General features: G+C 38.2%; 1 protein-coding gene across 1 annotated transcript; it reads left to right on the top strand.

Moving 5' to 3' along the window:
• Nucleotides 1-19,092: 19,092 nt before the first annotated feature.
• NOX3 (NADPH oxidase 3) lies at nt 19,093-57,084 on the top strand. Its single transcript, XM_010023125.1, is given in 14 exon segments — nt 19,093-19,137; nt 19,797-19,892; nt 20,098-20,208; nt 21,994-22,078; nt 30,648-30,793; nt 33,997-34,178; nt 35,742-35,871; nt 38,991-39,083; nt 40,211-40,464; nt 44,018-44,068; nt 44,070-44,163; nt 51,347-51,493; nt 54,621-54,745; nt 56,958-57,084. Coding segments are annotated over 14 exon segments (1,686 nt in total).
• Nucleotides 57,085-72,089: the final 15,005 nt, after the last annotated feature.

Below are 72,089 nucleotides of genomic sequence, written 5' to 3'. Positions count from 1 at the left end.
GTTAAACTGCATATACCACAGTCTCTTTTTTTTTCTTTTTTTCTCTAGGTGTCAGCGATACAGAAATTCAAAATCATTTCTCGTTATACTTGGCACTGATCTCACTCTTAATTTGAAGCATGTGGTGCAAGCCAAAGTTGTGCTTCTGTAGTCAGTTGCCCTTTAAACAAACAGACTTAAAGTTTATAGCAGACACATTATCAGTAAAATTAACCATTTAATTCCACTTCACACTTATTCCTAGGGGTAGCTTATCATAACAATTAACTTTTCCAGCTAGTGGAAGAGTGCATCTTCCAAAAACAGTGATATACCCCTGGGCTCCTTCTCCTTCGGCCATGCTGTAACAGGCTGCTGCCTTCACCACAGGCTATACACTACAACTCAGGAAGCGAAGACTAGACAGAGCAGTACTAGGTAGATCTTTATTCTCCTGATTTGTACTTTTCAAGAACCTGTAATGATTCTTAGTGATTTCTGAGAAACTTTGAGTAGTTTTACAAGTAAGTGAGGATGTCTGCAAAATGTTGCATGTTTGAGCTTTTTTTCTTACATCATATTGTGGACAATGAACAGAGTCTGGCATTGTTAATTTCCCAAAAGCACTGATGTCACTTGGAGTGAACAGCTAAAGGCAGTGAGGCTGATGAAAAGCAAAGGAGGTAGCTCTCAGTGTTTTGTACCTTCTGTCAGTGTGTGGTTTTCCTTTTTAATGGGTTCACTTTCATGGGGGAAAAGATCTCAAGGCACCCACGTAAAACATTTATTTCTAGATCTCAAATATATCACAGCATCTGACTCACAAACTAAGGCTGAGGAGCCCAGTTTCATAGAATCGAAGAATAGTTCACGTTGGAAGGGACCTTTAAAGGTCATCTAGTCCAACCCCCCACTTACTTTACAGCAGAACCCAACTCTGTAAATATGTCCTTCTCAAACTGGCGAAATTGTTCTACCAGCAGCAGTCCTAAATTCCGCTCCTTCCTTCTCTTTTCCCTCCACAAGATGGGCAACCTCTTTGAACCTCATTTTACCCTTCCCTAGCCTTTCCAGACAACATAGTCAGCTCCTGAAGCATTTCTCAAGCACCACATAACCTACCTATATCCCAGACAGAGCAGTGTCCCCATGGAAATTCCCAAAGTACTTCTGCTATGAGAAAGCATTTGCATCTATCACATTTCTTCATACTGGGGGATGCGGGTGGAGGGGAAGCCTGCCTGGACAAATAGTATCAAGTTCCAACTGCTCAGTTTAGGTAAACTGACATCAAGATAACACGTATGCATGTTTAGCCAAACAGCATACATAGAATTAATTTAAAAGTCAATATTTGAATATTATCCTAACTGATTTACATCTACTTAGAAGTTTAAAGAGATTAACATTACCATAATATTAATATTAAATAAAAAAGCAAACAAAATAGAAAAGTGTTCAGGAATAAGTTCAGTAGTAGTACAGTCAAAGTCTCAATACTGTATTAAAGGCAGTATGATAGCTAGATGTGTATGTTTTATTGCTTTGGGTTTCTTAACTAATATTTTTATTTTTGTCTCAGGAGGACATAACTTAAACTAAAGATATATTATCTTTTGGAATACCAGAAATGCCAGAGCCAAAGCAGAATATGTGACATGCAGTATAAAGCAGAATGAATGCAGGCATAGCCTTATCTATCAGATTTATTCTGTGAAATGAAATACAATTGAATTACTTAACTATCAGATTTCAAGACATGCTCTCAAATGCCTTTTATTCTTATTAAGGTTACCTATTTTCTTGAAAGAATTTACAATTCAGCAATCAAGAGGCTTAAAAATGTTACTTCTTACATTTTTCCTCTTTTTTTATTTTAAGTCAATATTTTTTTATAATAGATGGTGAAATAGTTGCTGATTTGTACGCAATTTCTTCACCAGTCTTATAATATTCTATTTTCTCTTAAAGCCCAGATACCTTCATGGCAAGTTGAAAACCACTGGGTGATAACTTTGTTCTTCTTAAGTCAATGATAAAGTTAACACAATTTCACTATGTTTAGGAGCATGCTTTTAAACTCAATGTTTATACTGAGTAGCTAGCAGAAATACTAGCTGGGTATACGAATTATGGTGATAGTGATGTGATATTACACATCAATGAAGAGTGTGTTTTGAAGGCCCACGTATGCAACTAGGTTTTTGAAAGGTTTTGAGACAAGTTTATGATCTTTTGTACTGATAGAAATAAATTCTAACTCCGCTTTGAGTACATACTTTTCTATTTCTCTATATGAAGACTCATTAGACTTGTAGTTTTGAGCTAATGATTGAATTAATATATTTGGACCATCATTAACTACAAATTGTTCTGTAACCACTTCAAAATGAAGTTAAATTGTGAATTAAGTTTGAAGCTATCATAGTGAAATCAGTTTTAAGTAAGTCAGTACCCAAACTAGATAATGTACTGTGACTGGAAAGTGGGGTGCTAAACTGTACAGATGGTACCAGAAATCAGCAAAGCCGGTAGAGTGTATTTGTAGTTGACTTTGCACCTTCTATACTGTTAATTCATTAGAGAATTTACTATGTACTCTTTATCCCAATGTACAAAGGCTGAGAGATTCTTCAATGATTACAAAATCAAATTATATCATTGAGCAAAAAACTGTTACAGGTATAGTGGCAAAAGGTTTAGATGTGTTCTTTCCCATCTGACTTGAGACACTGAAGAATTAAATTTTAGTTTCATGAAGAGGGAGAAATACCTTTGTATTTATAAACTTGAATTTATGTTAGGCACTTTCAGAGATTAAAGATCACTTTAGATGATTAAACTTAGACAAAGTGAGTCCTTGTCCTAATGCATAATCGACTCCAGAGCTGCAGAAAAAAAAATCTGAGGGAAGAGATCATCTTGCTTCTACAGATGTAGTGGACTGCTGTGTGGAGTACCAATAAATTCCATAAGATGTCTTGCAGAACTCCAGTATTCCAGGGTTTATTTGTTTTTACCTGCCACAAAGTACAAAAAACACTCCAGGAGTACCAGATATTTGTATCATATCAAGGAATACATATCCTGCCTTCAGTTTGTACAATCTTGGAAAACTGGGTGAAAATACTTTTTCACTAATTCACCAAACATGCCATATTGAGGTTCTGTCCTGATAAAAATAATATACAAACTCATATATGACCTATAGATACTGTCACACAGCCTTAAACTAAAAAATGAAATACAGAGATGCCCATTATTACTCACTTGAATAGAAAGAGATTACACATTGTCCTTTTAGATAAACTCACCAAATTAAGATTTTTTTATCACTATATCTTATTGCAAAATGTAATTACAGCTTTTTTTAGGTAAAATTAATAATATAAAAGCCTTCTGGATAATTTGATAGTATATGGAACTAAAAGAATCTATGTTCCTATTAGAATTAATTGAAAACAGTAGTTCCTGTATTGCTCTCAAGTGTTATGAGTTCTACAATATTTTCCTATAAAATAGAGAAGTTTATTTAATAGTCTTTATAAAGTGGGGTTTTTTAAAGTTACATAAGCATACTAATTACAGAACAACTTTGATACCTTTCCATCTTCCAGGTGTCTCCTTGCTATCAGCAGCTGAGAAGTACCATGAGCTATCATTACCCCAGAGACATTTAGCGTGGGAAATGAGACACACAACAGGCATTTTCAGCAGTTTAACGAGCTGACGTAGTTTGGTTTGTTTCATCAGCTGCTGTATAGCTGGAGGGAATGAATCATCATCCTCCCTGGTCTGTGCTTCTGGAAGAAGTTTGGACAGCTTTTCTTTCCTCTTCACTTTCTTTGCTTTTTACTCTGCACATCAAACTGTTGGAAGCAGGATAATGTCCTGATCAGTCCTTCCAACACAGGGATGAGCTGAATATGAATGCCACCACTATAAAGCAAACACAAGAAATGGCTCTGGTGCAAGTTCTGTTGGCGGAGGTGCACTACAGAGTGACTGTCCCTTACTAGGACATGGCTGGTTTCCTCTCTGCTGGTGACTACTTTCAAAGGTAATCAGAGGATAGGCCCCCTGCTATGCACCTCTACCTTAAGCTTGTTGAATTTATGGTGTCATAACTTTCAATCTTTACAACAAACTTCCTGATTAGTCTGTTAGTATCCATTGCAAATGTATGAATTTCATACTCTAAAAGAAACACATGAAGAACTTATTCTTTTAAATGTACAACGACAAGGAACCGGTAAATAACATAGAAGGGGTTTTTTAAGTTAAAATTTTAAACAGAGAAAAATGCTTACGTTCCCCATCTGTATCACTGATAAGCAGGAAAAGACTCCACCTGACACTATGCAGCTAAATGTCTTTCAATTGCTCTTATTTCAGATTTCTGGAGCCTAGAAATAAACTCAAAGAGGGCTCACTTGTCATTATCATTCCATTTGCTTTTTTCAGTGAAAATTAATTTCTTAGGGTATGGTATTTATTTAGTGGTGTGCTCTAGTCTTCAGAATTTCCCAATGACACATGAAATTTCTGCTTAGATCAAAACATCACCATGTCTGTAGTACTTACTGAGTGTTACATTGATTCAGCTTTCATTTCTAATCAATGGAAGTTCACTGGAGAAGTTGTGCCAAACCAGTGTTAATTCCCCCATCATGCGCACTGTCAGAAGACCACGTTTACACTTTGTCCTCTAATTGTGCCTGTGGGCTGCCCCTGAAGCAGCCCTGAGGGTGGGCTGGGAGAGAAATCACACAGGAGCTTGGGTAGAGAGGGGAAGGAACAGCTCTTTAAACTGTCATCACTAAACGTGTCAGCCATCAGAATCCTTGCCAGTGTGAAGTCAGGCAGGTTGCAGGAAGCAAAAAATAATATATTGCCTAGGCCTCTTTTTAAAGTCTTAGATATCTTCAAGATGGTGTGTTTTCTGGATTTTTTATCCCTTTTGTTTCTAGGACCATGAATAAGAATCATGCTATCTAGGATAAGAAAAAAGAAACAAACACCACTTGTAACAGCAGAGGAGGAAGAAGAATATGAAAATACCTTTGCTAGTAAAGAGTCTTCTATTGTGCTCCTATCACTGAAGAAACAAAAGTAAAATAACTAGAAAGACCTAGGGCCACTCAGACAAGAAAATAATTGTACATGATCTTAATGACTTTCCTTCATGGATTGCATGAGAATACTAAAGATGTATCATGGGAAAATAGTCATAAAACATAGCTCCATTTTTCCAACCAGCATGGGCAGTTTTGCAAAATGACTCTTTTGACCAGCTTTAGATGTAGGACAAAAATTCAATTTCATCTTGGAAAGAGTATCCTCACAAGTAGAGCAAGATTTTTCAGAACAGACAACAATACTAATGTGGGACAGGCTATCAATTTTTCTGCTCTAAACTATACTGGTTGCGACTAAATTATCAGAGACCTTTAAAAGCATGCTTATTGTATTAAGAGCTTTTTGGAAGCCATTAGTAAAAACTATTTTCCTGAAGTAGTAAGTAATATTTTCAGGGAGCTCTTTTCTCTTCTTGTTTTTATTTAAAAAGAAATATTTGTATAAAAATTTCTGTTGCTCAGGAGTACATTTTTTCCACAGAGATTTTGATTTCAAGTCAGGAAAAAGCAGCAGCAGCTTATAAATCCCTATGCACATATTTTTACTCAAATACCTCTGTAATCAATAGGGAAAAGTGAAAAAAAAATGTATGCTCTAGAAACAGAACTATTTCTATGTAAAATGTTTTCAGAATTTCCCATAAGAAGACAGTTTTTAAAGAGTAAGTTGGAAATGCCATCCTTAATCTAAAAAATAAAATAAAACTCTATGGCAAGTTTTTCACAATATATTTATGAAAGACGCAGAAGTAAAGATTAAAGGGTGCATGCACTGTCAACTTTGGAAACAGTTTCCATTAATTAAATATGTGCACAATTCTAGTTGTTACATTTAAAATATGCCTCTGTGAGAGCATCTGGCCTAGCACTGTCAGTCATCTAGTCACCAGGTTGCCCTCAGGGAGAGCAGCTACTCTGCCACCCAAATACTTTAAGCCTTGAGCCTGACACTCAAGGGTTTCAGCAGAGCCCAAATACTGCCTGTCTTTTACTGCCCCTGCTCACTCAAAGGATGCTGCTGTGGTGGTTAGGATCCCCCCTCAAGTTTCCTTTCAAGAGACACTTTGCCTTCCTGTCTTATTCCTATCACTTAGCTGATTTTATCGCTTTTCCACCATAATACAAATTTGTCCTTTCCCATTATACCCACCAAACCCATGAGCTGCCTGGTTTCCACTTTAGCTCTCTAGAAGGCACACCATAGACATACAGTGAACAAGGAAATGAAGCCAGAAGTATGTACAGATGCACCCTAGATTACCATAATGGATTATTCTTGCTTGCATTACTACTTTTTACTCAGACCGATTTCCGGAGAATAGTGCAACTTAAGCTATTTTAGCCTTCTTCATTTAGCCATTCATGTTTAGGAACACACGCAAGAAATTCATGACTTGTCTGCCCTGTCTTTGAGGACACCGTCAGCTTAACAAACACACACACATAAAAGAAAGGTCAAACCTTTCCTGTGCGGCCTGTTCTCCAGCTTACTCCCTCCCACCTGCCCCACCTCTGACCCTTTGAGACTATTTTTCAAATTATTGCATGTAGTCCTTTTTTTTAATCCAGTCCCTTTGAGACATCTTTCTTTAGATGCAAACACACCTTCTTCCACCCTTGCCTTAGGCTTGATGGAGCACTTCCAGCTACTGGTGGATATACGGGCAGGGGTTTTCATTTGCACAACAACTTTAAGCCTATCAACTGTATACTATTTCACCCAAATACAAGGAAATCATGAATCTAAGGCAGTCCTCTCTGTCCAAAGAGCAAGAGTTAAACAAATTACATTAAAAAACAAAACTGCATGTGCTCCTCCTTTACCTAGGCACTTTTCGTGTGCCACTGCACAGCTCACTTCCCCTGCAGTCTGACTCTATCCCTCATCCTCCTCCAGCAGGTAGGTGCTGAGCAGATAGGAAACTAAAGAAAATTCATAAAACTTGAGTTTCTCCTCTTACAGGGACATTTTGGCTGATAGAGGACCGACGCAAACAGCTCTTAGGCTATCCACAAATACATAGTGAGCTCTATCTTTCCAATCTTAATTCCCAAGGAAAAAAATACAGCTTTATGTTTAAGGTAATGTGTTGAAAATTCCTTAATATCAGCATTTGCCATCCAGAGGGACCTGGACACGCTTGTGAGGTGGGCCGATGCCAACCCTATGAAGTTTAACCAAGACAAGTGCAAGGTCCTACACCTGGGTTGGCGAAATCCCAGGCACAGCTACAGGTTGGGTGGAGAAGAGATTCAGAGCAGCCCTGCGGAGAAGGACTTGGGGGTGGTGGTTGATGAGAAGCTTGACATGAGCCAGCTTCAGTGTGTGCTTGCAGCCCAGAAAGCCAACCATATCCTGGGCTGCATCAAAAGAAGTGTGACCAGCAGGTCAGAGGAGGTGATCCTGCCCCTCTACTCTGCTCTCGTGAGACCTCACTTGGAGCATTGTGTCCAGTTCTGGTGTCCTCAACATAAGAAGGACATGGAGTTGTCAGAGTAAGTCCAAAAGAGGGCCATGAGGATAAGGGGGCTGAAGCACCTCCCATATGCAGACAGGCTGAGAAAGTTGGGGCTGTTCAGCCTGGAGAAGGGAAGACTGCGTGGAGACCTCATAGCAGCCTTCCAATACCTGAAGGGGGCCTACAAGGATGCTGGAGAGGGACTCTTCATTAGGGACTGTACTGGTAGGACAAGGGATAACGGGTTTAAACTTAAAGAGGGGAAATTTAGGTTAGATCTAAGGAAGAAGTTCTTTACTGTGAGGGTGGTGAGGCACTGGAATGGGTTGCCCAAGGAAGTTGTGAATGCTCCATCCCTGGAAATGTTCAAGGCCAGGTTGAACAGAGCCTTGGGCGACATGGTTTAGTGTGAGGTGTCCCTGCTTACAGCAGGAGCGTTGGAACTAGATGATCTTAAGGTCCTTTCCAACCCTGACTATTCTATGATTCTATGATTAACTCCTAAACTGTTGTCATGGTTTTACCTGGCAGGCAGCTAACTAACACACAGCCATTCGCTCACTTCCTCCCAGCAGGATGGGTGCTAGAACTGGAAAAAAAGTAAAACTGATGGGTTGAGAAGATATTCTAATAGAACAGAAAAGGAAGGGGAACTAATAATAAAAGGGGGAATAATGATAAAGGAATATATAAAATAAAAGAATATACAATGCACAATGCAATTGCTCACCACCCACTGAGTGATGCCCAGCCAGTTCCCAAGCAGTGGGCCACCTCCCCCTGGCCAACTCCCCCCACTTGTATTGTTTAGCATGAGGCCATATGGTATAGGATATCCCTTTGGTCAGTTGGGATCAGCTGTCCTGGCTGCATCCCCTCACAGCTTCTTGTGCGCCCCAGACTCCTCACTGGTTGGGGTGGTGTGAGAAGCTGAAAAGTCCTTGACTTAGTGCAAGCATTTCTCAGCAACAACTAAAACATTGGTGTGTTATCAACATTATCCTCATACTAAATCTAAAACAAAGCACTGTACCAGCTACTAGGCAGAAAATTAACTCTATCCCAGCCAAAACCAGGAAACTGTATTGAAAGGTTCCTTAGATCATTGTCCCAAAATGATCACTGATCAGGTCAGGGTGAGGTTACATTCACATCCTTCGTTGTCCTTTGAGCAAAGAGTAGATAAGGTACAAACCAGCTCACCCTCAGTCCATCTCCAGTATTAATAAAACACCTTAATTTTGTAGTAATTTCAGGATGTGTTCAGCTGAAATATACTCACACGTTTGTCAAATAAATACTTGGAAAATTATAGATTCTTCAAAAGAAAGAAAATTTTGGGCAGAAGATCAGCTGGGGAAGATCAGTTCAATATCAGTAGGAAGGTAACCAACACTGGGCACAAATAAACTCCTGTTTTGACTTCTTGAATACACTTTTTGCATTAAAAAATAAGAAAAATCAAAATATTTGTAAAACTCTTGGGCAAAACCCGAGAGTAATAAGCAAACACATAGTCATGACTATGGAATCTTTATCAGCGATATGACAGGTCACACACTCTTTTAATGAGATGCGTTGCATTTATCAAACGTATCAAACAATTAGTTTTAGTTTGTAGATAAAGAGCATTGTTATTCACAAAAAGAATTTTCTGTTCAATGAAAATTTCAGATTTTGAAATGGCTTGTATTCAAAATTGGGTGAGGAAACAGTTTTAATGATACTTATCTCCAAAGCTGCTTAGAACAGTTAAACTACTTTATTTAAAATACATGCAGCTGGGTTTGACTATTTTAATGTAATTCCTGATAATTTTTCTCTTCAAAGACAAAAATAAAAATTCAAAATTAAAACCAAAAAGTTAGTTTAACATGCTCTGAGTATAAAACACCACTGCAAACAGATATTGTAAAATTTAGTATTATACTTTTGACCACTACATAGTGGACCAAATGGTATTCTCTGATGGAAAGTTGAATATTAACAAATTTTCTAATGGCTTTGAGGATCAGAAATTGGACGAAAGAGCATGGTAGTAGAAAAAAAATGTACAAATTGTCATTCAGTGGACATTCAGACAGTGTAATTTACATGTATAGGAGACAGAGGGAAGTCATTAAAGGGAAAGCAAATTATGGGATAGTATAAGTCAAAATCTGTTCCCTTAGAACTTTAATTAGCTAGCCTCATCATTGCTTTTCTCTTGTAGGCATTTCTGCCCCTTCTCATTCAATCTACACCAACCTAATGCAGTACCTAAATTCAGGGATAAATTACATGTTTTAATAAATACACTCATTCTTTGACAGGCTCAGTCTACAGCTTGTCACTCTTTATGATGTTGCCAAAGTTAGGCCAGCTTTGATGGAAGATTCACTCACCACAGCTCTGATTTATCTGTCTTGGAAGCACAATCTGAAGCAAGCTTCTCATGTTTTGTGGAACTGCAGTGAAAATTTTACAGCAGCAAATATTTATTTTTAAGGATTATTTTATTTGATTACAACAGTGCACAGCATGATTTATATGAAGTATCTGATACTACATTTATTTCACAGTGTCCATGCCACTTCAGTTTTCAATGTACCATAGGCTGTTATTTGTAGGTTTGACTTAATACTTCATTCATATGTTCAAGACACTCCATGTTCCTTAGAAATCATCCCATGGTGTCTTTATGGTCTGGAAAGCATCATTAGATCAGTTTATATTTGATTTCTATTTTCAAGGCTGTCACCACAACAAGGTCTAGGATGTTTTTTATTTCTTTGTCAACTGAAAGCTGAGGTTCTTCAACACTGTTCCTGGGCTGATGTATTGTATTCCACTGTATTTGGAACTGATGGTGTGCAGAAGTTTTTCAAAAGACAGTATTACCTTCAGCCCTGATATTCATGGTCATCTTCTCTATCATTATCAATTCTTTGACATCATTTTTGACTACCAGCTCTGGATGCATTTTTTTATATTGATTTTACTAGTGCTATAAAGCTTTTCATATTCCTACTCTTACTCATGACTCCCACAACCACAAAGCCAGTGGCTTGCTCAGACAGCTCACTGTAATAGGAATTCAGAATGACTCCGTTTGCTGCTCAAAACCAGGAATCTTGCTGAAGTCACTTCTTCCCAGGAAACAAAGCTTCATCCTGTGCATACAATTTTGTTCTTAAATACATAGGTCAGCACTTAGAGTCCATTTTGCTTGAAATGGTCAAGGCTGCAGCAGGATGAACCAGTGTGCAAGCGTGGCTGGTGCATCCTCCCCAGGCTGGGCAGGGAATGAAGCTTTTCCCTGCACAGCAGATCCTGCCCCAGGGGCAGATCCCAGTCACCAAAACCAGCATCAGCTGTAATGTCAGGACAGGGATGCTGGAGCAGGTCTCACAAGGTACGACAGCAGTTTCCCATTTAGCAAGTATTAATAATACATGGGGGAAAAAAGACTTTAGAAGACAAATAATGAACTAAGCAATGAACTAAGCAATAAATCTCCTGTCATCTTCCTTTTTGCTTCTTGCTGCCACTCTCTCAAGTAATCTATCAAATCACAGTAAAAACATTTGGGTTTAGTGATCACACATTATCATTTTCTCCACTACAATACCAATTAACAGTGCAGTTTTGATGTTCTCTCTTTTTTCAAAACAACAGAAAAAGTATTAAAGTCTTGTGAACTGCTTATAAGATACAACCTGTTAACAGTTGCTGTGACTTTTTGGCAAGACACTTAATCTTTCCTTCTGATTTTTCTAATAACTTATCTTTGTCTTACAGAGTTTGATGTAAAGACAAAACAGAAATGTTTGAACAGTAATTTAAGTATGGCAAGAGAAAAAATAGTGTATTTTTGAATGAAATTACATTTTTATATAATAAAATTATATAACATTGTAATATAAAGTACATATAATACAAATACTGTTGAGTATTGAAATCAATAAACCAGAACATTTTAACTTAATTTCTGTTAAAACAATTTAAAGATTAGCATGATTTGTAAACAGGTTTTCCTCAAGGTTTTATTTCTAAAAAATACATTTTTAAAATGTTGCTCAACTTTAAAATTAATAATATTTTACTCTTAGTCCTTTAAGTGTCTTTTAATGTCTTTATTTTTAAACCATAGGCAGTTGTTACAACTATTATGAGATCTGAAATGAGCAACATTTGAATATAAACCAACTTTAATCTCTTCTGGTTTAAAGCACTATATTGGGAAAACCTTTAACAAAATTGAATTCATTAGCTTAGGTTGTAACTACAATATAAACAGGCATACATTAAATACTACAGTAACCATGTCCTTGCAGTTACCTTTATGTGCATACTTACAATAAGGTAAATTTACAGCTCTACAGAAATTGCAGGCAGCTCAAAGCCTTGAAACACTTGCAACCTCAATCTAAATTTAGAGCAAAATGATGTAAGAGCTGTCTTCCCAGAGCCCTGTTGGAGAGCAGGTATGGCTGGGGTAGGACCATGAGGCCAGGGCAATGTAGTGGTGCTTGTGGTGCTGACAGGTGAGCAGGGACATTGCTGGTCACTACCTGGCTGGAGGAGACCAGAGCTGATGTGCTGTTTGTGTTGTTTTCTCAACCATGGCAGGATACCAGCCTGCATCCACGGAGGGAGGGAGGAAGGCCCCATGCCTTGCCCGAAGGAGAAGGGAAGTGAGAAAATAGCATGAGCTGATCTGCTGCTTTCTTCTCTATGCTCAGTCTCAGACCCCCCTTGATTTGGAATCACTCCACTATAGGAGAGAGAGACTGAAAACAGGGTCTTATTAGAAAGGAATCAAAATTTAATTCCAACTGCAAGGACCAAATCATGATGTGTGTTAAACATGTGCAAAAACTTGACTGTTTTGGATGGATTCAACGTCCTGAAACTTCATTGCTTTGTCCGCAGCATGTTGTCACATGTATCACAAATTTTAAGTAAAAGACTTTTTAGCTATGCACAGTATTGCCATGAGATGTTGAAGCCTGAGATCGGACTAATTATTTTTAGTTAATAAAACCTACAAGGCTTTTGTGAGAAGTTTAGGGAGGGAATAAAGATGTGGGGGAGAAAATGTTAAAAGGAGAAATAGTTGGAACCAGGCATCTCTTGGGAACCTTTGTTCACAAGGGTACTACTGCTTAGACTATGAAAATGCTGTTTAAGTGGCTGTCGTCCTCTCACTTTGTCTTTATTCATTGTTTCTTCACCTCTTCTTGGTATATTCCATCTTTATTTCCCCTCACCCACCCTATGCCTCTTCATGGCTTCTCACAACAGATACTTTATGGACAGTGCCACCGGTTTATTTGAATTTAAGGTAATGGAGGCAAATAACATTTTAGTGGCAGAGAAATGAGTCCAGAACACTTACAGCTTATGCTTTTATATATTGCTATACTGCGGTGTTAAAAATGATGGCCTGTAATTACTTTAAAATACAATTTCCACATCAAAAATGTTAGAAAATGCTTTCTACTAGGTGAACTCTTAGCTCTTGACCTATGTTCTTGTGTACAGTTCTGAATAGCCATCTGGAAAGGTTGTACATATTGCTATACCTCCTGCATGTGCATATGATTGCTGACACCAAGGAGTACATAAGAGTGACCTTTTAATGCTCCTATGCTGGGCAAAATGTATTTAATTTTTAATTTAATACGGAATAGGATTTAATAACAATCTGAGAATGAATTTGGGAAGGAATATAAAGTCTAAATGAGAAATCATTCACTGAAAACCATTCAGATAACATACAGTTTTATCAACTCTGGTAATTTTACTACTATGCAAATGAGGAATTTACATGGTGATGTGTTTTTTTGGAAAAAAAAATGATTTGCAGCACACAGTCTTAAAAACATACCTTTATACAAGTCCTTATATTAATTTAATGAAAGTCTTTATACGTGTCATTGCTACTCATTGAACAGGTATATGAAGTCACTTAAATACCTATGTTTCCTTCTTATCCTTGTTTTTGGTGAATTTAAGACTGCATCAACCAAAATTGCTTTAAAATATTCCACTGAAAATATTAATTCTAGCACTCAAAAACATTTCATCCTCATAAAAACAGACTGCTAATGGGATCGCAAAGTTCTGAATAAGAGCCAGAAATAAAACCAGACTAATCTAATAACTTCTTCATGAAAATTTTAACAAAAGACAAATTAATTTAGTTAAATTAAGAGTGTTCATAGTCTAGGGTAAGAGACTTCTGAATGTTCCATTCACTTTGTTCTAGTAAACTAAGTGGAAATCACAGATATCACAAAATGTCAGAGGCTGGAAAGGACCACTGGAGGTCTCCTGGTCCAACCTCCCTCCTCAGAGCTGGATCACCCACACCAGGCTGCTCAGGGTTTTTGTCCATATGGGTTTGAGTAACTCCGAGCAGGGAGACTCCATACCCTCTTCGGGAAAACTGTGCCAGCTACCCTCACAGTAAGAGTTTCCTAATGTTGAGACAGAACCTCCTGTGTTTCAGTTTGTGCCCATTGCCTCTGGTACTGTCGCCAGGCATCACTGAGAATAGTCTATCTCCCTCTTCTTTGCACCCTCCAGGTATTTAAAAACATTGATAAGATCAGCTCATCTTTAATCTGTTTTCTACAGCTTGCTATCTAAGAAGTAGCTAAATGGAAAATTCATCTGAGCAACTTATGGACACATCTATTTGTACAAGATTTCAGCTCTTTGAGGAGTTGGGATTTTTTTATGAAGCTGGAAAACAGATCGTGTGGGAAAACCAGAATTTTGCATGTATAGTTAGGAAGGTATGATACTCCTGGAGATACACAATCAAGAGCTGGGAGATTCTGGCATTTACTGAAACAAATAGCTATTCAGCATCTGAAATCACTCCTGAATATATTTTGATTACAGTGTGAGCTTGGTAATAAAGGATTCTCTTGAGAGAAAAAAGATTTGGAGTCAAATATTAATATCCTTTGGCTTGGAATTGAGTATCTCCCAAACTAGAGCTGTTAGGTTTCTCATTGATAAACATTTCTACTGGCTTGTGGAAAGAGTCAGAATTGGGATTGCTTTCTGCAAACAAGATGTTGAGTCCTGCTTCAGGCAGAAACAACAGTTCCCACACTGGTCAGTGATAGTCTTCCTTTTAGCCTCCAACATGACCTTTGATTTTGATCCTAGACCTTTGCATTTCACCGTTTCTTTGACTCCATTTCTTGACTCTTGTAGGAATCACTGGTGTGTGCTGTGATTTCAGATCCTGGCACTGCCTGTCAATTGAGATATTTCTAATACCAGTATCAGGTCTTCTAATGCTGGGAAAGGAACTGGTTTAGTGCACTGTGTCTGTTTTATTGCACTGGCTCATGGAGTTCAAGAGGAATTGGACTTGTAACCAAAAGACTTTTCTTCTTTTTAAGGGGGTTCTTAAACTTTATTCTGGTTTGCTGGATAGACACAGAAGATTTTCTCTCCATTTTGTGCCTTGTAACCACTGATGGGGTTTGTGGACATAGTCAATACTTGCTATACCATTGCTAATTCTGCCAGCTGCATCACAAGTGTTTTAATAACTACATGATTTTTTGTTGTTGCTCAAGCCCACTTCTAGGGCCAGTAATTTTAATGTTTTATTAAAAAATAAACACTCTTACTGAAAAAAAGCTGTAAACAAGAAGCCAGATGCCCTTGAAGTCTCAATACTCAGGCAACGCTCTCCCCCAAACTGCATGCTCTCTTGAATTTCATAAATTTTAGAACAATCTGATAATTTTTGAATCTTTGGCACTCACAAGTCTTTTAGATCTTTGCAGTTCTCAAACTGCAAAACAGTTCCCCATTCACAATATGAGTACAGTTCATAAAAAAAATCCATTAACATTAATGAGGTAGTTAAAAAAAAACACTGTAAGAAAATCTTTTAAAATTATATAGCTGTTTTTCTGCTACTAGTCACTCAGCCACTGTTCAGAGAATTTCATTAAGTTTCTTTTACAAAGCTAGAATCAGAGCATTGAAGAACAACCACAGGTGAACCTCACCCTCTATTGCTGCAATATTGTATTTAAAAGAAAAAAAGGGGGGAAAAGGAAAAGGAAAAGGTTTTCACTCTAATCAGCTTCAGCAGTTTCTCTCTCCACAAAAGTTGAGTGGTTTATCAAATGTATTGTGTAGCTTCTTCATCCATTCTAGACAAATCTGTCTTTTACTTCTTAAACATTATTGCAAAATATTATGTTAAAAATAATGTAAAAATCAGAGAGTAGCAGCAGAACCACCGTTTTGTATGGTCTAATACAAAGTATACACTCTTGATACAGTCAGCAATTAAACGGCTGTCAGATGGGCTGCAAAATTAAAGCACTTTGATCCTCTGGATCACTTGTTTGTCTATATCCGTCTCTATATGTAGCGTGGTAAAACTTATCAAGTTCATCCAGGTTACTAACAGACATAAAGTCAATCACATAGGAAAACTATGGAAGGGCTAGGGCAAAGTTCAGAGTTAACTGAAATGATTTTGCCTTTCAGAAACCAGGCATGCATATCTAATAGTAAAATTAGGATAGCCTAGCAAAATGAGATGTATATAGGAATATGTATACAGTCTCATGCTAATAATGAATTTGTCTTGTAAAGGGTAAGTATAGTTTAAAGTACTTTAAAAAATTACTAACAACCTCAGATAGAGATTGCTGTCAAATAGAATATAACTAACTGTGATTGAGATCTGAAACAGTAATTGATATAAACATTGACATTAATGCTGAGATACTTACATGGAAGAATTCAGCACCTCATAAACCTCTTTCCATGCAAAAACTGACCTTTTAAGCTAAAGACAGAGTTGCTAGTCTCTTGCATAGGAACTCAGCATGCCCATCACTGCTTTTTCCCTAGCTGCCAGAACAAATCCTTTTTCATCCTTCTTCTATATCCTTTTTAGGACAGTTACAGTTTATGATAATGATAAAACAATAACAAAATGGAATATTTCTTGCAACTTTAGTTAGGTCTTTAATCAATAAAATATACTTTTCTGAGTCTTGTCTGAATAGTTTGTGCTAGAAATTGGCTGAGATCACTGCAAATCAGTATAAAATGATGATGACCAGTTCCTTTGTAGAAAATGAAGCAATAAAGAGCTTTTGTGTTAGCTTTATGTTTTTATTGATAGATACCATACTGGAGACCACACACATTACCATTATATATGAGAAAAAAACATAGCTGTTTCAACAGACAAAAAAAGTGCAGCTGATTCATCGGCTCCTTTAAGAGGACTGGCATCTGGACCACATGCACTTCAAAGTCAAATGCTGTACTGAGATGTGCTGCTTTGAAGTACAGCTGCTGATCCAGACAAATTTTGGAGCCTAAACCAGCATATGAATCTGCTGAAAAAAAGAGAAAAGACTATTTCAGATGCCAGTTTTGACTCATTTTAGAAAATTGCTGTCTGGATCGGCTGAACTTCAAAGCAGAACATCGTGGTGCAGAATTTCCCTTTGAAGTGCAGCTAATCCAGATAGTGGGTTTTCTCTCCCCTCCGTTTTTTTTAAGTAGTTAAAATTGGCATCTGACCTTACCAGTATTTCTCCTCACCCTCTGCACATTCTTCTTCCCTTCTCCCTTATTTCTTCTTCCTTTGACCTTTCTGAAAAATACAGCAATATCCACTATCTTGTTAGCTCCTGCATTACCAAAGCTACTATAAAGAGGGTGGTTGTGGGAATAGCCTATATCAAGCCACATAATAGACAGTGACCAATTACTGCACATGGCTTATCATAAAGTTTGTTGATAAATAATGCGTAATTTTATCATCCAAGAAAAATAAAGCTCAAAATAAATCCCTTGTAACTGCTTGCATTCCAAGTATTCATAACCACATTTCCATGGTTCTGCTAACTCATATTAATGGTCATTAGCCCTGGTTTAAAAAGTATCTAAGTTTAATAGCATTTCAACTTTAGGAAATTTTTTCTATGTCCTTCACAGCCAAGTCAGGAAGGCCTTAAGAAAATGGGTTTACTGGGGAAGGGATGAGGTTACTACAGGCAGAGTTTGCATGGCTTCTGGCAAGGGGAGCCAAGGGTAAATGTGATACGCTCACCAGGACTGGACAAAAGAGGAGCTAAGACCTGGTCAGCCACAAGGACTTTCCTGCAGTGGAGCTCACCAGGTTTTAAAGCAATCTCTTCCTTACTCCAGTTGTTGCCAGTGCTACCTGGTAAAGGAGGCCAAGGGGAATGTATCTCCCTCTGGAGAAGTGTATTAAAGTCAACAAATTATTCTTCTCTTAGTAAAGGCAAATCTGGAAATCTGCTCTTCATATTGAATATAATCATGGTGTTGGCTACTCAAGTAACCACCTACTTTAGAAAAGTCTTGAACAGACTAACAGCAGGTTTTGATCTTGCTGAGAGGTACTGGATCCTGCTGACTTATTTTTGCAGATGGCTTGTTAGATCCTCACAGGAATAAACCTCTGAGGAGAAAGAAATAGGCTGAACAGTACTCAGGACAAACTCTGAGGAACAGGAACATCTGTTTTTATAAATAAAAAAACTAATCGGGGTGGGGGTGGGGGGAATGGGTAAGCTCTAGTGCTGGACAGTGTTTGTGGATTATATTTGGAAGTCTTATATTTCCTGAGTACCTTAAGTCCTGCCAAAGCAACATCACTTGGCAGACAAAACATGGGAGCAGGATCTGGAGCACATGGAGAGACCTGCTCAAGCCACATGTTCAAGTCAGGGACACGTTTTTGCCTAACAAACACCTCTGTGCTCAGATCTCTGAAATAGGCATCCTCTCCTCACCTCACAGGTCATGGGTGAAGACAGCTGATAGAAGCCCAGGAGGAAATTAATTGTTACTTCTCTCCTCCTAGCAGGGAGGGAAGGAAGTAGGATTCATGTCCTTACACAGAACAACGTAACAGGAGAAAGAAAGTAACTGCTTATTTTATGATGGCATCCAAGTGAATGAAAAACTATAATGCATTTTAACATTGTCATAATCTATAATTGCAAGAAATCCAGATGAATGTTAGATGGTCACCCTTCATTCTAACAATTCCCAACTTCTGACTGACTTTGACACTCCCAAGATCTTTTAGCAATGTACACATAAGGAATGCTCCCATTTGACACTAAGTTAAATGACAAATCATGAAGACATGCTGCATTCTGTCCAAACTACAAAGACAAAGCATGCTAGTACAGGAGGACAATTTAATGACAACATCTCTCATTTGCTGAGAAATAACTCTGCAGAGAGAAAGGACTGGACAACGACCAGCATTTTATTTACACAGGTCATGAGATATGTCACTTGGGTGATCTGTTCTTGTCAGGCAGTCCTTAATTAGAAAATTCCTCTAGAGAGCTCCTGCTTCCACTAGGTGCTTATTAAAATCTAAAGACAAAAGGAGTTACTAGAAAAGCCTGAGGAATGGACAGAGAACTCAGGTTACACTGGAAGGCAGGAGTCAGCTGCTGCTAACATAGGGAGAGACACTCAGGATGGGATGCTGGATTTTGAATGAAAAACTCTCGGTGCTGTTATTAGTGAGTATTTTTAGCATTAAAAAATATCTAATTGGATACATATGAATATTTTAAGCTTGTTTAAAAGACATTTTATGGTTTGCTTACAGTAATATTCCCAAGCTTAATGTAAAACTTGCTATAAAATATTCATCAGCCTTTTTATAACTTGTCTTATAAACAATTTAAAGTCCTACTGTTTTATTTTTAATTATTTTTAAGTCCATGTACTTTAGTCCTCAGATAAAGGGAATAGGGGTTTGCAATTGTAATTGGAATTATATTTCAGAGGTTTTGATGAACTAAGCATGGGGGACAGAGAAAGGAATTTCCTTCACTTCTAACTCCCTTCACTCCTGGAATTCTTTAATTTTAGCTTTTATAGCCTTCTTAGAGAACAGGATAAGACCTGTGTTTAAGATCAAGTTTAGCATCATACTGTAAACATCATCTATCTCCTCTACTGGGGATACGGGAATAGGATTGTAATCCTGCATTTGCTAAAAGATAGCCTCATTCCAGCAGGCATTCATGATTTCTATCATCTGTGATCAAGAACCGCACTGCATGCTGATTTTGAAGTATCTCTCAGATACTTTAAAAACTATAAACATAACCAGTTTTATATGCATTTAAAAATACTGTAAGTGTCACTAATCTGTAGCCTGTCTGCTTTGTAGCTGGTGTGGCTGGCACTGAATTTCTATTTGTTTATTGATACCTTCCACTGGTATGAAGATGAAGATGCTTACATTTATACACGGATTATGCTGGGAGTAAGTACAAGTTTGATTGTTAAAGGGCTCCACAAGAAGAATGTATGCATAGTCTGATTTTATTTACATCCTTCATAACAATATTTTCGATGCTCCAACAGTAATATTCTCATACAAGAGTATTATGTTAATATAGTATTCTCTTTCTTTTTCTCTTCCTATACCAAGCTTGTAATTTAATTTCTTTATACCGTTATATCTACAGTCAACCTTGGCTTGGGCAAGAGCTTCTGCAACGTGCCTTAATTTTAACTGCATGCTAATCCTGTTACCGGTCAGTAGAAACCTTATTTCATTCTTAAGAGGAGCAAGCATTGTAAGTATCATTTCTTAAATAGCCATATTATTCTCCCTTTTTTATTTTCATAGTTCAGCAGTATTATCCATGTCAAACATTTTCCAAGGAATTTTAATTTTTGATAGAGAAGTCTATACACTATTGCTTAGTTATTACCGTTTAAATTCATGAGAATTCAAGAGAAACAAATGGCTTGTTTAACACAGTGCTCTACATGGAATACTGATTTTGGCAGTGACTGCATAGCATGGAGTCATGAAGAGAAAAGTGAGGAGCTACAAAAAAGGGAATGTAATAATGCAACTTGGTCAAATGGAGAAAATACGTATCCATCGTGTGTATCCTGTGTAGCTACAAAGTAAAAACTGGAGAGGGAAAATGTACAGATAGATAAAAGTCAGGGCATAAGGATAATAATGAACATATTTAAACCCTTTTGTCTGAGTGGCCACCATTCAGATCTTACTTTCTTGTAAGCACATGTTTATTGTAATAGAGTGGTCATCTGCTCAGATGCAGTGAATTCACTCATGGTGAGTTCCTATAGTCAGGGCAATTCCAATACCACACATTTGGATAAAAAAATCACTGATCAATCTGTGATTCCAAGAACAACAGGAATTTAGAAATAGTAACATTATTGTATTGTAAGCTGGTTCTTAGTTCTACTTTTTTTTTTTTTTAAATTTATTTTCTTTTCCCCCTTCAGAGTTAGAATTACATTTCAAGCAGTCTTTAGGCTGGGAATCAACACTGTTTTATTATTGTCAGAGACCAGGAGCTGAGCATTCAAGGAAACAAATTCTGGTTGGACCTCTAAATCAGTTTGTGAATTAACATTAAATATATGCATGCCCAGTTACATGATGAGTAAGAACTCAGAGAACTGGAACTCTTCTCATAGATAATCAATATTTTGCTCTCTGAACAATATTCTGCTTCAAGGAGCATGGTACAGAACAACTTGACTGGCTCCAGCATGGCCACCACAGGGCTGCATCCAGTGACTCTCCAATGAGGTGCTGTGCTCTTGGCATTGCACCCAGCAGTGCTCCAGATATTTGGAAGATTTATTAGCTGGGAAACAACGTGGATACATGCCAGGATCTTTGGCATGGCACTGTGCCAGGTCAAGAGAGCAATCCAGACACCCACAGCACCATTCAGAGACTGAATTAGGTCCATGAGGGCTGTCTAGGTTCCAGCAGAGCGTGTTCGTTTTGGCTCACCGCAGCCTGCCCCAGTCCCAGGCCAGCTCTTTGCAGAGGCACCCAGCTGGCCATGAGCACACCACCGTAAGCACTTCCAATAACGGGAAGACAGCTCAGTAACGCATAAGGCACCTGAGGTCTAGACAGCCTCACCCTCCTGGGGTGTGCATTTCATGAAAGCAATGAAAATGTTTTCATTACAAGCTGGCTTTGCCAGCAGTTCAGCTGGGTTTGTGCAGCTGAACCTGAGCTTGAAAAGCACTGGTAGCCCAGAATGGTATCCTTATACCAGCCAATGAGTTAATCACCAGCCCAGAAAAACCACTCGTAAATCACAGTTAAATGTAGCAGAGTTTAATCAAGCCTGCTATTGAGCCCCTACATTGGCTGAATAGCTTAAGAAATCCTGGAGCTTAAGAAATCCTATTCTGAATATAGTTACCTGAACCCCAAAGTTAAGGCTAACCCAAAACTTCCACTGAATTCCTTTAACATTCCATTTTTAAAAGTGCTAAACTCCTCTCTTCTCTCCAAAATGTGAGTTGTAAAGAGTAATAGGAATGAAATAAACAAGTTCTGCTTTTTCACCAAGTGCTGTGGAGGAGCTTTGAGGAGACAGCTTGACAAAAACATCGCATTTCACAAGATGGTTGCCTATGGAATAGCTATAAATGCAAGTAAGCTTTTTCTTCTTTTCTTCTTTGCCTTCGAACTGTTTTGAATTTCACAGTGATTCTGCCTAATGCTGTAATCCCTATCAGCTCTGAGACATGCTATTTTAGTGCAATCATTTGGTGACTGAAGCTTTAAACAGGTGTAGGATTCCCCTCTGATTAACTATTTGCAACCCTTTTTGTTTGAGAAAAGTTTGACTGTTAAGTCAATAAACTTCCAACCTGGATAGTAACTACTAGTTGCCATTTAGTTATTGTGACCAGCTTGTGTGCTTTTAACATTTAATGTAAATAACTTCCATTAAATTCCTTAGAGTAGATGTTGGGGAGATGACATGGCATTACAGTCTGATTTCCTAAGGAAATGGTGCTTATGAGTAAAACCACTCATCTATGCACCACTACCTCTTCTTCAATAATTTTTCAACCAGGTAATAAATTTAATCTGAATTTGTGACAGGCAGCTGCCTCAAAAACATTAGGTTTGTAAATTAATTTTTTTTTTTTTTTAATAGGTGTTGGGTACAGGGTACTAGTGGCACCCTTGAGGGAAAAACTGGATCTTGAAATCAAAAGTTATCTGTTCTGCTGGTGCTAGTGACTTACTGAGCTGTAGGTTGAGCCTGGCTGGGAAGAAGACATGGCACCTTCCTGTTCTCCAAGTGATTAAAGGACCTAGAGAAGACTGAAGCTTGTAGGAATTAATAGAACATGAAGGCAACAGGAGATAGTATGGGGAAGAGTGATGTGCAGAGAAGGAAGAACAAAAGGCAACATGAGGAAGGACATAAGCACATAGAGATGGAGAGGTATCTGGGGCACATATATTTCTTAGAAAATGTGAAGGAGACACAGGGTTATTTGCAAGCATAAGACATTGCAGGGTAACAGTTCTACCCCCAGGCTGTCAGAGTGGATCCTGGACCCAACATTTTTTTCAGTCTACACGGGGGAGCTGCTTTTGTGTGTATACACTTTTAATGTTCCCATGCAATAAGACAAGAATACGAAGTCAGGATTGCCATCAGGAATCAATAGCTGAAATTTTTCCTTTGTATGGAGTGCTAAAGAATTCAGAGGGGAAGGCTAGGGATGCAAATGTGCCTTTTATAGGGCATTATGATGATTTACTTATGTGTCATGTCCATTCATTTATCAGAGTTCAGTTTCAGCATAAAGCAGATTCCTACAAAATGCAACATTGCTTCTTTAATTAACAAATCAACCCAGGAATGTAAATTAACTAACTTCTACTTGATGGATAATTTGTCATGCTCCAGAGAGAAAGTAAAACTGCATGGTCAAACCTTTAATGTTTTTGGTTTTTACATTCATATAAAAATGTTTGCTAATGCATTAAGGTGGACATTCCGGGAAGTGCAAGAAAAGTGATTACTCTATGGCTTCAGTAATTCCAAGGGAAAAGACACAGGAGCTGATGTGAAATGACAGAAAGCACCATTATTTAATTCTGCCACTCTTTAGGGAGAAAATGAGGGTTCATTGTTGGGTTATTATTTGGGTTGGGTGTTTTTTCCAGAATATAAAATGGACAAATAGTTGATGAGATATTTGAGGAAGAAAACCAAATACAGGGAGGTCTAATGAGCAAAACTTATGAACTCATGCTTCCCTAACAGACAAGCAAGGAACAACTATCATGTTTGGGAAAACACTGCATTACTGTATTGTCAGACCTGGGGAAACAATAGACAGCAACACAGTTGCTTGAAATTAAGTTTCAAATTAATTAAAAAGAAATAAAAATATCTACAGTACATATTGTGACAGATGAGCAACATTTCAGAATAAAGAGGTACCCGCAAGTATACTGAGTCCTTTTTAATAAAATTTAAGAGTTGAAATGGTGTGTAAATGTGCCATTTTCCTCTCAACTGACACGTTATTTATCCAAGTACTACCTGTATTGCCTTTGTTACACAAAACCATAGTCAACTCCTATTAGTCTATTGCAATTTAGTAATTCTTAGTTAAATGAATGTTCTTCCCTGCATGATCGATAGCCTAAATGTGGTGGCAAGAATTTAAACCAATTTGAAGATCAGATCAGTAAGCTTAGCCTTACAATATAAAATTGCAGTTGTCTTTATTATTAAAGTAACATGTATTCATCTCAGCATGCCAGGTGGTGTTATTCCAGTATATTTATTTAAGAGCATGCTAAAAATAGTCAGTACAACATTCGTATTGTCTGGCTTCTAACAGGCAGCCAGCTCAGCTGAGGTGCGCATGGCCTTGGAAGAAGTACATCTGTACCTTTAATTTTTCATCAGCTCTAATACAAATTCAAGAGCAGGTTTTAATTGGTCAGGTCATAAAGGGATATAATTAGAGACTAGTGGAAGAGGGAAGTTGGAGGAAAGAGAGAGAGTAAACAATGCTATCTATAATCAAGGGCATCATTGAAAATTCAGTAAAGGGAATTCTGCTTAGTTTGGCTTCCTGCATTCTGCATGCCTGTCTGTGATAAGAGCTGTCTGGGAGTTATTCACCCACTAATAAATCTTCCTTATAGACCCGTAACTCTGCTAGAATAAACTCATAGTTTCATGCACTCTCAGTTTGATCAGTGCAAATCATTCTATGCTTTCTAATGCAAAAGAGTCTTTTCAGTTGAGATACAGTTGTCTGGAGCCTAAAGATACATACAAGAGATAGTAAATAACATTTTGTACAACTCCTCCCTCTTAATGTGTTGTTTTTACTCTCTTAAGAAAGTACATTCATACATTTTCTGATGTGGGAAGTATTGGGGGAGTTATTTTACTTTGACATAAGGTGTGTATTTTGAAGAACAAACTGCTTCTTGTGTTGTTTTGATGTTTGCAGAAAGATTATATAGATATATTCCTCCAAAATCTTTTGAACTATGATATGAATAAAGCTTAAGCAATTAAGGAAAATTAGGGGAAGGACAGCAAGGTTCTTTGTAGTTAGGCTGTTCAAAATGGTGGTTGCTGCTCCTTAAAAATTCCAGCACTGCAGTTTTCTCTAGAAACATGAAAAATGCAGACTGAAATACAGCAATTTTCGGGTATGTTTGGCTTCTGACAAGCACTGAAAAATCTATAGCTAAAAATACCAGAAAACCTTTCCATTTTCAACCACGTTTTGGTTGTGGTGGCTGTGTAAAAGGCTTTGGTGATCTGAGTCAAAATTTTGCATAAGTAAGTGATGAAGTTTTCAGGGAAGCAGATGCTTATCTTCAAAAGAGGTTGAGCTGATATCTCAGTGTTGTACTTCCAGAAATTACAGAAAATCCAATTTCCATTAAACTGCTTTTTTTTTTAGTGAAACTGCTTAAATCCAGACTTAGTGCAAGTACTAGGAAGGAAACTACATTAAATTAAAGATTATAAGCTTCCAGCTAGGATTAAAAATGGTCCAAGTCATGTTTTCTTTGATGTTTATGACCATTCTAAAAAAAAGAAAAAAATAATCCAATGCAAGTATGTGTGTGGTCAATATAGTTATAATTTTTACAGAACCTGTACCTTTTTAGTCCACAAAGACAGCATGAAGCTGAATGAAGGTTTCTGTGTAACTAGAAAAGGCACAAGGCAGTGTGAGGCTAAAGAATCCAGGCTTGGCTGGGGGCAGAATTCCCCATGCCTGGGTTAGATGCTTGCAAAGATACTCTCTTCACTGTGGGCAGAAAAGCTAGGTTTTGACCCTTTGATTTTATCATGATGGGTTGGTTAACCAAAACATTTAACTGCTGGCAGCTAGCTCTAATCTGATTATTACCCTGTACAGGCAGAAAAAGAGAGAGTGAAATCTTGTTCTCAGATAAACACATGCAATTTCTGTTTAGTTCAATGAGAGTTGTGCATGCTTCACTGAAAGCACAATTGGCTGAATAAGACTAGCTAAATTGACCAGACTTTCAAGATAATTTAATTACATCTCTTTGTATTTAAGAATATGTACAGTAAACACCCTGCTCTAATAACAACCCTTTTGCTCCCTCCCTCCTTCCAATAAAACCTTTTATTTGATCTCAGAGGTGGATTAGATATAAGATCTTGAGGTCAAATACAAATTAATGTATGTTAAGTGCTTCAGAGGTTCCAGATGTTGCTAAAAACAACAGTGAAAATCCTTCAGTCTTCATGTACAGTTATAAAAAAACCCCTTTGTTTAGAAGATTGCATGATTTATTCTGTACTTTATATTTTGTTATGCAGAATGAGGAAAAAATTGAACTGAAAATCCTAAGATGTAAGACAACTTCGGCCTCATGGTTAACTTACCTAAATGGTGCAGGGAAAAAACCTCACAACTGTTCTAAGCTCAGATTTCAGAAATTTGCATATTAATTTTGGAATTGCTTAGTAAATTCTATACACTGCAGATGCAAAGACCTTCAGAAAATGCACTTTAGGGATGTAAAATATTTCAGCTAATGGCAATGTATCCAGTGCCAGACTTTTTAGTCTGCCACAACTATTGTACATTAAATGAACCACACTGAAAATGGAATTAGATCTTTGCATTACTCTTACCATCCAGCTATAATTCACTTCTAGATTGCATTGTTTTTTTCCTAGCAGCACACAAAAGCCATCAGAGGTATTAATCTAATAACACTCTAGGCAACATTTAAGATGATGGGACACTCAGGTAAACCAACATATTCAGTACATCATTAGTTTGAATGTTCGTATTTTCAGTGTATCATTATACTCTGTACATTAACAGCTACCACAGAAAAGCTTGTAGAAAAAAAAAACAAACCAAAACTCTCCTGTTCATTCTGGAAGTCTTCTATGCTTTCAATATCCTCTACCCATTAGCTGAACCCTGGAGGGAATGTCACCCAGAAGGGAAGATGTGGTAAATCTCAGAGAAGTAGGTATGATGATATTTCCATTGGCGTAACACAGTAAAGCAGAACAATATACAGATAGACAAAATGGTGTCCTTTAAAAGCCTGCAGAAAAATCTGACTAGGTAAAGTTGCAGAAAGTGGATCTTTTAGGGAAAGCTTGCAACATGACTACGCTTCATTAAATCTTTGGCTCAAGACCTTGGGAAGATATGTCTATTCAACCCAATTTTTTTCCGTTCAAGACTAGAAATACTCTGTTAGCAAATGTGGACCTCTGTCTGTCTGAAAGAAACTACCACCTCATTTCACTCTCAACGCCTGGCATACACCAGATAGCACCAGGTTTCCTATTGCTGCTGACATTACTAGAAGTCGTACAAATCATGTATAACCCTCCACTTTGAGGAAAGTGCGAGATTTCATAACCTCCTAAACAAAGGAAATGCCATCATTTCATGCAAAGACTTCGCAGTCTACAGCATTACTTTTTAAAAAATCTATGTGTTTTGGAGGTGAAAGAGAGAAAGAGTGTTATGCTATGAACAAAGATTCAAACCTCCATCGCTACTCAGTTACTATTCTAAATGAGCAAGGATAGAGGAAAATCTTCAGTTTATATGCTGCAGGGAACCCTTGGTAAAACACCACTAAGGATTATAACTGTGCGAAACTCAGATGGTCCCAAGGCTATGGTGACTATTACATCATACCAGAGTTATAAAGAGCATCCTGCAGATGCAGAGGACAAGAGGCCCAAGCACCATGTAATCACTAGCAAATGCCAAGATATAATGCTCAGTAGATGTCCGCTCAGAGATTCACCATCAGGGCTTTCCATCCTTTTAAAGATTTCTCTCCCCTTTCCCATAGTCCAGTACCACACTATACACAGCATGTAACTCCACAACCTACCGCAGACTGCGATCTGTTACCCCACACTCCTGTCCTCCAAGTTCACTTTGAGATGTCAGAGAAATCAGGTCCTTGTCAAGCAATGACTTGGTTCCCTTCCAGCTGGATCTGATAACATCCTTACCAGGCCAAAACATCTGTTCTGAAAGGAGTCTCTTGTAGGAACAGTTCCCCCCCTTCTCACTCAGCACTTAAAAGTGCTGTAACACTTAAATACATAAACAGTGTTTATATACTGCTTATACATCAGTTGTATGCTGGGGAACAGATTGCCACAGCCCCCACACAGCTGTCACCTAAACCCTGCAGCTCAGAACCTCTCAGGCTTTTAGGTTTTGACAGTCTGAATCCACACATTTCACTTTCTGCTTGTGGTCTAGTGTAACCTTCCTTGCAGCATTCCAGTATTGCAGAGGTGCTGGGAGCACCCTCTCACATACAGGCTTCTGGGAGCATTTCCTGCCTGATGCTGGCTGGGTTGTTTTACATGCAACACCTAATCCATAACAACGTAAGCAGGACATGCCGGGTCACTGAGTCCAATACCTTCTAATGCTCACAGTCACGTCATATATGCTGTTTCATAAAATGACCAACCTTCAGCTGAAAGCTGCTTAGATTGCTTGATCCCATTATCCCGTTTATTGAAAGGTTATTTTAGAGTCTCATTCCTTTGATGGCTTGAATCTGTCTTCTAATTTCCAGGCTCATTTTATCTCTGTGCAGTTCATACCCATTTGGATTCAGTCTCCATTCTGCTGAAGCTATTCCAGCTTGTATAAATAATTTATTATTCATTGGGCCAAAGATTTAGAAAAAATGGGAACTTGGTTTTGCAGTTTGGGTGCTCAGAGCATTCCCTTGGGGTGCTTGTGTCAATAAATGTTTGATTATTTTTATTAAGTGTTTCATCAGGAGACAGCTCACAAGCAAATAAAGAGTCAGCTCAGTGACCAGGACATGTGATTCAGTTTAAAGCCCTGCTTCAAATTTAATGTAACAAGGATTTTCAAATAGGTCTTTCATCTCCAAGTGAGTACCTCAGCATGGGGCATTGAGGAGAAGCAGGTGTTAGGGAGTGGCAGGGGGGAAGTCACTAAGGTAACATAACATTTTGAATGAAGTGCAACCTGACAGTCAACCAGCCCCAGCACATCTACTGCTCTAGAAGGATCACCTCAGAAGAATAGAGTGAAAATGACATCGCTTCAGCCTGGACACATGGGCTAACCTACTGCTGGGGAAGAGAGCAGTCTTCTACCTTTTTGCACTGGCTGCTTTAAGAATGTCCATGGCCAGCAGCCTACCTCAACTCATATTGCCATGCCTACAGCTCTCCCCAGGTGCTGCAGAGGAGCTGGACTCAAGCATCAGAGTGAGGGAGATCACTAAGTGGATACGCATCTGAAACACTTAACAATACCAAAGTACTGATGCATTTAATCCTGTGGTTTCATCTGTGATTACACAGTAAGATATTACTTTTGTGCAAACAGCTACAATTAAAAAAAATGAAAAGAAAAAAAAGAGGAAGGAAAAGAGAAGAAGAAAGAAGGAATAAGAAAGAGACAAGAGAGAAAAGAGAAGAAGAAGCAAAAGAAAAAGAAAAAGGAAAAATGAAAAAAAGTAGAAATAGAAAAAGAAAAAATGAGAAATAAAAAATAGAAAAAAGGAGAAATAAAAAGAGAGAAACAAAAAAAAGAAAAAAGAATCTTATTTTGAGAGAATATTGCTCAGGGAAAAGGTCATATTTGGTTTACTACAAATACTGCCTTTTAGAAAGGTTTTTTAAGTGGTCAGGGGCAGGAACAGATAAACACTGAAGGAGAGATGGTAACGGGAAGCTAATTATAAAAACTAGAGATAGCATATCCTAATAGCTCTACTGTAAACATATAATTGTTTCTATTGTCATTTTTTCCATTCTTCGGCATTTAATATTTTGCACTAATTACAACTTTACTGTAATGGATTTGAGAATCTCTCATCCTGAAAACTGAAACTCTGCATGATTGCAACTTTACCTGTTAGCCAATTACAAAACGAAATTCTTCCTCTTTTCTTCTTCTGAAATTATCACCTTTCCACTGAGGAAAAGAATTACAGGGGTTCTCACTTCACTCTAAGGTATTTTTCTAAACTGACCATTTCATATACCTTTTGGGAGCAGGCCAAAGTGACACATGAGAGTCAGAGCAAGTCAGATCTAACATTGTGATTCAGACTTCTCCCTTAAAACCACAGTTCTGGTGGCTTCCCCAGGCTCCACCTGTGTAAAGTAATGCTATAGCTATTTGTTAATAGGGGACAGATATTGGACACATCTCTTAAATATCCCTGGTGCAAGTTGCAAACTGGTCTATGCCTAAAAGAGACAAATTAGTGACCTGCACAGCAATATTAGACTGTGGCACATCCTAATATATTAATAAAAAAAAAAATCCCAGGGATTTTAATCAGTTTACCTCATTTTGAACGATTTAAATACCTTTATCTCATCTCTCAAGAAGTTCTCCTTTGGTGACACCAAAGACTGTGAGGGCAGTAGATTGTAATCATGGGAGGTGACCCCAGAGCTGTTTGTCTCCTCTACAGTGTGAAGCAGCTGCTTCATATTAGGCATGTATTTCATAAAATTTTCCTTCTCTTGTCACCTTAACCACACAAAGTCCTCAGTGAATGCCCAAGATTTTCAGATAGTTTGTAATGTGCTTAATGAAGTTCCTTCTAGCACTGTGGACACGTACCAGTGTCTGTAGTTTCACACAAGTGTGTCTGTAGTTTCACACCACTCTTTCTGTCATGCAGCCATCCATATTGTTGCCCACTTGATCAACATTGAGCGGTATCATACCAGCCAGTCTAAGGAAGCTGGAGAGTTACGGAATAAACTTTCTGGCCTTGGCAAGAGTCCAAATGAAAGCTATTTGAACCCAATCAGGACCTATGAAACAGTAAGCTGTCACTTTTTGGTTTTCCTCATCTAAAAAGTTTTCCTCTGTGGATTCTATTGTCGGTAAAACTGTATTTCAAAGCCTTTTAACCAGAGCGAGAAGGTGCTGCCAAAGGTTAACCTCAATTTCAGCTGAAAACACTTACTGAGAGCTGCAATTTTCAGGTTACTAAGCTCAAAGAAATGTCTACAGTATTTTAATTAGTTTGTCAGGAGACAGCTGGTGGGGGAAGGATAAGGAGTGGTGTGAATAGCAGACAAAGAAATAAACCTTCAAAGAATTAAAAAAAAACCCCAAAAACAAAAACCTAAACTATTGATACATAGAACAAACACAATTTCTTTCTAGAAAGAAAACAAAAACAAAAACAAACCCCAAACAAGACAGAAATAGCACTTAATATTTCTTTCACAGCTGCTATTTGTCTCTCCCCATGGTTATGCAGTATTTTCCCAACCTGGGGGTTCATTCTGCCTTGTTACATGTTGAATGTGGTGGCCCAGGGACGAGGACATGCAAAAATACCTGGGGGCTTGCTGTGTATAGGAAGTAGTGCATGGGGAAACTGTGTACTCTTCAGAGTTAGGCAGGACTGTGGGCACCTCAGCCGTGCAAATAAATGGTTCTACTTACTTTAAGGAAAAAAGTGACTGTGCCCCCTGTCCACCTCCTTGGCTGTCTCACAACAGCATTATAAGCTCATCCTTATAATACTCATAACATGAAGAAAACCAGCCCCTTTCTGCAAGGTGTGCATGTTAAACATGCAAAAGCTAATCAGTTTTTTTCCTTTTTCCATTACTCTATACACTACACTTACATGCTTGCTTGTGTATAATGTCATGTATTATACATATTCCAGGGTTGAAATGGCCCTGGTGAGACATCCACACATATTGTTTCTGCTCTTTAGAAAATTTCCACATAGTCAGCATGCAATAAAGATTGCTTGAACACCATGGAGTAAGGCTCAGTAGTGTGCTCAACTGAAACAAGAAACAAAGTGAGACAATGGTTGGACAACCATGAGTAGGATTTAATGGTACTTTTCAGACACAAGGCATGTTGTTCCGTTTTTTCTCAGTTCCTTTCTAGTTTAGACAGTGTGATTTTTACATCTTTCGAAATAAAAAAGTAAACAATTCTCAAGTTTGAAAAAATCAAGCAAATAAATGGTCTCAGAGGTATGAACACAAAAGTCTTCATATTAGTGTTGACAAAGTAGTCAGGTTTAACAGAACAGGACAGTGAGCCAAGGATGCAGCTGCACAGTCATTCAGAACAGAGTGCCCACTCCCACTACACATGAGATATTCCCCAGGAACAGAACAAAAATCACAGCTTTGAACATGAATCTACTATTTCTCAGTATGAATTTTTTTCTTCACTAAGCCTTCACTAAGGTGATACAATTGTGAGGTATGCCTCTAATTAGCATTAAGATCCTAAATACCCTTGAGGAAGAAGGCTAGCATTTTTTGAGATCCTTTCCTAGATTTCTTAGAGTGATATGCCCCACAATTGCCTTCTAATTTACAGTCTAGATTTTACTCTAACTTCTAATATTTGTATTTCTTTTATCACCCACTTGTGCCTCAGTAGCTACATTCAGAATTAATAAATTATGAAGGAAAGCAAATAAAAGATTGTTTCTAACTTTAGAGAAGAAAGTTCTGAGAGTAACAATTCAGGCTTTCTTTTCAGCTTCATCCCACCCCTGTAGTAGCAATGTGCTAAGTGCCTTTGACATTTTTCCTTGTTTCATCTCAGCATTCAAACTAGCCACTGTAGTGGAAATGTTCAAAATATTACCTAGATCAATGCTGCTAATATGTAATAGGATCTGAACACACTCTTCACAGGCATCAATTTGAAAATGTACTGTGTGCTGTCAAGTGTGAACATTTGAAAGAATGATTTTACTGTAAAAACTGACTGTAAAAATGGCATTGTGGTATTTTATCACCTCTAGGATTTCCATATCAAATGAGTGCACTTTACAAGTACAATATAGGGGCTTTTTTACTCCTAGTGTATTAAGCTGTAGAACCAACTCAGGATCCAGAAGGCATGCTGAGTTCCTTCATTCTTGCGCATCAGCACCAAGAAAACTGATATATATGCTTTGCAGGCCAAATGGGGACTTCGTTTACATTCTGCTGGCATATTTAGCTTGAGTCTCGTCTTGTATGTGGGATTTTTACTGCTGTTCTTCATGATTTGCACATTATAACTGAGATCAGCATCTGACTGTTGTATTCAAAATACATCTTCATTCTCACTTCAGTTTATTTTGGTGGGTTTAGACAGATGTAACAAACCTGTGCTGGTGCCTGTGATTCATGAACAAGAAGGAACATGTTCTAGCCCAGCATATTGATGTTTCATCACTGACAAGCGTAGAAATGTAAATTTAAATATGTCTTTTAAAAAATAAACTCAAGTATTATCCAACGTATCTCCAGATAAATGTAAGAAACAAGTAAACAAGGTATACTGTTAGGTAAATGAGAGCATGCCATTTTTATACACCATTTCAGGGCTGCTAAAAACCCATAAACTTTGAAATAAATTAACGACAAAAGAGCTCCACACCTTTATGGTTGCAGGTGTCTTAGCACCTCACTTTATCACCTTAACATGAATAAGCTGGTTTCTAGTACTGTTTTACTTATTTTATCTCTAGGATTAATCTAATTTCTCTAATAATTTCCCTTTTTTTCTGAGACAATTTTACATAAGTAAAATAAAAGTACTATGCCACTGGAACAGGTTGTCAAAGTAAGTGGTAAATGCCCCATCCCTGGCAGTGTTCAAGGCCAGGTTGGACAGAGCCTTGGGCGACATGGTCTAGTGGTGAGGCATCCCTGCCCATGGCAGGGGGTTGGGAACCAGATGATCCTAAGGTCTTTTCCAACCCAAGCTATTCTGCGATTCTATGATTCTACTAATGAGACTGTTTGATCTCCTTTCAATTCCTGAAACAAGTAAGTGACAGCAAACATTTACACATCTGTCTGTGGTAAAGTGGAGGTTTGTCTTGCCTTCATGTCTTGTTCTGGTTTTCTTCATTTGCTGAAAATATAGCTTAGATTTTGGCTTTGTATGTAATAGCAGCAACAGTACCAATAGTAAGAGTAACAGAAGTAGTAACAAAAATAATAACAATAACTACTAATGCTAATATTGTATTCTTATTCTAGAACACAACAGGAGAGGTATTAACCACCATAGCTGGAATAACTGGAGTTGTGATAACTGTGGCTTTAATTCTGATGATGACTTCATCCACTGAGCTCATCAGAAGGTCATGCTATGAGGTGTTCTGGTATACCCATCACCTTTTTGTGGTTTTCTTCATTGGTTTACTCATCCATGGTATGGGGTAAGTGTCTGAATAAACTACATGGTGTATATGTACACAGTAAAAGATGAAACACAATTCAAATCTCTAATCCTGTGCTTTTCTACTAACAAACTGCTGGGATCTTTGCTCGGAGACAGATTGCAGATTGATATCGCCCACCACTAAAAGTACATACAGACCACTGTTCTCTGACACAGAGGAACTTCCTAGTACTGTGTGCATGTGCCTGTTCTCTCGAGGTACATGATGTCTCCATGGAGCAGGGAACAGGCAGTACAATGTTTTGTGGTGTGTTACTTTTCTCACCTCTTTCCTTGCAATTTGAGAGCTGCCACATTCAGTTTGGCATTGAATGTTCCTGAAATTGACCCAATTAATTAGTCCCAAGTTTCAGAGGCACAGCTGCAAACAAATGCTGTAAACTGTATCCTGGCCTGATTAAAATGGCTCCCCTCCCATCGCTCCAGCAAATCTTTTAGAATCCAATTTCGATCAGCTATAATGAACCCTGTAAGCCTTCAGCTTTGCAAGTACCCTCTGCCTAGCCAGCTGATGGACGCTGCTCAGCAAGAGACTTCCCTGAAAAAAGGACACTTCTTTAACAGCTCAATAGCATTCAATGAGCACACTGCTTACTCCAGGTTGAGAGTGCACTGCAATAGAGCAGGTCCCTGCTGCCCCCGCACATCCCTCCCACTACCCCATTTATGAAAAGAAGTCAAAACACAAGGTTTCATCCACTTCGCATCTCTTTCTCCTTCCCATGTGACTGAACAAAACTCACTCAAGCCTACCTCCTTTTCTTTCTGTTTGAACTTGTGGCATCTGGTAACACTGCCATGTAAAAGAAGGCAGCTCTTCTTAACTCTTTGTCTCTTGTTAGACTTGTGGGCAAGAGTGGCTAATGTTGTAGAGCCAAAGTATGTATGGAAGGGAAAATTCAGAGAAACAACATGAAACAAACAGGGTTTCCCCATAAAAATCTTCCTTCTCTACCTATAATCAACACCAGCTGAAAACCATTTAAACTGAGCAGTCAGGATTGATATGTTTGGGAGAATTCACATCATTAACATTCTCAGAAGTAAAAAAGCTAGTATTTAATATGTTTAGAGAGTACACATCTAATTACAGTCCTCCACCTTTATTTGCAGCTTTTAAAAATGCATTTTGAAAGCAGCAAAGGAAAGAGAAGGTCTGTCACTATTAAATTTTATTATTTTTCTAAGCAATACCAGATGCTCATATAGAGAGGAAGTCAAAGTGTCTGTTCTAAAAAACTTGGAAATCATTCTAATTTTGCCACAAACAGCAAAATGTACATTTTCTATGCAAGCATTCTACACACTTCAGCTGCATTGATATATACCAATACTATAACACACTTCTTGCATTTGGTCAAAAAGTTGTGGCAAAGCTAAAGGAAAGGCAATTGGAACAACAGAGAAGAGCAGGGTTGAAATGTCTAGTTCTTGAACTGGAAGTTATCTCCAAATCTGCATTTGACTAGTAGTTCAAAATCCACAGATGCACAGAAACCTTGCAAAGAAGCGTATCACTGATGGACATTTTTTTTTTAAGTCAACTTGTTCGAGGTCAGACACCTCAGAGTCTGCTGCTCCACAATGTCACTTACTGTAAAGATCACTACCTGGAATGGGAGAACGCCACCCAGTGCCCTCTGCCGCAGTTTTCTGGCAACAAACCCGTGGTAAGAGTGATGTTTGCCTTCTGGTTTTAACTTACTGTCCTTCCTTGGAAGGCTGAATGTCTTGGGGAGCAGGGAGCTGAAGTGTATGCTAGTGATTGACGCTTAGTGTCATGTTTAGAGAGTAGTTGCACGCTTCTGTTCTATGACTTCTCCCTATGCATTAAAACAGTGATCCTGACCTCCTTTATAATTAGTATAGACAGGTACGGATGAAGAGTGATGTACAAAATTTTCATGTCATTCATAATAATTTTTATTTCTGGAAGATCCTAATGTTAGACACCGCTCCCTTTGAAGGGTATGGATTTCAGAATTATATTCTATTTAAACCTGTTCTGTACGTTTATATTTTAGTTATTCAGTATCAACAATACCCTTGATGTGCTCACTGCACAAACATAGGCTCCAAGTGAAAACCTTATGAGGGTAGAGATGCAGAAAATACATTCGAACAGTAAAGCTAGGAATGCAAGTTAATATTATTATTTTAACTAACTGTACTTTAATATGGATAGTCTAAATACCATGGGAGAATAAGTCAGAGCTAAAATTATGTCCTTGCTTTGGGGCACATGCTTCATATCGTCCAGCCTTGATGTCTTAAGTTAGGTAAAAAGGAGAGAATTTGAAACAATGAATTATGAAAGGGAAAGGCAGGAAAAATGTCCCACGGAAGGGTGGTTTTCCTGCAACAAGATTGCAAATCCACAGGGGGTAATTAAGTAGCAGACTTGTACAGTATGTCAGATGTCTAGCATCCAAACACAATCATTTAACATTTACAGCTCAAGATTTAGCTTGCTCATATGCAAGTTTTTGTTGTTTCTTCCAAAAAGAAAAAACATACCAAAGGAAATCCTGAAGTAAAGGAGAAAAATTAGCATTCAGTGTCTTGTAGCTCTTTTAATGGCTGACATAGATTTTTCTTAAACTAAACTATTGTTAGCCACTATCCAACCTGCATATTAATGAGAAAATGAATGACTCTCTAAAAATTTCAGCTACAATGTCACCATAAAAATCAATACATAGCTATGCACCGTGAATACAGACACAAGCTTGCTTCCAACAGCATGTCTTGACATTCATTATCATAAAGCTAACTGGAAAGAACTTCCACTTTGCTGTGTTAAACCTATTCTGCCACACTTTCCTGCATACCCAAGGCCATATCTGCAAAGTCACATTATTCTAAATGAATTATGATAATACCATACGGCATATAGATCATCTGTAAGAACAGTGCTTTGCTGGATGGGTAATGTGCTATGGTGTGATACCTGCTAGGCACCGCAGATAGAGAGCACAAATTCATTCATAGGCTAAAAAGCCATGGCGAAGCTTGTGCAGCATAAGCATGTGCAGGTGCAGATGGGACTGAGAAGGGAGGGGACAGCCTTGCGCGTAGCTGGAATTGCATGAGGTGACACTGACAAGTGCACATCCTGCTGGTCATGGCTCCCAAGGGATGCTACCATGGCAGAGACCCTCTCTCAGTCATGTCACGTATGATCCCTTGCTCCGTATTTTGTCCTGATCTGGATCCCACTTGAGGACAATGAAGCACTTCTGTCACACCCAGGGTGCCTGGACTTTTATCCTCACAGCCTCTCCTGAGCCATCACTGCACCATCCCAGTTCATTCTCACTACAGGAAGAAACACTACTTCGCCACATGGGCAAGAATACCGATGCCTTGATTAGCCAGCCAGGAGCTGTGTTTCCTAGCAGCCCATCATTCCTGGTGGTTGCCCTGTTGTCCCAAGACAGTCAAAAGATATTTTGGATTGAATGCTCTGTTACACTGGAGAAGAGGCACATTTGCAATCTCAGCTGAGCTCTCACAGAGGGTAGCCTCCGACCTTAACATTCCTGTCACATGCTTTTGTTTACAGGTAGCACAAATGGAAAGGAGGAAAAACAGGTCTCATCATTATTGTGGCTTGATATATGCAAATATATTCAAGACATGAGATTACCCACTGTGCAGAGACACCTGTAGTATTTAGGGACAACGGATGTGTTGAGATTCTGCTTTAACTGAGAATCTTCTGGCTTATGCTGGTTGCTTCCATTATTAAATCATACATTTTTTTATTCAATTTTCAAGACTTAACCTTGGGAAATTGCCACTCCATCCTCTTAGCACTTTCTAAGGAAGCCACATAATTTTATGGCTTGCTTCTCATAAAAAATACTTTATAACCCCTGTTACCCAGCTTGTGGAGCAAAGTCAATGTTTCAGCAAGTAAAGTTACTCTTTGGAGATTTCAAAAGCCACACAATTGTGGAGTCTTCAGTTTGTTAGAATGAGCTGTGTAGTTAACAAAACTGGAAATAAAACAGTATCTCTTCTAGAAAAAAAAAATCACAAACATTCAATTACAACCAATTATCTTAGCTATCAGTAAAAGTCAGTGAAATCCTCAGCTAGTATGCTTGAATAGCCAAGTATCTTTGTTATAGTGATCAGTACATGAGATTAGCAAGAAGAAACACAGCAATCACCTGCAATACTTAAAGCATGACCAGCTTAGTATCCTAGATCAAAAAAAACACATTTATTGATACAGAGCCAAGTAATGGATTAAATGAAAATGTATCCCATTCGTCTAATTGAATATTTGGGACTTAATGCTTTTTCATACAGTATCAGAAAACTTGCAGCTGACAATAAGAGCTACTCCTATCTGGCCTTTCTGAAATATTTTAGACTTTGAAAAGAAAAAAATAATAAGGCTATGAGTAATATTGTATATATGTATGCATCTCTATGTCTTCAGATCCAATGACATCTATATGTAACGCCTAAATTCATTAATCCTTTTGCCTTTTAGTAGGAAAAGATTTAAAAGGACTATTCTTGGCCAGAATACAGATAGATATTAGCACCGCTTTTGGAGTGCATCTGTGAAGGAGTCCCATATGTCTGTTCCACAAGAAAGCCAGAACTGCTACAGTAGCAACAGAAATATTCCCTTGAGAAAAGTGAATCAGAAATCACAGAAGAAAAATCAAATAATTTAATTTTATGCTAGCTGCTGATTTAAGCCAGCCATGCAAAGTATTTTTGTAGACATTCAATTAAATGTTCTTTTTTAATATGCAACTTTCTACAGGCTTGGAAGTGGGTTTTAAGTCCTATGGTGGTGTACATCTGTGAAAGAATTGTCCGATTTTGGAGATTTCCGCAGGAGGTGGTCATTACTAAGGTATGTAACACAAGTTCATGTCTGTGTAAAAAGAAGAATTATGCCAATGACTTTTTTTAGCTTTTACAGGTATCTTCTCCATCTTATGACCTCACTTTTCACTCCTAGCTTCAGCAGCTCTTCCATCATTACCGTGGTTTCAGCCAAGTATCAATATTAGGTTTTGCGTTTATTCCAACAGTGAGTCTATAAGAATATTCCATATGGGTCCAAACTTGATTAGTGAAGTACCAGGCTTTACACCACCATAACACAAACATCTGCACAGAGGTTCTCTCTTTTTAATGAACTGAAACGATGTTCCACTCCAGTAAATGCCAGAGATGCCCTTGCCTTCAGTAGGACACAGTTTTTACTTTCAAATCTGGAGGCTTCCAAGGAGATTAAGGGGCATATTATCATCATAAATAATCGAAGCTTCATTAATACCAACGTAACAATTTATCCCAGTTGAAAATATCTCTGTGTGCTAAAGGCCTATTTAAGTCACAGCAAAATGGATGGAGAATGCTGCAATTGAAGTAGCCGAGTCCATGTGTATCAAGACAGCAATCAGGAACAGGCTTATTTTTTTGTGAGGGGAAAAGTATGTTGGATAAGTCTTGCTGCTGATTTCACAGAGTGGCTGTCATCTGAGAACCTCAGTATATATGACATATAAAACTGGCTGCTTAACTGAGATTACCTCTTAATAAAAGTATGATAGAATTGAGCTCATAGGGCTTTTTTTCTTCTTGCCAAACCAACAATAATCCTATATATGTTAATAGTGCTACATGACAGTAAGAGCGGGAAATTATTCCAGTCTATTAAGGAATAGGCTCAACTAAAACAGAAAGTTCACAAATTGTTGAATTATTACAGCCTTTCTTCCTCCTCTTACACTCACAAAGCAAGCTGACCCACGATACAGAGTGTATGTGCTCTCTAGCTACTGGGCAATACCAGCATTGCAACATGCAGTTTAGGATATAATCTACAAGACATTTAAAAATTACTGTGCATACCAATTTGCACAACTCATGGTTGAACTAAAGTAGGAATGATTCCAGTCACCTGTAAACTAATGAAAACAAACAGTTACTCTTCTGAAGGAAAATAAAACAGGTCCATTTATTATTGTTTAGGTGGTGATGTATTCCTCTGGAGTCCTTGAGCTTCACATGAAGAAATGTGGCTTTAAAATGGGACCTGGTCAATATATCTTTCTACAGTGCCCATCTGTCTCATGGCTGGAGTGGCACCCTTTCACCCTCACCTCAGCTCCTGAGGAGGACTTCTTCAGTGTTCACATACGGGTTGTTGGGGATTGGACTGCAGCCCTCTTCCAGGCCTTTGGAGCACAGGAAAAAGCTTTCAAGGAATTGTGGATGTTACCAAGGTTTGAATGACAGACGACACATTTTAAAATGTTAATTCTACATTTTAAAATAAATGTTAGCCTTTTAAATTTAATTAATCTTGTGTGTGTTCTTTATGATAAGTATTAGATCGTAGTTCTGGATCCAAAATACGCCATTATTGCTAAAAAGAACACAAATAAACAAAGTCATGAACTTAAGCCACAGCTAACAAGAAGATGTGATGACTAATCCAAGATTTAAAGTCCGTATCAATATCTATATTGCTGTCTCTATCATTTAAATCTCTAACATCTATATCCACACCTAAAAATATCCATCTTGACAGATTAAGAGCTGAATTAGAAAAACACTGGAAGCTATCTGCTCTGTGCCTCTACGTTTATGCTCTGATGGCACCCATCTCCTGCCATCCAAAATTCCAGGTTTTCCCTTTCAGTTACTTAGACATTTTGTGGCCCCAAAAACTTCTGTCTGAACCTTACTTCTTTCCAACAATGTCCCTTAGCTCTGTCTCTAGTTTCCAAATCCTGCTCCACTTTATAAAGGTTACTGGTGTTCAAATTCTGTATCTGTGGCAACTTAATCCAAGCAAAATGTTGATGCTTTGTTGTTGCAAGTCAGCAGGGCTCTTCTGAAGTCAATGGAGCCACCCTGACCTACACCAGCTAAGCATCTGGCTCTATATATAATGGATTCAAACCATGTAGCTCCTTGCAGTCATAGTGGCATTTTTCAGCAAAGAAAGGTCTGGCACAGGATCATTTCAATTCTGGTGGAATGTGTAGGGCCTGAGACCAAAGGGCCTATTTTCCCCCTGGAAAATTGCTTTTCATGATGGAGTTCTTGTTTAACTGGAGCACTTGTTTAACTGGATTTATATAATTTAATGGGACTTGGATGTTAGAGAACATTCCCCCAGAAAGCTTATAGATACCACTGATCTGCAGAGGCATTCTAGAAGGTAGGGGCAGAGAAGAAAGTCTGTTTCAGTCCTTGCATTGTATCAGTTAATAAAAATTATAAATGAAAGCCATAACTTTGTTAAAGGCAACTGGAATGAGAAGTATACCATTTCAGCAGAACTAGAGCAAAAATAGTCCAAGGTGATTGACAGCCAGTGTAGAGAGTAAGAAAGAAAAAACTGTTATCAAATATTGCTGACCACAATGCAGAGCTGAAATTAAGAGTGGTGTCAAATATAAAGACTCTTCTTTTTAATCTTGTTAAGGTGACTAATGCCATCATTCGGTTGCTTTCTTGCAATATATTAAAAAGAATATTTCAATAGTTAAACTAGCAATAAAGCAAAAAAATCAAGTCTTTTTCAAAGGTTTCAATGTTTAAAGATAAACACCAAATTGGTGACTATATTAAAAAATAACAGCAGAAACTGAGCAGAGGATGGAAGACCTGTAGCAACTGAATGATAAGGTAAGGTTCTAAAAATAAAATCTTTATATTGTAAGTAATAAAAGAAGACTAAAATAAAACGTACACACATGTATATAGGTAGCAAAGAGAGTTAGTTGTGATTTATGGCCAGTTTGAGAGATAAGACCATAGAAAAAACTATTGCTGTGAAAATAATCAAGTTCCATATTATGCCTCTTTGGGATTTTGGCTCACTTAATTGCTGTTTAAGCACATTGTCCAAAAATCTAGCTTCTCTTACAGTCAGGAGTACTGCACAATCATGATGACGAGCAAATGTTTAAATTCCAAAAATAAAACAAGAATCCATTACTGTTACTTTTCCAAAACTAAATACTTCCCCTGCCTTCCCCAAAAGTATAAAGCTTCTTTATAATAAAATTATGTAGATGGACACAAAGAATATGGACAATCCAGCCCATAGTTAGAACTAGTCTATAGCCCTATTTTCTACTCCTCCCTTGGCGAATGCAAATGTAGCATTTGTTTTCATTTTGTTTCCTATCTTCCTACCTTCCTCCACCCTCTCTAGATCAAATGAATGGGTTGTATAGCTCAGTTTATCTTTCTCTGCTTTCTCCTTCCTACTTCTCTGAGCCATTGTATTTGAGCTGAGCAATGTGTTCAAACCAGTAACAAGATCTCTGTCACCTGAGGAGTTAAAATGGACTGATGAGACAAATGTCTGTAAGGAATGATTCAGAAATAATTGATCCTGTCTTGTATCAGGGAGACAGATTAAAGAACCTCTTAAAATTCCTTCCTAATCAATTTTTTTTCTCAGTCTACTAATAATAATGAGAATTGCTTCCAAGCCCACATCAACATCACAGAAAGTTCACCTAAAAGCAGTTCTTAGGCACTTCACATATATACCCTAAATTAATCATATTTTACAGTGTTAAAAGTGCTTATAAAGTATAGGGCTGGGCAATAATCTGAATAACAATATGTATTTTTTAAAAGTATTATTTTGTTTATATCAGAGGCCAGATTTCCAGAAGTTATCCCTGAGTAGCTGTTTCATTTGATACAGCACTTGCAGAGCATTTGGAATCTTGAAATAAAAGTGACTAGTACAAATGAAGGGAAAAATATTTCCTAGGACTTCGCTACACATTAAGAAAGCAACGATATGGTTTCAGATACATTGTGTCTCCATATTATGTGTACCAATTGCTTGGTTATCCCTCTTTCTTTTCCTGTTAAAGAATTTCGTTCTTCATATATATTTAAGATAAATTTTTAAGATGATTAATGCAATAAAGTGCACAAAACAATACAAAATCTGAAAGAAGGAAAATAATTTTTCCGAAGGACTGGGTGTTAGAGAAACCACTTTCCAGAGCACTTGCGTTGTTTAAAGACAGGCTGGACAATGCTCTCCAAAGTGCTGCATGTATTTACATTCATGTTGCTAGTGGAATGAATCTGATTATTTAATAATCTTTTTCATTTCTAATTCTGACCAAAAAGAGTGCCTCAGCATCAGCAACATTGATTATAGGAGGTAGTAACATAAACAAGCATTTCTACTTACATGTTGCCTTTCTGTCAGATATTAAATACAGTTTTATCGCAAAAAATGTATTTCTAAAATATTGGGTTTTTTTCAGAAAGAACTGAGAAAACAGTAGTTTCTTTGCATATGATAACCTCTTTCTTGCTTTCTATTACTTTAACACATATAAAGAACTTTTCAAAATTATTAATGTAATCTATGCTTCTTTACTTTGATATATACATACAGAAAATAAAGCTCTAAACCAGGATGCTTTTCAGTAATTTGTAATTAAATATGCAAATTCCAAAGCTAAATTTGGACATGCAATTATATGACTAATCACATTTCAGAAAGCCAGAAAATTGCAATTGCATGCTTAAATAGATGGCCAGGCCCCAAATCCACATGAGTCCTCTTGTTCTCTTACTTCAGAACAAACAGTTGCTTTACTATTAAATGGCACCTACTGAAAATTAAATGTGTTTCTATGTGTAATTTGTGTGCCAGCATAGACATGTCTTTTCTCTTGTATCTTAACAGAATTTCAGTTTTGAAAACATGTAGCCTGACAAATGGTAACCTTTCTGTCATTTCACATGTTGCTGACCCTTAAACTAAATGTCTTGTTGCTGTAGACTGGCTGGGGGTGGGCCATATGGGTTAGCAAACACACACGACTTCCCCTTTTTTTTTAGGAATTGGAGTCACACCATTTGCCTCTATTTTAAAATCCATTTGGTACAAATGCTGCAACCCTAACACAGAACTGGCGCTGCAGAAGGTACGTAGGGAAGTTTATCACTCCATCAAAAAGTTCCACAAACGAGCCTATTTCACCAGATGAGAGAAGCTATTCAGAGCTAGAGACTCACTTGAGTGCTTTAACTTGCTTTCAGAAGCAGTCACTCATTTTCCAGCTGTGTCAGGAGCTGTCATTGGGTGGGGTCTCCCAAATTCATTCTCATTCTCTGAGGAAGAAGGTAGCCCTAGCTGCAGTGTTTTTAGTAAAAGCTGAAAAATTCAATTTTCAATAGCAACTGGAGATAAACGTGGAACATCTTTCATAGCTACACAGATAGTTGGAGAGCTTGAATAGAAATTTGACCTCTTTCCTACCTTAAATTAAATCCTGCAAGGTCACCTCAAACAGAAGTGAAAGGCAGCATTTGCTCCTTATCCAGCTCTAGGTTTCATGAGGGCCCTTTGGCTGTGACCTCGTCCAGAATGCTGCATTCAGTGACCATTATCTGCTTTTCACACCTTGCAAAGTCAGGATATTAGCCAGCATAGAAGGAATGAAGAAAGGCTCTGGATGAGATACATATATCAAGATGCATATTACTGCTTCAAACCACTTTTAATTACTCTGTTGAAGAAAAATATTGGGTCTGTGAGGCATGGATGACACCAATTAAGTTAACATACTTTCGATCTGCTTACCTGTTATACATCTGCTAAGGATACGTGAGACAGCACTGGGGAAGGATAGACAAAGAAGAGATAATATGGGTAAAGTAGGGTGAGAGATAAAAAGTAACAGAAAAGAAAAGGAGCATTGAAGATTTTGTTCCCTACCCATCATGATAAGTGGTAGCTTGTGGACCTTAGAGCTTCTTTTAGCTCATTTTCCAATGTAGAAGCTGAATCAGGAACTGTTCCTCATTTCATATTTCAGGACAAATGTTGAAATTGCACTGGAGTGGACAGATCTCTGAGAGGGTCAGTACATATGGAGCTGATTGCAGGACCCATGGGCTGATCTTTTTAAATGAAAGAGTGCTAAAACTGGCATCTTAATGACAAGCTGCCACTGAAAAAGCATCTGGGATTTTAGAAACTGAGGAGTTGAGGACAGGTTCAAATTGCCAGGGGGGATCTTTGAGGCAGAAAAAGCAGTGAGAAGGGAGGGAAATGAAAATGAAAATATGTGCTAGATGTGAAAAGAAGTGTATTTACAAACACTACAATTGTACCAGAATGATCTTTTCCAGGAGAGCTAAATATACTTATATGCATGTTAGATATGTGTATCATGTATATTCTATATGTATACAAGTAAAATTTTCTTATTGTCATTGCTGTTGTTAACTTAAGGGGAAAATAACAGAATTTAACTATGCATTGAGAGTATAATACACTTCAGGGTATTCATCCATAGCTTAGGGAGAATCTTGGGTAAGTGTGCCTGCAAAAATAAATGCATGGTGTATTCTGTCACATTTTTTCTGCTATAGAATTCAGTTTTTCTGAATTCTTGTGAAATTCAAAAGTATCATGATTTCTCCATGTCCTTTCTCTGTATCTTGGCTTCCTTACTGGTGCAGTGGGCATAGTGATGCTTATTATTCACAGGTGTTATAAGGCTAAACTTCATTGGTGCTTGTAAAATATTTTGAAAGCCCGAATGAAAAGTCCTGGGGAAGTTCACAGCATTACTTAAAAAATCTAGCAGTCATCTTAGTAAGAACGATTAATCTCAGGGTAGCTCCGTATTTTTTTTTCCATTGGTTGAAAGCTTCCACTTGTGGTATAATTACAAATAATTTAATCTCCCTCAAAGTATTCAGCACTCTCTTTCTGCCATGATGAGTACCATAGAAATGTCTATTAAGGAAATAAATAAGAGGTTTTTCTTTTTTTAACAGCTTCGTTTTGATTTGAGTACAGCTATCATTACACTTATTGAACTAATATTTCTTAGCATTGCCCACATACGGTTTAGATATAAATACTCATAGCTTCCATAATGTCTGCAGCTGTATAATTTAAAAAACCCAGCAAATCAGAAGGAATACACATTTATCTAATTGATTCTTCACAATTAAATAGCCTTAGAGTCTTAATTTCCCTGTCATTTTTTTGCAGTGAGGAAAGGCACTACTACTAGTCATGGCTGGAAAGTTTCTACCAGCTTTAGTTGTGAGTAAAATGATCTTTCTTTCACATTAGTAGTCTCATTTTTCAGATCAATTGCTGCTGAAATTGATGAAATCATACTGATCCATCAGACACCAATATTAGCAAACACTCACTTTCTCTTTTACCCTATATAAGGATGTAAGAAATGTCCTACTGAGTATCACCAAAGATCCATCTAGCCTAATATCCCGTCTCCAACAGTGGTTCTTCATGAATCACCTAGGGAAAAGTATACAGACCAGAAAATCATACGGTGGTAAGTCTTTAGTAGACACTTTCTTGCCTTTGAGCAACTTCCAGTTCAGTAAGGTCTTGATGCAAGAGCTGCAGCTCTGTGTTTAATATCCCTTAGCAGTTTTTTCTTGCATGAATTTGTATTATTAGTGCCTGAATTCATGCAAACATTAGACAATCAGAGCATGCTGTGGTACTAAGTTCAGTTACAGACTGTGAGGAAAACAAAACTAGCCTTTTCCATTTGCTTCGAAACCAACTGTCCTTTCCTGAGGTAACCTTACGCTTCAAGCTCTACCCCAGTTCACAGCCTTCTCCACAAAACACCTTCTCCCAAAGACCTAAAAACCTGGACTCTTTTTGCTGTCAACCAACCATCTTTCAGAGCTGCGTTTGAGAACAGTTTAGGACTCTTACTTCAAATTTAGAGATATGAATTCAGGCCTTGTCCTGCATTTACACGAACAACTGCCACCCTAGCTCTAAGTCAGTGCCTCATGTAGCTGCCTAAACCCCCATCCTCTCCTGCGTGCTCCAGGCTGCAGGCACTGTTGCACCTTACTGGTAGTAGCCCACTCGATCAATTGATTAGGCTGAGGAAGATGTCAGATCCGCTTTTGGTATGCTACAGCCCACAGGTGGTGCGGTATACTCAGGAGCATAGGGTTTCCAGGTGCAAAGTGTAAGAGGGTTTTGCAGGGACTAGTCCTATCTAAGAGGGAGCAACAAGAGTCAGGGATGAAGGTGCCTTCCTGGGCATCCGCTGCTTCATCACCTCTTACAACCCTTTGATGAAAAGCTGGCTTTGCCCAGAGCTGCTGCTCCACCTCTGTCTTCAGGGAGAAACAGATGGATGGTCATCAACAGATAATTATTAATGACTTTACACATGATGGAAGCTGATTTACAAAGTACGTTTTTTCACCTTACAGGAAGGAGGTATCAGAGCTCTTGCTCTAATCTGTTGTACGACACTCAGGATGTGGGAAACTGAATGATAAATATGCATGCATTGTAAGGGAGCAGAGTATTAAAGAAATAAGCAACTACTCAAAACCCTGCATTACAGATCTGATTAATAGCAATACTGCATCTAACTCAATTTGCAAAAAGAGCACTTGGAAAATTTAAGACAGTTTACTTGGGCAAGCCATCAAGCTGATGAATGTAGTCAGTGGGGGTAGGGTGGATGGAGACTAATGAAAAATAAATCTAAAACAGATTTTAAGGGTCCTAAATAATTGCAGTCAAAAAAAAAAAGATTCAGAATAATTGTTTAATTATAGAAATGCACTGATGCTGGCCTTATTCTACAGTTTTAATAAGGATTAATTTTATTGTGCATTTATTGTATTTTAATTATGTGTGTAATATGTTATGCTATTCTATGGGCAGTCAGTGTAAAGAAAGGAAGACTTCTTTGTAAACACCATTTATTTTAACATATTATACTAGAAGTCCTCTTTGATCTAAGGGGAACAGGAACCTTTTGCCCATAGGCCATCCTTCTTTACTACCTCTTTTCTGTCTAAGGTTATAATCATGGTCCAAAATGCTTCTTACAGTGACAGTCTTTCTTTGTTACCATATGCTCCCCACCTCTAACGTGAAAATTAGAAGCAGTGCAATGGGTACTGCTTCAGTAGACCCATGCCAGGGATGAGTTTAAGGACTTACTGCAGCTTCAGAAAGCTACATCTTTTATTGAGAGGACTGTGAGAGAGGTGGCTTGACCCGATTCAGTTGGACTGGCTGTTACTGTAACAGCTGGGTTTGCAACCAGCTAAAAGCACTCCTTCAAGCTCCATAGCCTGATATGCTGGAAACCAGTCCCCTATTTAGGGGAAGACCATATCATCTCAACTCATCAGCTAGCTTTTCTTCCTCCTTCCTTGAATGTGCTTGGCTCCCAGTCCTGCCCACATGCTCCCAGTTGCTACCCCATGCACAATTCATTATTCATTTAGAAGCACTCCACACACATGTACTAAATATACATTTCCATAAAATGAACTGCTGAAAAGACTTGAGAAATAAGATGATCAAGTAAAGGCTGGGGGAAGAAATTTCTCACTACAAATCAACAGCCGTGGTGTGATACAGACTGACAGCACTTAGTGGGCTGATTTTTGAGGTGCTGAGGATGTGGAACAAGCAGGAAATTCAGGATTCAGACACAAAAAACTACATAAAGGTTAAGGCTATAAATCTTATCTAGTTTTTGTAATTTAAAATAATGCTATTGTTGGTCACAGAAATGAAATGCTATAAAGTCAGTGGGCTTGCTTTTTCCTCATTACCTACGCCAGTGTAAATCAGCAACAACACCCCCGTAAAGCAATAAGGTCATATTTAAGGCAAAACACTGAAACAGAAGGGAAAAAGCAAACAGCCAAGATGGTTGGTACTAAAGTTCTGCAGACAGTCCTATTCCTGGGCTGTAAAAATACACTACTTAACCCTGAATACTTTATCTCTGTTTCCTGGGATCATACTTCATTTATATTTCTCACAGAAACCACAGATGGTCCCTTACAGTACACTCAGATCTAGGAAACATCTCAAATTACTGTTAGTCTCTGTCACCAAATCTCTGGTGAAGCATGGTGTTACCACATTTTTCTCTCACCACCTTACCAGAAGTCTGACAAGCTAGTATATTAAATCTTCGGGAAATCTCTTTATAGCTCTCTGGTTTCTTCTCTGATTTTTCACTTCAGAACACTCTAATATGCATCTTTATCTCATTGATCCTACAGAAAAGGGCTACAATTTCCAAAACATCAGAGCTCCCACAGTGATTGCCTTGGGGACTGATCTTTCAGGTTACCTTTGACATTGAGGTATAATAAAAGACAGAAGGGCTTGTGAGCACAAAGAGAGATGGGTTGGAGGAAATTAAGGGATTTTGCAACAAAATAAAAATCACAGTTCCAATAAAAAAAGTTCCAACTACCCTTTTGTTATAAGCTTACACATTGTCCTCTGTGCCATTCCTTTTTAATCTGAAATTGTGTATTTTCAGGTTTCCTCTGTGTTTGTGAAATATTTCTTTGGAGGCACTATAAAAATAATTGCACTCAAAATTACATTTTTCACAGAGGCCCATTCAAGGTCTGGTGCCCTCTATTAAAAAGTAATGATTGATTGCGTGGCGAGAGCTACAGAATTCAAGTTCTAAAAATGGCAGTCAAATTTGCCTTGTAATTGTGGTTCAGCCGGGCATCAGTGGTGCCTGGACAGACACCCAGGGAACTTCAGACATTCATCTTCTGGGTGATGAAGGAAGTCCCAGTCCAGTCATCTGCCCAGCTGGACCTCTCTGAGTCAAAGGATGGAGCTGAAATCAGGGGATGGGCTGTGCTCCCACTCCCCTCTGCAGCACAGCATTGCTGGAGGAGATTTCCAGGTGGGAAATTTTGACTGTCTGAAGACTCCCTGAGGTAGCTCCTGCTCAGCCTGGGACAGCCTATGTCTCAGTGTGTTTCAGATCCTGAGCAGGGAATCTCACCAGTCCCAAGACTCCACAGTTTCTGCTGCAAAACTGATGAACTTGTTCACAGATAAGACATTTGCAAATGGTCAGCAAAATCTGTTCCTGCAGGAGTGGTCACACAGGACAGTCATTTATACATAGTTAATTAGTTAGAAGATGCTTTGTACGTAAAGGGCAATAGATCACACTATATCATGCACATGCTGGAGTGGTCACAGCAGTCCCTGGGCCAACTGGCTATAACAAATGAGCAGAAAAAGGGTTTGGAGGAGTCTCAAGTAATCCGGCTGAAGATGCCACATCAAGAACTCCTGAAATAGAAACTCTCATCATCATATGGACAGTGACTAACCATCTCATTTGAAATATTTTATTCCCTATGCAAGCATTACCCTATGCCAAGATCCTAATGAATTAGCTTCTTAAAGAGAAAAAAAAAAAGACAAACTCTTTACTTTGTTTCTAACTTATTTCAGTCAAGGAGGAATAATGAGAAACAAGCCACAGGAATGTTTTAAGGATGGAAAATTAGTCTCTCTGTGACAGATCCCGGGAATGTTTGGTTTATCATTGAAAGGATTATAGTATGACTTGATGCCAGTCTCTAATTCCTACGCAGGGAACAAAACCTTAATAACAGGCTCTCCAAACCAATAGACAACTATAACAAGATCCAGCATATGGAAGATGAAGCTTGAGAAAACTGGATGAGAAAAACTGTAAATTTTTCATAGAGAGGAGGTTTTCAACCAATAGAAAGGTAGTGGTTCAATTTACCACTCTGGCAACTTTAAAGTTAGAATTTTATGCTTCTCTAGAAATTATGTGCTCAAGTTTAAAGAAGAAATGCATTGAAAAAGAAGCAGGGACATTCTATACCCTGTTTTATATAGGGTATCTGACTTGAAGAACATAATTCTTTTCACCACTTCAACTGTTAACCTATGGCATAAGGTTTTGAGAAACTGAAATTCCATTTTAAACATAACCAAAAATAAATCCAAAATTTCAAAGAATAATGAAGTTATTTGCAAGAAATGCAGCATTAGGCATTGTAAGTCAAAGTTGAGTTGTCAGGGGGAGATGGGAAACGTACACTGCGTGTCTTCACTAGTGCATTAATATATTAACTCAATGTTTAAGATGAAAATGAAATTTTTAAAAGATAGAAACTACATCATCAAAATTATGTGTAATTATTTTTAAATTTTATAGTGAAGAGTTGCACACTAAGTGATTAATAAGTTGAGCCAATCATTAAGAATTCTGATTGGAAGTTTGCTTCTTGCTAAATCTATTTACTTTTATCTGACAGGTTTATTTTTACTGGATTTGTAGAGACCCATCAGCATTTGAGTGGTTTGCTGATCTGCTGTTCCATTTGGAATCAAAAATGGCTGAAAAAGGGAAAAATGATTTTCTAAGCTATCATATATTTCTTACTGGCTGGGATGAAAGTCAGGTAATAATGAAACACTTATGAGTCTGAGTTAATGTACCTTGCTTTTCCAGTATGGTAACATATGGAACAGGAACAGTTGAATAAATGATGGATGGAGCAGAGAACTGAAGGATTGTAAATATAAAGACACCAAGCTGTCTGTTTGCATCTTGCATTTAGGAAAACAGGAATGGAGAAATCAAGCCAGCCGTCTTTCCAGTCCTATATCTTGTCTTGGGGAGCACTGATTACCAGGTGTCTCACAGAAAAGTGCAGAGAGCCTTCCAGGAGTTTGTGAAAAGACACTTTGTCCACATCTTCGGAATGGTCTTTAAATAGATTCTGGCATTTTTGTACTGAAACATGGAGAGTTGTATAAACAGTGCTAGTTTTGTTTACTCTTTATTATTGACTATAATTTTGGTTGTTCACATATACAGCCAGTGCACTTTTGAAACCTGCTGTGCTCAGAACATTTTGGCAACAAGCTCTATGGTCTAATTAATGTTGTTTGAAAAGACATTTTCTTTGATTGACTTTAAATTTGTCATCTCATAATTTTATTGGATCATCCCAGCTCGAGGCACTTAATCTTTAGATAGGGTTGATTTTATTCAACTTCTTTAGTCTTTACCTAGACCCAAATGAGTTACTTTCTCTTTTCTTTAAATGGATCACTCAGATCACACTGTGATCAGTTCCAGGAAAACTCTCACAGGAAAGTCTTTTCTCTACTGTTTTATTTCCTGCTGCCTCTGTTGAATGAAGGACTGTCTAGCATAGATTAAAAAAATAGATTTCGTAGAGCTTTTTCCTTCCTGCCTCTGCTGACACAAAAAAAAAAAACAACATTGTTTCTGCTTTCCTTAGGGTTTCTGTCAAGTAATGAGGCACGTGCATAAAGCTGTATTCAGAAAAATCTACTCTCATTGTGAAGTATATGGCAGTTGTAGAAACTACCACTGTGCATTAGCAATATCACAGGGTATTACCTAAAACCGGCATTGAAAGAAACTATTGAGGAACCTAACAAAACTCAAAGTTGCCCTCATATCTCAACTGTCATCATCCCTCTTCTCTCTTGGGCAAACATCAGGCCAGAAATCAGGTAGGGAGACAACTATTCTTGCTGAAATGACTGACTCTTCACTTGTGTGCCCTGCACTTTTCTGAAGTGCCTCCTTCTCTTCAAACCCCATTTTCCAGTCTCCTGTCAGCACTGCCTCGTTATCCCATGCTGCTGGTTAGGTGATGTAGGAGGATCCCTGAAGCTGTACTGCCTCCTGAAGGCCCCCATCACCCTACCTCTAAAAGGTTGTGGAGGAAAAGGAATGTGTTTCAGTGGCCACTCCTCCTACTCTGACCAACCCCAGGGAACTGTGCTGGGTAACAGCTTCACCTTCTTCAGACATCCACAAAGCTCCATCTTCTTGTAAGTCTTACTTAACTTTAGTAAATTCCAGTTCATCACTCCTCAAAATTTGAGCTTCAGCATTAGTAATATTTGGATGATGCTTTGCTTTACTTCACTTGTGCCTTAGCAGATAAAACCAACATTCTCTCCCTCTCACCACATAGTCTTGACCAGTAATCAGGTGAAGCAGAACCCAGTTAGGATGGGCAATTTTTACCTTCTAGTGCACCCTCCACTACTGGCAGGTGTTTATTTCTGACATATAATATTTGTTCAATGCTTCAAGGTCTTTGCAGATTCTATGTTGGCAACAGATGGGCAAACAGTTATAGCACATGTTTGCCTCTGCTCGGACAAGAACTCATGTTTCAGCCTATCATTCCCTACATTGCCCCTGACATTTCTAGGCAACTTTAATGCTCTGAGTGGTAGCAAGGGCCAACACCAAAATTTCTGGAGAAGTTCCACTTAATGTGAAAAGAAATAGCCCTTCTGCTCAGTGGCACATTTTTACTGTAAACAATTAAAAAATGCTGCAGTTACCCATTTCCCACTCCCACCAAGCACTTCCAGTTCTTTCTTAAACTATTCCAAGTCAGTGGCCTGAACTAACAAGAACCTCTCAGAAATATGACCTTTTGTGACAACTGTGCTTGACCAGAATAACTGAGTTAGTAAGCAACATGGAAGACTCATTAGCACAAGAAATATACAATATTCCCAGGAAACTGATCTAAACTTCAGCAACCACTTCTGCAAGAGATTACAATGATGCCTAGTTCATGCTAGGGCCTGAACTAAATGCAAAGCCCATTTTTTAACTTAGCTTGCTGTGGCAATTTCTTGACAGTGATAGTAACGATGATAGTTTGTAGTGAAAACAAGTGTATTACTCCTACACAATCACAGTACAATTAGGAGAGATGGTGGTTTTGTTTTTAAATGCATCTGAGAAGTACTCAGATAGCATGGTAAAGCATAGGGGATGAGAGACAGTAAATGCTCATGAAAATCAGGATTTGTTTTCTTGGCACTGGGAGCTGTGCAGTTAACTTAGTTCAGTGCTTCACCTGAGATGATCCACTTTCTGCACCTGTCTCTGCCTAAGGAGAAGAGCCAAAACATTCAGGGATTTATCCCTGCTGAGCTGGTATATCCACTATCTTTTCCATCAGCAGCAAAATGCTCTGGACTTACCTAAAGTGCACATTATTGATAATACTAATTGTCAAACTCCACTATAGTACACTTTGCTCCGTTTCATATATTCCAACTCAGCCTTAAAATGGTGACTGTTACTTCAGGATCTGCAATGAAGGAAGTGCAGAGTGAGATACTTAAAGGCTGAGAAGAGGTTTGGGAACCTAAGACTTGCCTGTGAAAGTGATTGAGGCACTTAGGCCTGAGCCAATAAAGACAGGCGTTTAATCCCAACTCATCTCAAACATTCCATCTTAAGAAACTGAACTCCTTCAAGGTCTTCAGCACTTATGGAAGTGCTTTTCACAATTCTAGTAACTTTGTGAACTCTTCTGCTTTCCTCTCCTCTCTTTTCCTCTCTTTTCCTCATCTCTCCTCGCTTCTCCTCGCCTCTCCTCCCATTTGATAATTACAGTTTCCTTTCTCTCATTAATACTTCCATCTTTCACAGCTAAGCAGCATTACTGCTTTCTCCTGTTACTTGGAGTATATGTTTTTGACTCTAAAATTACTATCTTGTAAATTTGCCTTTAGGCTACTCACATAGCCCTACATTATGATGACAAGATGGATGTAATTACTGGGTTGAGACAGAAGACCTGCTATGGAAGGCCAAACTGGGACCATGAGTTCAAGCAACTAGCAGAAAACCATCCTAGGTAAGGCAGGTTGGCTTCTAAGCTTGTTTAGGTAACTCTTCTCTCAGCATAAACAGTGGGAGAAGGGGAGGGCAAACCTTTCTAAATGACCCTTTTAAAATAATTTCGTTTTTTGCTGTGTGGAAAGAAGATTTATGCTTAATGAAGCTTTTAATGAAGAAATCTCGGAAAGAGAATGCCAATAAAATCTAATTTTTGGACAAGAAAATCTAATATTTAGAAGTATTTCAATATCCTGGCCTTTGTCCAGATATAATTGAAACACACAATCCAATTACTGTTCTGCACAAAGGACAAAGTAGCATTAATTTCCCTTGAAGATGGTTATTAAAGAGATAAACTGTGATTTTTTTTTTCTTATGATGTCAAGGATATGTTTGTTCCCTAACATATTTGGCTACTCTTGCAAGACTATGCTGTTCTGTTATTAGTTCATCTCTGCTGGCAAAGACAGTTCATTTGAACTTGGTGGATTCATTACTGGTCTGAGAAAAGCTTCTTTGTTCCTGGAAGCCTTTGAAGCAAGAATTTGAAATATTTTGTGTTCAACGGTAGAAAATTCCAGAATCTTTTTGACTTTGTACGATTTCCAAACATTTACCTGCTAATACAAAATAAAGGCTTGCACTTGGGAGACAGAGATACAAAAAGAAAAAGAAGAAAACTTTTTTTTTAAAGATGAAAAAGACTCAAGAAAAAGCTGAAAGGGATGAGATCAAAGAGAATACAGTAAGCTACAAGAATACCATAAAATTGCAAAAGTAACAGTAATAGAGAAACCACTTGATGGAGGTCAGAATAAATACAATCAAGAAATATGAAAGATTAAAAATAGAAAAAGGCCAAAAGTAGAAAATACGATTTTTGGAAGAGCTTTTATAGGGATTCTACTGCATAAACATAAAGCTTAAACAGAGCTTTCAAAGTTATAGTTGAAATATTACTTTTTGTTGCTTTTGTTAAGTACAACTGATAAAAAACATGTTTTTCTGATGCTCAAAGTGGGAGATGAGCATTAACTTTGTAGACTGGATCTTGTGGTACTTCCTTAGAAAGCCAGTGCCAAAATGACAGAAAAAAATCTGCATTTGGTTCTGAACCTAGATGCTCTTGTTTGTGGTTGAACCTTTTAAAGAAAACCTTGCATGACATAAGGATTCCTTATGAGAAAATAAAATTCCTGACCTTTCCATGTTCTGAGCTACAGAAGGTTCAAGAGACAAAGAAACTCAAGAGTTTCTATTATGAGATGGAACAATCAGCTTTTATGAGCTGACTAGATTTCGGATGCCTGCACCTAGGTCCATGGAATTTCCCTTGGCTGCAACAGTATCTTTTAGTGGATTAGCAGGAATATACTACTCCAGGTTAAAACTAGTGCAATCGAGGAGCACAGCAACATGGGTTCTACTTACGGGGACTATGACTTGGGTGGAAAAATCATATCTACAGCCCCTCTTCACAGGAGCAAACTTTTTGAAACTCATGCTGTCACTTGTCACTTGTACTGCGTATACATAGATTGAGCTTTCCCCAGCAACACAGCATGTGTATCTGTGTGTACATATATATGTTTTAAAGCAATATGTGCTATGTACTTAGAAGCAAACCCCCTAAGGCATTTCGAAGCAAGTAACCAGGTTTCCAGCTCACTGTAACAGACTTGTGTGCTTATGAACACAATTGTTTGTTACACGGGTCATGTCCTTACAAGAACTACATATTTACAAATTTTGTTATTAAATCAGACATTTAAAAATTGCCCATAGGCAGAAACATGTTAAAATGAGAAGGGGGAAAAAAAAAAAAGTAGAAAACTCAGAAGTAACTGAGAAATTTGGGTATATTTTTATTAAAAAAAAAAAAAAGAAGAAAAATTAACTCAGCTGGACGAAAAGCATTGAAATTTTTCAGCCCAAGTAGGTTTGCTTCTCTGATTAAAAAAGCTATGAAAATCAAACCCAAACAACTACCATTTAAACTAGTTTGTGACCTCTAACATAGCAATCCAAATAAATAATGCAGTAAGACATAATAAACACTAATGTATCAAAATAATTTTACTGTAATACTTTGTGATAGTAACACAAATTTTTTCAAATTTATTTTTCAAAAAGTCATTTCAAAAGATGCAAAGCCAGAGGCAGCCAAAAGGTATAGTTTATGCATTTACTCTGCTACTTTCATTTTTTTGTTGTTATTGCGATTACAGCAACAGTATTGGAGTATTCTTCTGTGGACCCAAGAATCTCTCTAAGATCCTTCGAAAGACATGCAACTCGTATTCATCAGTTGATCCAAGAGGAGTTCATTTTCACTATAACAAAGAAAGCTTCTAGGCTGTACTTCTTAACTATACAATAGGTAGTACAAAATTCCGTATTTTTATCTCACCTTCTCCTGTTCTCTACTTAATCTGCATAATTCAAGCCAGATATTAGGAACTGTAAATTGAAGTAGGTGCATTAACTTCAGTAGAAAAATGCCATCCTAAGCCCATGAAAGATTTGGACCCCATCCTTAGCCTTTCCTTCAAAGAACTGAAGGGCTGATTCTCCTTTCTTACTTAATGATGCGTGAATCCATCTACATCTGTGTGAAAACAAGCACAAACCACTAACTTTTGAAGCAAAACGCATGAGTAAAATGGACATTTAGAACTGTTCCTCACTGTTGTGTATGATCAAACTACTACTGCAGGCAATACTCACATTCCCGCTGTTTAAATCATGCCCAGGCATTCAAAGCTTTTTCCTTCCTGTTGTTCTGATTTTGCACTGCTTATAGCCTCCCACTGCACACACACCATATCCACACCACTTTTTGCTGTTTGCAATACTGTTTATATACATAGTCTAACAAATTCCTTTTCCCTACCAAACCATGCACCATTTAAACCTGCCATTTCCACAGGTGGCTGTGCATGCCATAAGCCAGTATGTTCTGAGAGTTAATATGTTTAAGGAGACTCCAGAAATTTTTGCACTCAACAAATGTATGTCCTGAGACAGACAACCAAAACTATGGAAAAAGGTTCCAGGTGTCTCTTAAATGTCACATGCTTCACTGAAGAATGGGCTTTAAAAGATACGGAATCACAGATACATGACAGAGTGACTGAGGGAAGGCCCCATAGAGATCATCTGCTCTAAACCCCTTGCTCAGAGCTGATTCTTTGAAGACAGTAGCAACATTTGCATTCTTCCAGTTATCAGGACCTCATCCCATTGCCATGACCATTCAAAGATAATGAAGAATGGCCAGCTCCCTCAGCACTTGTGGGTGCACCCCATCAGTTCCTATGGGCTTGTTTAAAAGCTTCCTAGCCTTATCCTCCTTCACTAAGTCTGAATGGCTTCAGATTTTCCCACTTGTCTGAGAAGCCTGGGATCTCTGAAGGTCAGCCTTACCTTCACCATGGCCCTTGGCACCAGGTCCCCCATCCCATTCAGAAGTGGACCAACATTTTCCTAGTCTTCCTTTTGCTATTCATGCATACATACAGCCCTTCATCGCTCAGATTCAACTGCCAATGGGCTTTGGCTTCCCTAACCCCACTCCTCCACACTCAGTGTCTCTATATTCCTCCTGCATTACCAGTCCCTTCTTCCACCTCTTCTACACCTCCTTTTGTACTTGAGTTTTTTCAGGAGGCATTTGTTCATCCATGCAGGAGTCCTATCGCCTTTGCTTGACTTACTCCACTCAAAAGGAATCATTTTTGAACTTGGAAGAGGCAATTCTTGAAAATCATCCAGTTCTCCTAGACTCCTCTTCTCTCTACGGCCATATTACATGGGATCCTTCCAAGCGTGAAATTTAGCCTGTGTCCTCTCCATGCCATGTGTGTTAGTGTACAGGCACTTCAGATGATAGGCGTCCACTGATGTGGGTTTTCCAGAAGAGGTGTTAGAGCTGTCCTGTAGGCACTTGCTTGTTGTCTTTCACCTTCCACCTTCAAGTAGTACTTGTACTTAGCTTTGTGACTTTAGCACTGTTAAGCACATGGAGCACAGGATAATTCTGGAATGAGGGAGAAGCAAAATATAAAATATGGGAATGTTGTAACACCCACATAAGATAGAAGAGTGAGAAACATATTTCCCTATTCTCCAGCGCAGAAAATTAAAGAAAAACTATATTCAGGGTGGACTGAGGTGTTAACGAGCATCATATAATACATTTACCCAGCCACACAATAAAACCAGAAGGTAGAAAACATCCTGTGTATGTCAAGACTCAAGTAAGACAAATGACAACATTATATATGTATACTTATACACACACACACAAAATGCGCACTAGAGGCGAGGTAACTGCATAGACAACAGAAACAGAATAATAAAATTTATGTCACAGGAGCCTCCAATATTATTTTATACCTCTTCTATTAGAGGATAAAGTATGTGTGAACAGAGATTGCTGTACAAGGTACGGCTGTATCATTATTAAGTTTAGGGCAATGCATCTTTGTTTTAAAATTGTTGAAGTTTTTTAAATGCCTGCCTATGTGAAATGATTAATGCGGTGCATACTGTGTAGCAGTAGAGTGAGTGGAGAATTAGAGCCTCTGCCAGTTCACCTAGAGGCATTTATCTTTTATTTTTTCCCCTGGTGCCCGTGCTGAGCCTCAGGGTAAGCTGACACATTTTTTAATATAAATTAAGCTTCTTCTTTTTATGTGTGTTGAAAATCTTGAAGGAAATGAGAAATGTGTGTAGGCACCAATACCAGCTGCCATTGCATGAAAGAAAGAGGTGACAATTTCCTGCAGATTCTGAATGATTGTTTTAATGGGGTTGGATCGGAGGTAACAAGCACAAAGATATTGTGCTGCCAGAAAAACAGGATCTGTTCTCCCCCTAGCCTCATGCAACAAGATGTAACATTTAGCTTCTGGCTCAACATGGCATCTCTTCACTGCTTTGATTTATTCCCACTTTTGCAAATCACTATGGTATGCTACAGGAGATGCATTTAGAGCCCTTGTTATAGTTCATTGAGTAGCACTGCTGTTACCACCACCAGAGGAGAATTTCACTTGTATCAGGACTGACTGACCTAGAATAAAGGAAAAATAATAATAATAATAAAAAAAAAGAAGTGGGGAGGTTTGTTGGACTAGGATGAAACTGCATTTAGGTTGAATGAAAATCCCTTTATTACAAATGCAATTTAAATCAAAATGGGAACTAGGAAGATTTGGCTTCCTGCCTTGTTTTGAATAACACTGAGCACACAGTAGCTATGATAATGTGAGTGCATATGTAATGACTCTATTATTATGTTTATATATGGAAACATCATTCACTGTCAGGGAAAATGAAAGATATCTTTATGGATTTGTCCATTCAGCTTCTTCACAGGGAAGTGTTCCTATGTAGGAAAATATTATTAAATAAAATATAGTCATAACAGCACAGACTCACCACATCCTGTGACAGAAAACTAATCGTAGACAAGGATCATAAATATACAGATTAATTACTTTGGCTCTTACAATAAAAAGAGTGGTGTTATAATGATTGAAGTTGTGTTATGATAATTTAAGCTTATTCACTAGTAAGTATAAATTGAAATACATGGGTTTGTATGTTCTGGGTTCCCCCCCTTCCCCTCTCCTCCCACATTTTGCATGTAGTAGAAATTATTTAAATAAGTTTGCTCTTTAGTTTACACTGAAAGATTAAACAGAAACTGTCACCCTTAACAGAAGGTCCATCATACGGTGCCTCTACCACATCATCACCATTATAAGGACACTCCTGCTTCTTTCCTGCTTTTAGATATAATGAAATGGTTAAGAGGAAATACTGTTAATGGCAAAAAAGTGACAAATTTTTCACAGGTTTGTTCTCCTGATTTGCAGGAGATTTTATAAGAACTGCTTTGAAAATAGCTCAGATGCCCTGGAGAAATAATAAACTAAATGACGTTGTAGGTTTATAATCAAAATTCATCAGCAATTTCAGAGATTTTTTTCTTTTATTATTTTTTTTTTTAAATTTTTATTTTTGAGGGAAATTAACTGAATTTCCTCAGGAACAGAAAAAATTAAAAGAAAAATGTGACAGTGCTTCTACCCAGCTTGCCCTCTGAATACCAAAAGCTTAAATGAAACATGCATAGTCAGTCAACTAAAAAAGAATGCAAATCCGTATGCAGCGGAGGCAAATTGTCCCTAGGCCATCAGCTCTTCTGACACTTCTTTAGACCATCAAATACCAGGTGCGAAGTCATCTTGGTCACCACATGTAAGGTGGAGGGCACTCTACTAAGGACTGGTTGGCCTGAACCTTCCTAGTGCTGAAAACTGCCTGAGCTGAGGCTTTCTCACCAAAGTCAGGTTATCTATTCTGCAACAGCAACTCTAACTCCTCCAAGCACTCAATTGTTTGAGAAACTGTGCATTTCTGTGGAATAAAACTGGGCTTCCAATTTATTTAAACTAAAGCTGCAGCCACAAAAATTTTCCAGGAATTTCTACTTACATGTTACTGATCATGTTCAGTGAGAATGGACTGATGATCTGCATTTTAAAACTCTAACCAGTTAAGACTATCTAACAGGAGTCTTCTTGACCTTCAACAAATTATATCTTACAGTGAAAAAATCTCAATTACACAATGGTCTTAATATATGTGAAAAAATGTGTTAGTTGACATGGAAACACACTTTTTCTCCTTTCAAAAGCAAGAAAGGACAAAAAGGCTTAAACGCTTTAAAAGATATGTTAATATCCTTCCAGAATACATAGAAACAAACAAAAGTTGTATAGTATAGTGAACCACTCAAACCTGGGTATTTCAAAGGTTATCTGCTTAAAATATTTGCAACTATTATTACTAAACAATAATGACTTCTATCATGGTAAGACATTTGTATTCATTGAGGATAAAAGTCCAGAGCCTGCCAATAGTTACACGTGTGCTTTACTAACTTCAAACAATCTTTTGACTGTCCTAGAGGACTAAATATGTTTTCCTTTGAAGCTCATGCACAGAAGACTGATGTCAGGCTCAAGGTTGGGTCCTGAAGGCTGATCTGTATTATTCAGCTATTAAACTATTGGACTGTCTTGATTCTTGTCTAAAGACCATTTCTCTGGTACAGTAATTCTGAATATGAAAGACAATTTACAGTCATGCTTGCCTTAAGGTACACAGATAAGATTGCACTTACTTTAATAAAAGTCTGATTTTCACTGGTCTTACATATTCTATTAAGCAAAAAACTGTGGGTTTGGGGAAAACTTTTCTCTTTTCTTGTTTTGGTCAAATGACAAATACACAGATCTGAATATTTTATTCTGTGAATATAGCAAATCAGCAGGAGAGAGGGCAGATACAAGACTGTTCTTTTGAGACAGAAGTCCTGATGTCCAGCCTAGTGCTGATCATTCCCCAGCATCACTGCCTTGAACGTTGGCTATCTTGGCCCATTCAAAGGCCTGTGCCCTTGCTTGAGAGAGGGGTTCTCTGCACAAAAACAGATCTTTCCTCTTGCTACTGCCCAAGGCTGCAAAAACCCTCACAGAAATCACTGCTGTCAAAAAACTGAACAAAGTGGGACTTTGTGAGCAAAGATAGGGAAGCATGCACAAGTGCAAACTAGCACACAGTAGCTGTGGCATGAACACACACAAGAAATCTGCAGAAATCTATCTATCTGGTTTAGGTCTCACAGAAGCTGATGTCCACAACTCCCTCTTATGGTAACAAGCACAATGTATTTATTCTCATGTTTCCAGGAACTGATCAAGGTTAAAAAAACTAAAGACAAACTTTGAATTTAAAAGGTCACATGCATACAATCAACCTGCAACACATCACACTCATTAATTATACTTAGATTATATTCAGATAAAACTGTTTAGATTGTAGAATGCCCATCATTTGCTCATTAATATTAGGAAAATATCCATGCAATTTTCTGAGTTTGTGTGCTGCTAAGGAAATTCAGAGGGTTACACAGAACGCATACCAATGTAGAGTTAGCCATTTAAGATCTCTCTTTATCAGATTCCTTACCATGCTGGCAAGAGGAAGATAGTTAAGAGGCACAGCTGGAGAACATTGAATGCAATATCAAAGGTTTGAGGATGAAACAAACAAAGGTATGCTGTGATACTGGTCAACACAGAAGTTACTTCAAATATAAATCATGTGGATAACAGCTGGATTTGACTGAACTGGACCTTGTGTAATACAAACAAGCCCAAGTGCAATTTCTCTAATAGGAATGTATGTCAAATATTTTATTAAATGGAAGCTGTGGTCATCATTACAAAAATGCATCTATAGTAAGAGACATCAAGCATAATCACAAATGCTGGCCACCCTATGTATATTAAAGCAAGTACATCATCCTTCTGTAACATTGTGCATTCGTAAACAGTCCCGAAAACAATTTAAAAATCTTCTGATGCTGTTAGGTGCTGAGCTGAGAGAGCTTTTAGTGAAACCAAAAAAACCTGCATCTGCTTGACATTCTGCAGAACCAGACCTTTGGAGTCCAGACAATAAAATCAACTGGAGTTTTGCCAAAATGAGGACAGTAGAATTTGGCTCAGTTAGTCAATGTCAGTGCAGAATGATATACTGCAAATATCGAACACTGAACTTTGAAGGAAAAGATCTAATTCACTTAAAATTGTCTGACTTGTTTACAATGAAATAGCCAGTACTTTACCACACGCCGATTGCTATACATGTAGGTAGCCATCAATAATGAAATCTGTAAGTGGGGACACACCTTTTGGGGGATGGATGCAATTATATCCATACATGTAATGCATATTATATTATTAATGTTACTACACAAGGCTCCAGTTCAGCAAAGCATTTGTGCTTATGCTTAGCTGAAAGCGTTTAAGATGGTGTTTTTACTTCAAGGGCATTAGACAAATGGCCAAGGCTCAGTCCATATCTTGAGAGCTTTGCTCAAGCGAGACACCAAATGCCTCCACAGGGAAGTTTTTCCTAAATTAGAGACTTTTCTTACAGGGTTAATGAAGAAACTAGGAATCTCCTTGGCTTTGCTCTGCAAATAAATCTTGTCTTATATAGGGGCATGAAATTGGTTGTCCCTTTTTCAGGGGAGCCAAGTAAGACCAATCTCAATTCTTAGATTTGCATTTTCCATAATAACTGGTTGTAATGTGGTTCCCTAAAGAAATAAGACTTACACAGTTATGATGTGTCTGTCTGTCTACTGGTCGGTTCTCGTTTCTGCATCTCTACTCCTCAGCAAATACTGCTTAATTTGCCAATCAATTTCAACCAACATATAAGATAGATAATCTTATTCTAAACCCTTAGTCTGTTTCACCAAAAAAGGTCTGAATACTTCAAAAGCTTTAACAAATGGGCAATGTCACAGAGCAGTCACACAAAGAAAAACTGTCTGAACACAGGCAACTGAGAAGCTGCACACCTCAGGGCATGGGAAGCATGCCAAACTCATAGCATACTGCTGGACCTCGGAAATTAGTGACACTGAAGAAGAAATGGAGGCTTTGCTTTACCAGATAAACATTTCATCACACACACTTAGTAAAGTAATGCAGCAAAAGAGATAACTGTTCCTTTCTACATGGGAGGGATGAGACTAATGCTGGTATATTGCAAATTGTTCTGTTGTACATCTTAGGGAGGAGAGCCACAGACATATTCAAGGACTTGAGAAAACACCTTGCAATTAAAGGGCTCAATCAGTTTAGCATATCAAAAATTAGATTATGAGATGACTCTGTAACAGCATACAAGTACCTTCATGTGGAGAAAATCTAGGCACTAGCAGGCTCTTTAATCTAGCATATTAAAGCATAACAAGAACCATTTCAAAGAGGTAAAAAGGCACTCACTTTTAACAGAGGAGGTGGTTAGCTACTGGAAGGCCCCAGTGGAAATGGTAAAACCTCTATCTCTTGCTGTCATCCGGTCAAGCCTGGGTGCTACCCTGGAAGAGATCTATGCTCGCCAGACACAAGTTAGGCTCAGTTAAGTGGAAGTTATTGGTGCAACTCACTTACTGAGTTCAAATTATTGGCTGCTGCTCCTAAAGCATCAAGGGTAAAAGGTGTAATGGTCCCTTTGGGGCTCAAAATCCTTTTGAATGTATGTTTTCTCATAATATCCTTGTCAGGAGGAAAATCTATTACTTCCAGTTTTAGACGGGGAACAGAGATATTGAAATACTAAGTGATTTGCCTCAAGCTCTCAAAGGAATGGCAGAACAAGGATTAAACCACAGCCTTCAGGACCAAGACTATTCCTTGAACTGCTGCAGCAATCTTCCTCTCCCATAAACTGCATTACGTATATTTTACATGATCCTTAAAAATATCTGTGAGCTTTCTGAATGAACATAAAACTCAACTGAATTATTTTCTTATTAGTGGCAATGGTTAATATTGTTACTAGGCAGCATGGTTTGAAAGGCAAGTATTCTGATTCCCAGGACCAGCATGATACATGCTTGCTCACTCTTAGAATTATACGTATGATATAAAGTATTTGCATGAAAAGTAGGTCCTCTGACATACAATGAGTGATTTCTGTGATAAAATAGGTGGTTTAAAAAAAGAACAAAAAACCCCAACAAAAAGTATCAGAAAAGCAACAAGATTTTCTACTAAGCAGCATTATCTAAATGTCTGAGTACAGATTTTGATGCTGGACTCAAGCCTGAACCTACTCTGAGCAAAGAGCACAGGAAAATGCTTGTTGCCTCGCACAGTAACAGGATCCAGCTAAACACCACATAGCACAGCAATGTGCTGTCAGGAAAATCAAGATTTCATTTTCATGTAGAACAGATCAGAAAATTCAACTCCTAATTAAAGCTCCTCTTTAAATATTTCATGTAAAGAATATACAATAACAAGTAATAGAGCTAGGTAAGTAAATAAAATTCTGCTCCAGTTTCCTGGGATGCATTTACCCCTTTATGACCATTTGAGGCTACATTTACATTTGCTTGCTTTCTGATTTCTGCCATTTGCTTGTACTTAGAGAATTTTCTAAGATTACAAAGGTGTACCCAGTTATTTCTTATGTCTACCCTCCATTAACAGCTTAAAATAAATTCTAAAAAAAACAGATACGAAGTCTTCATCCTGACTCTTTATCACCTCTCTTATTGGCTCCATAGTCCTAATGGTATTTGGTTATTACCCTGCTTAAAGGTACATTAAAGCTGTGTCTGCAATAATACTATTTACAGAGTAAATTCATTCCTTCTCATTCCATTTACTAATATTTTCTATTAAATTAATGCTAGGGGAGTAAGGATTTAGTACACTTCACCTCCTGCAGAAGTAATCAGAAAACATTTATGAACGTTTGCAATTGTGATAGGAGGAAGAGAACAGAAGGTATTTTATTATGCTGATTATATCCTATTTCTTTTGACTGGTGTTAACTAGTGTACAAAAATCTAAAACTCATAGGAGAAAATGGATCTATACATTTTCAAAATTCCCTGTCAATAACATAAGCTGGGGAGGAGGGGGAGAAGTAATTCATATCTTACTGTGTGAGTTCAACTCTGCTAGCTGCCAACACCACAAAGCACTGGGACAGACTGTTAAGCAGAGGAATGAAAACTATTCTAAAAGACAATATCAATCTAGAAATTCAGTCATTGAAAGCTTGCTTCATGAACTGAAGCTAATTAATGATCTCATGTAGGGTTGAACCCAAACTATCAGAATGATAGCAGCTCCGCAGCTGAAATACTTTTTTAGTATGCTGCCCCTTAAAATTCCACCCAGTCACTAAAAGGATGGAGCACATGATTAGATTCTGTGATAGGAAGGGAAAACATGAACAATTAAATTAAAATCTTCTACAAAACAAAGACCACCTAAGATATTTAAACACAAAACAACTTACTACTGAAAAAAAAGGTTTATGCAAAAAGTATCCTTTAATTATCTGCACAGAGTTACTCCTTGCTCAGCTCTGTTGGGAAGCTCTAGAGGAGGAACCTTTGTCAGCTCAGTCTTATACAGCTGCTTCAGTAAAGGACTGGAATATTCTAGTATCAAAGCACAACAACGACACTGATGGCATCAACTATGCATATTTTTTAACCAGAATAATTTGTCTGTACTGATGTCTGGAAGAATATAAAAATAAAAACCAAGCATAGATTGAGCAGATCCCTTTCCCTTAGGAGTGGGAAACAACACAGGTCATTCTTACAAAGGGTATGAGACTGGAATATTGCCAAGTTACTTTCACATTTTGCAAAATGACTTTAACTTGGGACATTGTCCATAACAGTCTTTTCAAACCCTTCCAGTTTATTTGCATTCCTAGCTGTTCTTGTTTGGATACTTTGCTTTCTGAAATAGCAAGAATGAGATTTCAATGTGTGTTTAGGCTGGGAGAAGATGATCAGGTGTATATGGCTATAAAACCACACCTGCTAATGTCTCTAAATGATGCTACAGCTGCTGAAAATCGTAGCATTTACTTGTCTAGGTTATCAACTAAATCAAAATTATATTTACAACTGGATTTTTCATCAAATACATAAGATTATCAAAGGTAGCATTTCAAAAGGAATTGAGTTAGGAGACTAAATCACATTGACTTTCAATACAATGCAGGCATCTATGTGACATAAATATATGACATATATAGATTAGTATTTTCAATACTAACCTGTGTCAAAGGTATAAGGCCTTTCAAAGTGTTTGGAAACAGCACATTGTAATTCAGAAGAAGCTAAGGGAAAGTGTGGGGCAGAGGAAGCATAACATGGGGCACAGCATTTGTAGAGGCCATTGGATGAAGCATGGTTTTGGCCTCAACCAGGAATAGCTGGAAGGCTTCCTTATGCTGCCCTGGAAGAGGATTAGCATCTTCTGCCTGGTGCTCAGATTTGTTGTGATTTATGCAAACTAAGACCACTTGTGAGATGCAAACCAACAAGGCTTTGGCAATTTTTTGTAATAGTCAGAAGATATGAAGATTAGTCCCATAGTGGAGCAAATGTGGACAATGAGGCCGCAGTCATGGAAGAATGGGTGCTAGGGAAGCAGGAGCTGTAGGAGGCTGTAAAACCTGTGGAGGCCTACCAACAGTTCTTTTTCTAGCCATTGGACTGGGCCCAGATACGTCACTTAAGGTAGTGGCACACAAGGGGAGGGAAGGATAATATAGCAGCAGCTTCTTTACAGATGTTTCAGAGTCATCTGTGAGGCCTATAAATACCCTGGGCATGTATGGGTTGCTTTGTGTGACTGAAATGGTGCATAGATCTGCCATCCCTGACTAGTAGACATGTGAGTGAAGATGTCTACCGATGATGATTAAGGCAGGAAATGTTCTTTTCAGACTCATATCCAGGACAACATCACTGCAGCTCAGAAGTTTGTGCAGCTCCCCCAGAAGCATGTTCCCCTGCTGAATAATTGATTTTGCAATAGCTTTCTACCTTGCACCATACAAAGTTTTGCTTCCAGCAATGTCTCTAGCCCTGAGGAAATGATGTAACATGCAGAAAACTGATAGAATTTTGACTTGAGGCTCTAGACAACCAAAAAAGCCAAAAGCCTAAAGTCTTAAGACTTAAGAAGTTTGTCAACTCCTCCTGAACTTCTAGGCAGCTCTCCTTCTAGACTGGGTCAAGTTTTTTCTGTCCACATACACTGGGAATCATGGTAGACAACAGAAGTGATTTCGGAGTGGTGAGCACCTTAGCACAAAGGAGAAGTCCTTAATTTATTTCACTGTGAACAAGTCACAAATCTAATGTCTATGATTCCCTCATGTTGAGTACCTGTAGCTGTATCACAAAGGTTGCTGAAGAGCTTCTAAAACTACAATGGGAAGTACACTGCAGACAGCTTAGAACTCCCAAAGCTGAGTGACAGGCCCCAGGTATGTTTATGGATGCAGCTGTGGACCCTACCATGTTGCCAAAGAGACGCTGATGCTGAAGTCACGTAAGATGATGATGGCAAATGGCCGTGACCCTGCTTTATATAGGTTTAGGCTTGAAACTGGGACCTAGGACACTGATTCCTGTTATGGATTATTATAATCAAGTTCTGTACACTTCTGTAACGGCTTAGAAGAAACCATCCTTTTTTCTTATCACTTCAAACCAATGAAAATCAAGTCCAGGATGGTAGCTCACTGAAGGATAATGGAGTACCCTCAAAAAACAGTCTCTGCAGGTTGACTTGAAAACCATCTGTGTTTCTGGGGAAGGAAAAATCCCAAGAGAGGTGACCAGGTTGTTCAGTCCACTCTTCAAATGACTGGCAAGTGAGATGCCAGTTTATCCCTTACAGAATTCCCTGTACCACAGGGAAGGTAGGCATCCTGATGATGATAGCACCAAAAGAAGGGATCAGGGCTTCCCAACACCAGATCTTGATTCCCAGTGTGACAAGATCATTCAATAGCAACAGAATCCCGGGCTGCATTATGGTGAAACAGTTGAGGGAAGTGATCCTTCTCCTCTGTTCAGTGCTGGTGAGACACATCAGGATTGCTGGGTCCAGTGTTGAGCTGCCCAATATAAGAAAGATAACAGACTTACCAGAGTGAGTCCAGCAAATAGCCACAAAACCAATTATGGGACCAGAGCATTTTTCACAAAAGGACAGGCTGAAAATGCCTGGAGAAGAGAAGGTTCAAGGGATCTTATCAGTGTGTGTAAGTATCCAATGGGAGAAAACGAAGAAAAGAGATCCAGACCCTTCTCAGTGGTTCCTAGTGACAGAACAAAAGGATATGGGCACAAACAGAAACACAGGACTAGATTACCTCAAGAGCTCCCTTCCAACCTAAACAGTTCTGTGATTCTTTAAAGACGCTGCTGTATTTCTTGTTTGCAATTTTACAAGTCTCAGGTTCATCTATGGAATTTTCTCCTTTTTCATTATTATACATAAGGTAGCACCAAGGAATATTGAACATGCAGGGGAAAAAAACCCCCACAGACAAAAAACAACAACCAACCAAACAAAATAAAGCCCCATACACAAAGAACCAAACTAACAGGGACCAGAAGTAAAAATGGGATCTGATACATCCTCAACCTGAAGAAGTTTCATGGAGTTGGATCCTATATGCCACACTGTATTCTCCATAGCAACATAATTCAGTTGCTTACCAAAAAGCTGATCAGATTTTGCTTTGTCATGAAATATAACACCAAATTGTCAGTAATTGTCATGTCTTATTTGAGATACCAAGGCTAGTAGGGAATCTGAAAGTGTCATTTCTTTAGTAGGGAAATGTGGCCGCGATAAGTCTACTGCAATTTTGGAAAACAGGGCAGATGTATTAAATTCAAAGCTGCCTGTCCAAACTAACCTTAACAATTCAAGTATGTGTCTTGGCAGAGGACCTAAACGACTCCTCAAAGAAAACCTATCATCAATCTCAAAGAGGAAGCTACATGATTGGTTAAGAAGGTGTCAGATGTGTTTATAACCAGGTCAGCTGAGCACCTTTCTAACCATATGGAATCACTGCCTAAGTGAAAAGAAACACTTTGCGAGGTGATTATTAAAGACAACCAAGAAATACTTGCAGAAAACAGTTCACTTCAAAAAGTTCCAATTGTTTTATCTTGTAGTATCTGCATTATGTATTGATTTCTACATGGGTACTAAAAACAAAGCAACTGAATTTGACCCAGTCTGATGCTTTGAACTAATGAAATGCAAGAGACTTGGGGAATAGCCATTGATAAAACAATCTTGCATTAATGAATGGATATTGGCAAGCTCTGTTATTCCTGAAAACCAAGAGTTACACTAACTGCCTCTCTAGTTCTTATATCAACTGTACCTGTTCCACATCCTGGGGTTAAGGCTAGATGGAATGGTTTGACAACTTGCAGATGAGATACTTTGTTACTGTGTATATTCAGACATATACATTGATACACCACCTTGTGAACGAGTTCTTGCATAGACAACTCCTCAAGTCTCTCAGGACTTTTTCTCTAACAGAGTCAGATAATTGACTGCAGGTTTTAGTAATATCTAATAAGGTATTTAGGTCCTCTGCAGCCTAGTTACAGTGGGTTTAATCAAAGGAAGTCTCAATTTCTCTCACATCAAATATAAGCCACTTATCTTCACCCCAAAATCCCCCAATGCCCTATTTCCACTCCTCTTGTAATGTCTTGTTCACTACTGTAACAGTATCTGCTGATTTTAATTCCTGGTTTAAGGCCTTTTATTTAACACAGAAACAAAGTTTTTGAGGCAGTCAGAGCAACAAATTTCCGGAGTCTTGGTTAAGTCTCCTTCTCTGCTCAGCTGTTCTTCTAGATTGTAGCCAGATCCAAGTTTTCATACCCTTCTCATTTATAGCTTCAGCCCTAGTAGTCTCCTTCAAATACTTTCCTAATTTTTTTCCAATATCCAGTGCATGGAGTCTTTCACAAGTGCTTTTTGATGTTGATCTTCTCACTTCACTCTTAGCATATGCTAAGAGTAGGGGGCAATAGCTAAAGCTTCTAGTGTATACCTGTGTGCTTTGAATGAGCCCTGGGATGGCACGGTCTGGACAAAACCATGTTCTTCATGCACATTCCTAGCAATACATTTTCTGATCACTGTCAACTATATTACCACTGTGCTCCTATCTATTCTTACAATCAGATTGTTACTATCACCTTGAACCTCTAACTGGGCCTCATTCCCAACCTTCGTCTTGCAGATCTTTCTGCACAATGTCTGTAAGATACTCTTTAACTCATGTAGTTAAAATTTTTATCCAGTTCTCAACTCTTCATACCTTGCATATGGAAATCACCTTCTCTCTGGCCTTCATAAATGCTTCCTTGTCCCACCTGTCATATCTATCCTTCATCACATATCTGTCTACCTCTCTCACTCTGGCCAGATCCATCCTCTCTTTATGCCTTCCACTGCTTCACCTTTTATATTGCAACACATGCCACAAACCCTCACGTTCACTTGCCCCTTTACAAAGTTTTCTGAGTCTGATTCCTGGAAACTTACTCATTGTTGAGAGGACAGCTGGTTCATGAGAGCAGCCCATGTTTCAAAGAAGCACCTTGATGTTTGTTCCTCTCTGCCCTCCCTGTAAACATCTTCAAAGTTCCCTTATTGTACCCTTCAGATCCTTCTTTTGTGATGCTACGTGAAAAATGCTGCCTTGCTGAGACCACTGCTTGTCATGCTGACCAGTACTAACTCAGTGCCTCCTTATTCTCTTAATCTGTCAGTATCCACTTTTACCTGTTCTTCTGGATCACATGGCAAGGTTTTCCTGTCAGAGGTCAAATCTTCTGCTGTGTTAGTACAATTTCTGATATGGAGTTCTGTCGGGGGCTTCTG

Source organism: Nestor notabilis, unplaced genomic scaffold (genome assembly GCF_000696875.1).
Source record: "Nestor notabilis isolate BGI_N333 unplaced genomic scaffold, ASM69687v1 scaffold7151, whole genome shotgun sequence".
NCBI classification, from domain to species: Eukaryota; Metazoa; Chordata; class Aves; order Psittaciformes; family Psittacidae; genus Nestor; species Nestor notabilis.
The sequence above is the reverse complement of the archived record's forward strand: the minus strand, read 5'-3'. Positions and strand labels throughout refer to the sequence as shown.